Source organism: Eretmochelys imbricata, chromosome 2 (assembly GCF_965152235.1).
Source record: "Eretmochelys imbricata isolate rEreImb1 chromosome 2, rEreImb1.hap1, whole genome shotgun sequence".
NCBI lineage: Eukaryota > Metazoa > Chordata > Testudines > Cheloniidae > Eretmochelys > Eretmochelys imbricata.
Window position 1 is genome coordinate 149,065,251 of NC_135573.1, and position 72,089 is coordinate 149,137,339.

Genomic DNA, 72,089 nt, shown 5'->3' on the forward strand with positions numbered 1-72,089 from the left:
CAAAGAGTTCCACAGACTATGTTGTTTGGAAAAAAAACTCCCTTTTGTTCGTTTTACACTTGTTGCCTATTAATTTCATTTGGTGACGTGTAGTTCTTGTGTTATGAGAAGGAGTAAATAACACTTCCTTGTTTACTTTCTCCACACCAGTCATGATTTTATAAACCTCAAACATATCCCCCCTTAGTTGTCTCTTTTCCAAGCTGAAAAGTCCCAGTCTTATTAATCTCTCCTCAGACAGAAGCCGTTCCATACACCTAATCAATTTTTGTTGCCCTTTTCTGAACCTTTTCCAATTCCAATATATCTTTTTTGAGATGGGGCAAACACACCTTGTGATACAGCATGGCCAGAAGGCAGCAGGAGAGTGATTTTTTTTTTTAAGCAGAAAAGAATTTTATTTGTGTAACACTTACAAGGAATCACCAAAAAGGATAAAGCAAAACTATGCAACAAAAGCAAACACAAGATATAACACAGCAGCCTTCAGGAGGGAGAAGTGTTCAGGCTAGCCTGGGCCCAGAGCGTGGGGGCTTCCTCAACACTAGTGGTCTTCCACCCTCCTGAGTTACCTAGTGGCCTAGAGCGGGGAGGCTTCCTCGACACTCATGGTCTTCCACCCCCTCGAGTTACCTAGTGCCACGCCCAGTGTCACCGATTATTCCTCTCCTGAAAGTGCCCGACAAGATGGGCATGGCTCTGGGGTGGGCAGTTTAGGGGTGGGGGGGATGTACACCACGTGTGATAGGACCCCTCCTAGATGACAGTAATAATGGTATCCTCAGCGGCAACGGCTGGGGCTGGGGTCTCTCGCTCTTCCCCTCAATCAAAGGGTCAGATGGAGGGAACCGGATGGGGTCACCGAGCAGAGAACCTCGGACAGTGCCCACCGCTCCTCGAAGGCGTAAAGGGAGTCGGTGAACGCCGCCCAGAGGAACTCCGCCCGGATACATGAATGTACTGAGGATCGGAAAATGGCCCTACAATCGCAGGACGCTTCATTAGCCAACCTTCTCTCTCTGGCTTTATAAATGGCTATTTTAGCTAAGGCTAGGAGGAGGTTAACCAGGAGATCTCGCTACTTTGTGGGGCCACGAATGGGGAGTGTGTAAATAATAAAGGTGAGGGGAAACGTGTAGCCAAAAGCGTAATAAAATATTCGTGAGGAGCCGGAAAAGGGGCTACAGCCTGGCACACTCTAAATATACGTGCTCCAGGGTTTCCCTCACGTTGCAAAAAGGGCAAGTATCTGGGATGGGGGTGAACCGCGTCAAAAACACGCCCGTGCTCACAGCTCCATGAAGGAGCCTCCAACTAATGTCCCCAATGGGCCTCGGGACCAAGGTGGAATACAGGCTGGCCCACTGAGGTTGCTCACCCTCCAAAGGTGGCAGGAAGTCCCGCCACTTTGTATCGGGGCGGGACACCAGGGTGTGGGCGTGGAGGGTGTGAAGCGTGAGTGTGTATAGATAGAACTCCACGGTCAGCCCGTCCATGCCCGGAGATTTATTGGTGGGCATGCGATGGAGGGCTTCCGAGAACTCGGCCAGGCTGAGAGGCAGCTCTAGCCGGTCTCGGTTGCCCACGCTGACCATGGGGAGTTCCTCCTAGAGCACCCTGCAAGTGCCAGGATCGGTCGGATCCGGGGAGAAAAGACTTGTGTAGCAGTCACGGGCCTGCCCACACATCTCCACCGGCTCCATGAGGGGGGCGCCGTCTTCTGCTAGAAGGCAGGTGACATGTTTCTTGGCCCCCCTCGTTTTCTCCAGGGCGTAGAAGAAACGGGAGCTGCGATCCATCTCCCGAAGGAGGCGGATGCGGGATCGAACAAAGGCACCTCGGGCCCGATGGTCCTCGAGGGCCCGGAGCTCCTCCCACTTCTCCCAGCACGCTCTGCAGAGGAACAGGTCTTCGGGGCTGGCGGCCAGACGCCTCTCCATTTCTAAGACCTCCCGTTCCAACTGCTCTATCGCTGCATTTCTCTGTCAGCTGGTGCCCCGGGTGTAGTCACGGCAGAAGAGCTTGGCGCGCACCTTCCCTGGATCCCACCATTGCCGCTGCTCTCGCCAGGCCAGCCAAAACTCCCGGAAGGACGTCACAAAGCTCTCATGCTCCAACAGGCTGTTGTTAAAGTGCCAATAGGCCGGCCCTGGCCTCTCTGCACAGAGGGAGGCTGTTATGGTGGCTAGATGATGGTGGTCGGAAAATGGGGCTGGCCGAATGTTGGAGGAGTGGGCCTGTGAAAGATGGAAACGGGATAAGTAAATACGGTACAACTGAGAGTGGTGTGACTGATGGGCCTCCACCTGGACAAAGGTGAACGTGGAAGTGTCATCTGGATGGTGGTCACGCCAGACGTCTACTAGGGAGTGATGTTCGACTATTTCTCAGAGAAAGTTTGCAGCGGCCGGGATCAGCTCGGCCCCTGAGCGGTCCCGTTCGTCGAGGGTGGTGTTAAAGTCCCCTCCCAGGACTAGGCACTCGTGAGAATCTAGGATGCCAAGGAAGTTGGACACCCGCTGATAGAATTGTGGCCGTTTCGGGCTCGTTGTCGGGGCATAGATATTAAGAAAATTGACCACGAGCCCCTCCATACAAACTTGGAGATGCAGCAGGTGGCCCGGCATGGCCTCAGTGACCCCTAGCACCTCGGGCCGCAGGTTGGGGGAGAACAGGGTCGCCACTCCAGCTTGCCGAATCGTGAAGTGGCTAAAGTAGACCCCGTCCCCCCACTCCAGCTGCCAGCTGTCCTCGGCGGTTGGATCCGTATGGTCTCCTGCAGGAAAACTACAGAGTACCCCCCTTCCTGAAGGTAAGAGAGCACCTGGGACCTGCGGAGAGCCATCCTACAGCCCCTGGTGTTCAAAGTTGCGATAATGAGAGGTGTCATGCGGAGGGCTGGGGGGTTGGGGGTTCCTTATTGGCAGGGGTGTTTGTGGCCCCCGGAAGGTCATGCAGCAATCCGTGACCCATCCCGTAAGTGAGTAAATCATTACGGAAGCTGCGGGCCCACCCGTAGGCCGCAGCACCGCGCCTTTCTTGCCCTCTACCCTCCTTTATAAGGGCCCTTGTGGCCTGGAGGATTTGATCAAAGTCCCCCCATAGCTGGAGAGCCAGCTGTACCCTCTTGCGGGCGCCACGGATGTTTTCTAAAAACTTCCGCAATGCATTTCGCAGCTCATGGGGGGGGGTGGGGTTGCAATTTCCGGGTTATTCCCTGGTGGGGCTCTTGATGCAGCCTCGTGATCCGCTGAGGAGGGCAGGCAGGGTGCGGACCACCGACGGGGCGTCTGACAGGCTAAAGTTATTAGGTCCATCTCATGCCTTGGGGTAGAAGGGGATGGCGGAGGGAAAATTGCAGCTCCTAATGGGTCGTGGCAGGAAAATGTAAAGGCTGCTCCCTGGGGGGAATCCGCAAAAAACGGAAAAGAAATAACCCCAGGGGTGGCAATAGCATTGCAGAAGGAGGTGGATTGGGCAGGGACGGGGTGGGGGCGGGGGCAGAGGCAAGGCTCTGGGCTTCGGGAGGCAAGCAGCTGAAAGGTGGTGCCTCCTGAGCAGATTCGAGGGTTGAGGGGTGAGGGGGAGGAGGTTCCCCGCGATGCTAGGCGCAGGCTCTGTGGTGGATTTGGTGGCCATGGCATCAGGTGGTGGACCACCTTCTGTAGGGTGCCCGCCCAGGAAGGCGGTTAGGGGGAGGGAACATGGGGAAAGGGGGACTGGGGTGAGGTTGCCCAGATCGAGGCCAGCCGGCAGTAGATCATCCTCTCCCTGGGTGACCGGGGTCAAACCTAGGGCCTCAATCTCCCCATACATGGAGGAGAGGTCGTCTTCTGCTACCCCGGGGGCCTCTCCTCTGGGGCCCGCCTCAACGGTCGCTTTAGGGTTCGCGGGGGGTCCAGGTGGTATCCGGGTAGAAGGGGCTTCCTCAGGGGTCTCGGAGGGGAGGGTCTCCCGTGGAGGGGAGATTCTACCTTCCAATGCCATTCTGTCTTCCCCTCCCAACACCTGTGGATGGATCTCGCTCGTGGGCATAGCGGAAGGCTCAGTATCAGTGCCTCCTTCCTGGTCTTCCGGGGGGCCTCCGCATCAGATGGGTGCAGCAGAGCTCGAGACTTCTGCTTGCCTCGCTTTCCCTGGACTAGGGTCCAGCCTTCCACAGCATCGTCTGGGGGTTGGTTAGCAGGGGTCGTGTTGGCGGGCAGAGGCGATGGTTCAGGGGTTCGGGGGGGGTAATGGTGAGGCAGCATGAGGGGCAGGGGGTTCTCCTTGGGGCAGGCCCTCTCCTATACCCGGTAATATCTTTGCTGCACCCTCCTCCATAGGCTCGGCTGGATTGTTGATAGCAAGGGTGGGACTCCCTTGTTCGTCTGGGCGTTGTAGGGGATGTGTCTCTTGGGCCCGGATGGGAGCAGTGATGGATCAAGCAGGAGGAGAGGTGGTTTCAGGTGCCGGGTAACCAGGGGCTTCGGCAACGACGGAGCCGACGTTCTTCCGGGTCTCGGGGTCTTGGGTGCCCCTCCCCGCTGGGCCAAGGGGCAGTCTTTTCGGACATGCCCCGCTGATCGGCAGAGGTAGCACCGGGCCTCTCCTGTGGAGTAAAAGACCCGATAGCGGGCTCCCTGGTAGGGGACTAGGAAGGACCCCTCGAGCGCCTCTCCATCACGTGCCGGCGGCGGCGGTAGAAGCTGCACTTGCCGGTGGAACGAGAGGACGTGACGGAGGGTGGGGTCCTTGCAGCCCAATGGGAGAGGGCTGATGACAGAAACAAGTTTCCCCAGGGTTCAGAGAGTGGGTAACAGGGCGACATTGGGTAGAAAGGGAGGGACGGAGTGGAGGACTAGGCGAATGCCCAGGTCCTCTAGCGGCTCCAGGGGGACAAACACCCCCCCCCCCCACTGCCAGGCCCTTCTCCACCGCCTCCTGGGCGGCAGCCTCCGATGCTAAGAAAAAGACGACCTTCCCGTACATTTTGGAGGCCGCCACGATAGCCTTGGGTCCTACCACCCTCGCCAACGCCTGCACGTATGTCTCCACGTGGGGCGAGGCGGGCACCAGGAGGCAACAGACGCCGTGCTTCCTGGTCATGGTGGGAAAGGGGCCCCGGCCGCTATTGATGGTAGCGGAGGCGGTGGGTGGGTGAGATGACAAGGCGGCAGGCGGGGGGGGGGCTGCCACCGCCCTGGCATACGTCCTGGGGGCCGGGGGAGGGATGCTCGCAGAGCTGGTGGAGGGAACAGCGGGGAGGGACACCGTGGTCGATGATGAGGCCACAGCGGTGGGGGCAGCCCCTGCCATGGAGGCCTGGTGGTTTTAGCTGGGCCCTTTCCTTTCTTCACACCCTGGCCTTTCCGGCCAACTGGGGGGAGTTTCCTAGAATCTGGGGGGGCGGTGGATGTAGCAGTGGCAGTAGTCGCCCCAGTGCCTCCTACTGCCGATGCCCCAGCAGGGGCGGTGGCAGGTGTTTTGACAGCAATGGTGGAGGGAGGGCTTGGGGGTTGGGCAGGGGGGGAGGTGGGGGAGGGGCAACTGAGGTTGTTAGAGGGGCCTCACCCCTCTCATTCCCCGCCATTGTGAGCAGGGAGAGACAGGGAGACACCAGAAGGAGGAGTGGGGAGGGAGAAGCAGATTAACCACTCCTCCCTGCTGGGCTCCAGGCGGGGGGAGGGGTGCCAAATGGGTCGGACTGGATGGGGGAGGAAAACAGGAATTGGGGTCTGGCAATAGGGGCAAACTGTGGGGTAAACAGTCCGGGGTGGTGGTGGTGGGGGGGGACGTGGACCCACACGCGTTTGTCCAAAGAGTCTCATTTGGTCGGCTGTTGTGTCTGGTCTGAATGGCAAAATTCAAAGCAAACAGCTGAATCCAAAGGCAGATGGCAAGTTGCCAGCAGGGACGGATGGCGGGGGGACTGTGACGGTTGTAATAGTGTTGGGGGGGCACCAATGGATCGGGGGCCAGCTCCGTGCCACACAACCCCTGTGCCCCCACAAACGCAATTAAAACACAGTCAAACTCCCCCCCCATGAAAGTACAGTTCAAAAATTACTCAGTCTTACGGCCCCCTCCACAATGATTTGTAGCTTCCCTGGGCGATGTCTTTGTCGGCTGTCTTCTCTCCCGGTCTTTGTGGAGCATTCCAAAAATGCCAAGCAGATAAGAAGACGATTAATTGCGGGTCCAGAAAAACAGCAAACGGCTGGCTCTGGGGGCTTCCACTCCCCTCCTCCGGGGAGCAGGTTGGCAGTTCCCCCCCCCGGGGGTTTCAGCTGAAGCAAATAGCAGTATCCAAGAGCAGCCGTGGGGGGGCTGGCAGCAAGCTGGCAAGTGACCAGCACTCGAATGGCAGCAAAAAAACAGCAAAAAACCCCCAAACCAAAACGAAGAAAAAGCGTCTGGCCCGATCACCGGGATGGTGAGGGGGGACTAAAGCAGGGGCAAAAAAGCAAGGAAAGCCCAGGCCAGAGGGCAGCAGGAGAGTGATATAGGAGAGATATGTAAGTCCCAGCTAGAAGACCAAGACCCTAGGTAAAGAGACACATGGCTTGTGTAGAGAGAGAGGGCAGGAAGCCCCACAAGCTGAAGAGCAGGAGAGGGAGGTAGCCCAGGACAAGGAAGCACTAGTTCAAGTGGTTTACCACTATCCCTAGGGCCCCTGGGCTGGAACCCGGAGTAGAGGGTGGGCCCAGCTCCCTCCCTCTCCCCTACCCTTCTCTGGGTTACTAGTGGGACAGTAGATACCCTAGTTCAGGGGCAGGAAACTGCACCCTGAACCCCCCCCCAAGAAGAGGAAGCACGGGACCCATCATAATCGTACTGGCAATTTGTCACAATCTGCATGCAGTATTCAAGATGTGGGCATACCATGGATTTATATAGAGGCAATATGATTTTTTCTGTCTTATTATCTGTCCCTTTCTTAATCATTCCCAACATTCTGTTAGCTTTTTTGACTGCTGCTGCACACTGAGTGGATGTTTTCAGAGAACTATCCACAATGACTCCAGGATCGCTTTCTTGAGTGGTAACAGTTAATTTAGACATAAGAACATAAGAATGGCCATACTGGGTCAGACCAAAGGTCCATGCAGCCCAATATCCTGGTTACCAACAGTGGCCAATGCCAGGTGCCCCAGAGGGAGTGAACCTAACAGGTAATGATCAAGTGATCTCTCTGCTGCCATCCATCTCCATCCTCTGACAAACAGAAGCTAGGGACACCATTCCTTACCCATCCTGGCTAATAGCCATTGATGGACTTAACCTCCATGAATTTATACAGTTCTCTTTTAAACCCTGTTATAGTCCTAGCCTTCACAACCTCCTCAAGCAAGGAGTTCCACAGGTCGACTGTGAGCTGAGTGAAGAACTTCCTTTTATGTGTTTTAAACTTGCTACCCATTAATTTCATTTGGTGCCCCGTAGTTCTTATATTATGGGAACAAGTAAATACCTTTTCCTTGTTTACTTTCTCCACACCACTCATGATTTTATATACCTCTATCATATCCCCCTTAATCTCCTCTTTTCCAAGCTGAAAAGTCCTAGCCTCTTTAATCTCTCCTCATATGGCACCCATTCCAAACTCCTAATCATTTTAGTTGCCCTTTTCTGAAACTTTTCTAATGCCAGTATATCTTTTTTGAGATGAGGGGACCACATCTGTACGCAGTATTCAAGATGTGGGAGTACCATGGATTTATATAAGGGCAATAATATATTCTCTGTCTTATTCTCTATCCCTTTTTAAATTGTTCCTAACATCCCGTTTGCTTTTTCGTCTGCCGCTGCACACTGCATGGATGTCTTCAGAGAACCATCCACGATGATGGTTCTTACATGAGAGGAAAGTGATCAGGAACAGTCAGCATGGATTCACCAAGGGAAGGTCATGCCTGACTAATCTAATCGCCTTCTATGATGAGATTACTGGTTCTGTGGATGAAGGGAAAGCAGTGGATGTATTGTTTCTTGACTTTAGCAAAGCTTTTGACACGGTCTCCCACAGTATTCTTGTCAGCAAGTTAAGGAAGTATGGGCTGGATGAATGCACCATAAGTTGGGTAGAAAGTTGGCTAGATTGTTGGGCTCAACGGGTAGTGATCAATGGCTCCATGTCTAGTTGGCAGCTGGTGTCAAGTGGAGTGCCCCAGGGGTCGGTCCTGGGGCCGGTTTTGTTCAATATCTTCATAAATGATCTGGAGGATGGTGTGGATTGCACTCTCAGCAAGTTTGCGGATGATACTAAACTGGGAGGAGTGGTAGATATGCTGGAGGGCAGGGATAGGATACAGAGGGATCTAGACAAATTGGAGGATTGGGCCAAAAGAAATCTGATGAGGTTCAATAAGGATAAGTGCAGGGTCCTGCACTTAGGACGGAAGAACCCAATGCACAGCTACAGACTAGGGACCGAATGGCTAGGCAGCAGTTCTGCGGAAAAGGACCTAGGGGTGACACTGGACGAGAAGCTGGATATGAGCCAGCAGTGTGCCGTTGTTGCCAAGAAGGCCAATGGCATTTTGGGATGTACAAGTAGGGGCATAGCGAGCAAATCGAGGGACGTGATCGTCCCCCTCTATTCGACATTGGTGAGGCCTCATCTGGAGTACTGTGTCCAGTTTTGGGCCCCACACTACAAGAAGGATGTGGATAAATTGGAGAGAGTCCAGCGAAGGGCAACAAAAATGATTAGGGGTCTGGAACACATGACTTATGAGGAGAGGCTGAGGGAACTGGGATTGTTTAGTCTGCAGAAGAGAAGAATGAGGGGGGATTTGATAGCTGCTTTCAACTACCTGAGAGGTAGTTCCAGAGAGGATGGTTCTAGACTATTCTCAGTGGTGGAAGAGGACAAGACAAGGAGTAATGGTCTCAAGTTGCAGTGGGGGAGGTTCAGGTTGGATATTAGGAAAAACTTTTTCACTAGGAGGGTGGTGAAACACTGGAATGCGTTGCCTAGGGAGGTGGTGGAATCTCCTTCCTTAGAAGTTTTTAAGGTCAGGCTTGAGAAAGCCCTGGCTGGGATCATTTAATTGGGTATGGGTCCTGCTTTTGAGCAGAGGGTTGGACTAGATGACCTCCTGAGGTCCCTTCCAACCCTGATATTCTATGATTCTATGATTCTATGATTCCAAGATCTCTCTCCTGATTAGTTGTAGATAAGTTAGCCCCCATCATATTGTATGTATAGTTGGGGTTATTTTTTCCAATGTGCATTATTTTACATTTATCCACATTCAATTTCATTTGCCATTTTGTTTCCTAATCACTTAGTTTTGTGAGATCTTTCTGAAAGTCTTCACAGTCTGCTTTGGTCTTAATTATCTTGAGCAGTTTAGGATCATCTACAAACTTTGTCACCTCACTGTTTACCCCTTTCTCCAGATCATTTATGAATAGTTTGAATAGGATTGGTCTTAGGACTGACCCTTGGGGAACACCACTAGTTACCCCTCTCCATTCTGAAAATTTACCATTTATTCCTACCCTTTGTTCCCTGTCTTTTAACCAGTGCTCAGTCCATGAAAGGATCTTTCCTCTTATCCCATGACAACTTAAATTAAGTAAGAGCCTTTGGTGAGGGACCTTTTCAAAAGCTTTCTGGAAATCTAAGTACACTATGTCCACTGGATCCCCCTTGTCCACGTTTGTTGACCTCCTCAAAGAACTCTAATAGAGTAGTAAGATATGATCTCCCTTTACAGAAACCATGTTGACTTTCGCACAACAATTTATGTTCTTCTATGTTCTGACAATTTTATTCTTTACTATTGTTTCAACTAATTTGCCTAGTACTGACATTAGACTTACTGATCTGTAATTGCCAGGATCACCTCTAGAGTCCTTCTTAAATATTGGCTTTACATTAGCTATCTTCCAGTCATTGGGTACAGTAGCTGATTTAAAGGACAGGTTACACAGCTTAGTCCCACAATTTAACATTTGAGTTCGTTCAGAACTCTTGGGTGAATGCCATCTGGTCTCGGTGACTTGTTACTGTTAAGTTTCTCAATTAATTCCAAAACCTCCTCCAGTGACACTTCAATCTGTGACAATTCCTCAGATTTTTCACCTACAAAAGAAGGCTCAGGTTTGGGAATCTCCCTAACGTCCTCAGCCATGAAGACTGAAGCAAACAATTCATTTAGTTTCTCCGCGATGACTTTATCATCTTTAAGTGCTCCTTTTGTATCTTGATCATCCAGGGGCCCCACTGGTTATTTAGCAGGCTTCCTGCTTCTGATGTACTTAAAACACATTTTGTTATTATCTTTTGAGTTTTTGGCTAGCTGTTCTTCAAACTCCTTTTTGGCTTTTCTTATTACATTTTTACATTTAATTTGGCAGTGTTTATGCTTCTTTCTATTTGCCTCACTAGGATTTGACTTCCACTTTTTAAAAGAAGCCTTTTTATCTCTCACTGCTACTTTTACATGGTTGTTGAGCCATGGTGCCTCTTTTTTAGTTTTTTTACTGTGTTTTTTAATTTGGGGTATACATTATGTTTTAAGTTGAGCCTCTATTATGGTGTCCTTGAAAAGTGTCCATGCAGCTTGCTGGGATTTCACTCTAGTCACTCTACCTTTTAATTTCTGTTTAATTAACATCCTCATTTTTGCATAGTTCCCCTTTCTGAAATTAAATGCCACAAGGTTGGGCTTGAGGTGTTCTTCCCATTACAGGAATGTTAAATGTTATTATATTATGGTCACTATTTCCAAGCGGTCCTGTTATAGTTACCTCTTGGACCAGATCCTGCCCTCCACTCAGGACTAGATGGAGAGTTGCTTTTCCCCTTGTGGGTTCCTGTACCAGGTGCTCCAAGAAGCAGTCATTTAAAGTATTGAGAAATTTTGTCTCTGCATTTCGTCCCGAGGTGACGTACCCAGTCAATATGGGGATAATTGAAATCCCCCACTACTATTGAGTTTTTTATTTTGATAGCCTCTCTAATTTCCCTGAGCATTTCATTGTCACTATCACCGTCCTGGTCAGGTGGTCGATAATAGATCCCTACTATTATATTCTTATTAGAGCATGGAATTACTATCCATAGAGATTCTATGGAACATGTGGATTCATTTAAGATTTTTATTTCATTTTATTCTACATTTTCTTTCACATATCCCATCATTTTATATGTATAGTTTGGATTATGTTTTCAAATGTGCATTATTTTGCATTTATCAACATTGACTTTCATCTGCCATTATGTTGCCCAGGCCACCAGTTTTGTGAGATCCTTTGATACCTCTTCGTAGTCTGCCTGGGTCTTAAGTATCTTGAGTAGTTTCCTATCATCTGCAAATTTTTGGTGATTCTTTGCTCACCTACGAGGTAGGTCACGGTTTGCTGCACAGCCCAACAGGGGCCGTGAGCATCCCTGCCAGTGATGATCCCTCCCAGCCCTCCTCATGGCACCCATCATCTTCACAACATTAAACACCTGGGGCTGTAGGATGGGTCTCCCCAGGTGCCAGGTGCTCTCCTTCCTTCTGGAGGGGTGTACTCTGTGATTTTCTTGCAGGAGACCCATACGGATCCAGCCAGCGAAGCAAGTTGGCTGCTGGAGTGGGGGGACAGGGTATATTTTAGCCACCGCACAGTTCATACAGCTAGAGTGGCTACCTTGTTCTCCCCCAACCTATGGCCCGAGGTGCTGGGGGTTGCCCAGTCTGTGCCGGGCTGCCTGCTGCACCTCCGGGCCCGTATGGAGGGGCTAGTGGTCAACCTCTTCAATGTTTATGCCCCGACATTGGGCCCAGAGTGTATGCGCTTTTATCAGCAGGCATCTGCCTTCCTCGACTCTTTGGATTCTCGCGAGTGCCTGGTCCTGGGTGGGGACTTTAACACCACCCTTGAGGAGCGGGACCACTCGGGGATCCAACAGTGTCCAGCCGCCACAGATGTCCTCCAGGAGATTGTTGACCATCACTCCCTGGTGGATGTCTGGTGAGACCACCACCTGGACAACGTCTCAATGTTCACCTTTGTCTGGGTGGATGCCCATCAGTCGTGCCACTCCCAGTTGGACCGCATTTACTTATCACGCTGTCACCTTTCACAGGCTCACTCCTCCAGCATCCGGCTGGCCCCGTTCTCAGATCACCACCTAGCCACCATGACGGCCTTTCTCTGCCCGGAGAGGCCGGGGCTGGCCTATTGACACTTTAATAACAGCTTGTTGGAGGATGCGGGCTTTGTGGCATCCTTCCAGGAGTTCTGGCTGGCCTGGTGAGGGCAGAGGGGTGCCTTTCCCTCAGCGCGGTGGTGGTGGGATGTGGGGAAGGTGCGTGCCTGGCTCTTCTGTTGGAAATACACCCGGGGCACCAGCTGACAGAGGGATGCGATGATGGAGCAGCTGGAACGGGATGTCTTAGAGCTGGAGAGGCATCTGGCCACCAGCCCCGAGGATCCATCCCTCTGCAGAGCGTGCCGGGGAGAAGCAGGAGGAGCTCCGGGCCCTCAAGGACCATCGGGCTCGGGGTGCCTTTGTTCAATCCCACATCTGCCTCCTTCAGGAGATGGATTGTGGCTCCCGCTTCTTCTATGCCCTGGAGAAAAAGAAGGGGGCCAAGAAGCATGTCACTTGCCTCCTAGCAGAGGACGGCACCCCCCTCACGGATCCGGAGGAGATGCGTGGGAGGATCAGGGCCTTCTACGCAGGCCTTTTCTCCCCAGATCCAACCTATCCCGACGTTCGCAGAGTGCTCTCGGATGGACTCCCGATAGTCAGCATGGGTGACCTGGACCGGCTAGTGCTGCCTCTCACTCTGACCAAGCTCTCGGAAGCCCTCCATCTCATGCCCACCAATAAATCCTCGGTCATGGACTGGTTGACCGTGGAGTTCTACCACATGTTCTGGGACGTCCTCAGACTGGACCTTGTCACTGTCTGGGCGGAGTCCTTGGCAAGCGGGGTTCTCCCCATATCATGCAGGAGAGCTGTGCTCACCTTGCTCCCAAAGAAAGGGGACCCCCGTGACCTTCGGAATTGGCATCCCATCTCGCTCCTCAGCACAGACTATAAAATCGTAGCAAAGGCCATCTCGCTGCGGCTGGGGTCCATGCTGGCGGACGTGGTCCACCCCGACAGACCTATACTGTCCCGGGCTTTACCATCTTTGACAATCTGTATCTGGTCCGGGTTCCCTTGGAGCTTGGGTGTAGGGATGGTCTGTCATCCACCCTTCTGTCCTTGGATCAGGAGAAGGCATTCAACAGGGTGGACCATGGGCACTCTGTGAGCATTCGGCTTTGGACCCCAGTTTGTGGGCTTTCTCCAGGTGGTGTGTGCCTCCACGGAGTGTCTGGTCAGGCTCAACTGGACCCCGATCGAACTGGTCAGCTTCGGGCGGGGAGTATAGCAGGGGTGCCCCTCTTGGGCCAGCTGTATGCTCTGGTTATTGAGCCCTTCCTCTGTCTCCTCCACCACAGTTTGACAGGGTTGGTGCTGCAAGAGCCGGAGCTGTGGTTGATCCTGTCTGCATATGCCAACGATGTGCTCCTCATGGTCCAGGACCCAGGTGACTTGGTGTGGGTGGAGGCTTGCCAGGACATCTACTCGGCAGTCTCCTCTGCCTGGGTCAACTGGGTCAAGAGCTCTGGCCTGGTGGTCGGGGACAGATGCCAGGCTAGCTCCCTCCCACTCACTCTTCAGGCCATCCGATGGAATGCAGGTCCACTGCTCTATCTTGGCATTTACGTTTCTGCCAAGCATCAGTCTCCGCTGGAGAACTGGCATGGTTTAGAGGACAGGGTGGCAGAGTGGCTCCGGAGATGGACAGGACTGCTCTGGTGCCTCTCCCTCTGAGGGAGGACACTGGTGTTCAATCAGCTTGTCCTGTCCATGCTCTGGCACTGGCTCAGCATCCTGGTCCCAGCCCAGGGCTTTCTGGCCAACTTCCGGACATTGGTTCTGGAGTTCTTCTGTCCAGGACTGCACTGGGTCTCTGCAGTAGTCCTCCACCTGCCCCTGGAGGAGGGAGGACAGGGCCTGAAGTGCCTTCACACTCAGGTTTATGTCTTTTACCTCCAGGCCCTGCAGATGCTCCTGTGGAGAAAAAATTCAGTGGACCCAAGTCGTCCTAAACTTTCCAAGTAGGCCTAAAACTTTGGTCAAGCTAACTGTGTATATGAAGCATTAAAAAAAAGAGTAAGGAAAATTCCATTGAGGGACAATTGCAAACAGCACTGCTTAAAAAATGGAACCATAACCGCTAGAAGTTAGAAAAAAACATTAACCGCAAAGAAAACACCTGTCAATAACAGGAAAAGCTTGTTTTTGCTAAACTCCAAGCAAGGCAAAGCTACTGTTAAAGCTTGCACTATATGCCAAATAAGGAAAATGCTGTTGAAGGAAGTGGGTTTGACAAATTGTGGTTTTCAGCAATATAAGCTCTTGCATTTTCTGTTTACGCCAGAGCAGCTCCGGCTGACTCTCCCTGTATGCACATGCTTGAATAAAAGAACCTTGGGTTTGTTCTGATCCAACTACAACGTGGGGTTAATTTTTCCATTACACTCCTTTATGGTGCAGGTAGTCCGGCGTGAAGTGTACTAGCGCACTCCTTCCTGCTCCGCTTCCGAGGGCTCCGATATGAATGGCAGCTCCTTTATCTCCATCCAAGGGGTCTTCTGCAAGATCTCTCCGGGCTGCCGGTCTTCTACCAGGACCTCTTCCAGACCTGGAAACTGGTTTCAGCCATCAGGTCCATGGCGGCTGCCGAGGGGGTGGATCTCCTCGCGGAGCCCCTACTACACAACCCCCAGTTCCGTGCGCAGGTGGCGGAGTCCCCCTCGTGCACCAGAGGTTGGTCCTGGCAGAAGTCACCAGAATCGGAGACATCCTGGATTATAACCCAGGAGACTGGCTGGATCCCCTGACACTCGTTCAGCTCATGGGGATCTCCAGGCCTTGTACTCCCCATCACATACTTCAGGAGGTAAGGGCCACCTTACTGTCCACTGCTCAGGTCTTCCTCACCTGGGTCCTGTAAGAGGGCATGCCCCGCCCACCCTTCACACCAGTCCCTCAGGACCTTTTCATCAGGCCCCCGCCCCATGGACGTGCCAGGCCATCCTACCCCTTGCAGCCGGTTTGGTTCCAGACCATGCCAAGAAAGCATTTGTACAAGCTTGTGCTCCACACTCTTCACATCTTCACCCTCGTGTCCTGCCCCGGCATGAAGTGGCGGGACCTCTTTCCACCTCTGGAGGCTAGCGTGGTGGGCTAGACTATATTCCACGCTGGTCCCGAGGCCCACTGAGGACATCAGCTGGTGGTCCCTTCACAGAGTCGTGAGCACGGGCTTGTACTTGGTTCAGTTCACTCTCCTCCTGGATACCTGCCCCTTCTGCAGCATGAGGGAGACCCTGGCGAACAATTACTTGGAGCGTGCCAGGTTGCAGCCCCTATTCCATCTCCTCCTAGATATTTTATTACACTTTGATTGCACTTTTCGCCCTCATCTTCTCATCTACGCACTCCCTATCCATGCCCCACAAAGTCACGGGACCTCCTTGTCAACCTCCACCTAGCCCTGGCCAAAATGGCCATCTACAAAACCAGGGAGAGGAGGTTGGCTGATGGGGTTTCCTGCGACTGTGAGGCCTATATGCACTCCTCAGTCTGTACATGCATCCGGGCAGAGTTCCTCTGGGCGGCGTCTGCTGGCTCCCTTGATGCCTTCGAGGAGCATAGGGCACTGTCCGGGGTTCTCTGCTTGGTGTCCCTGTCAGGTTCCCTTTGTTTAGCCCTGTGACCTCACTCCTGTTCCTGTTATTTCCTTAGTTGTCCCCTGTAATTATTTGGAATCCTGGACCTGTGGATCCTCCCCTTAGGCTGGGAGGAGGTCCTTTAGCAGTGGGCTTCCTGGATCCCAACAGGATTACTTTACTATAGCCATCTGGCCTTGCCCCGTCACACCATATAAAAACAGTTGGGACCTAACTCCCAAGGAGTGAACTTTATTTACCTCTGATGAAAATATGCTGTCAAACAAGGGCCCATATAACCTCAGCCAAATCCTCCAATTGTTTTCTCCAACCAACCATCGTTACCTTCTGTCTTCTCAAGATAGAGTTCAGCTCACTTACATCTAGTCATGACAACAGGCTGGCAATTGCTCAGTGCTACCCTCTAGACTCCCTCAATCAGAAAGGAAAAAATGCTATAGAAAAGCATCCTCATCCACTGCCATGGACCAAAATCTGTTGACATCAGCTCACGATCTATGGTATCAAAGGCAACTGATAGACTTAATATTTTAAAATGTCAATATTTCAAAAGAGCTTAAGTGACTTAGGAGTAGGGCTGACTGGAAAAGAGCAATTCCATTTCATGAAAATGTTTGAGGTTTCAAAAATTGGTTTTGTTCCTCTTAGATATCAGAACGAAAATGAGACCTTCCAAAAATTTTAATAGAAGACAGTGGCCACCTCACTACAGGACAGCGAATACCCTGGGTATGGGGATGCTCAGGTTCAAATCTTGGCTTGGAGCAGTTAGATGAACCTGTTTTTCTTTTCTTTTTCTTTCTTACATCATAGATGATTGCCCAAACCACCCAGCTACTGGTTGTTCTGGGATTGGGTAGGATCTCTCTGTAACCAGTAATCCTATCTTGGGCATGAGGAAATTTTGTTGAAATTGAAACATTTCTGTTCTGACCTTTTTCAACAGAGAGAGAGAGAGGGGAAAAAAAACCTTAATGAAAAATATTTGACCAGTTCTACTTAGAAGCCCAAGTCTTATCTGCAAAATCAATGGGAGTTAGGTGCTTAGGTACTTTTAAAACTCCCACTAAGCTCTTATCTGCATCTGTAGGCATTCAAATACCTTTAAGTATCTGGTTTTAAATGCCCTGTCACATTTGAAAATTAAATTCAGGCTCCTCAGTCACTTAGGTATTTTTAAAAATTTTACCCTTGTTCTTTGTCCATAACTAGGAGAAGATTTTCGGTCAATGCAATGAGAGTAGTCTCTTTGTCATACCCAGATCAGAATCCTAGTTGCCAAATATCAAGGCTTCCATTAGACCCTGTCCTTCTCAAAGGCAAGGCACTGACAATCTCCACTTGCAGAAGGCCCATTACCTTCCCACTGGCCTTCACCAGTGTGGAAGGACAAGGATCCGAAGCATAGGTTGTGGTTAGAGGTTTTCCCAATATATTAAAAGCATCCACAAACAACATCCTAGTGTGGATCCTTGATAAACAGCATTTTTGACTTTTTACCATATTGAAAATGTACCTTTTATTCCTACTGTTTGTTTTCTGTCTTGGAGCAGTCTTTCTCTGTCCTACTTTGGTGAGCAGAATTGGAATATTGTATTAAATTCTGGATTTTACATTACCAAAAAGATATTGGAGGCAGCTCAGAGAAGAATAGCAACAATTATCCGATGAAGTGAGCTGTAGCTCATGAAAGCTTATGCTCAAATAAATTGGTTAGTCTCTAAGGTGCCACAAGTATTCCTTTTCTTTTAACAATTATCAGGTTGAGGGTGGAGGGAGTGAAATTGATTTATAAGTAAAGAGTAAAAAAAGCTAAATATGTATAATTTAGCTTAGAGATAACTGGGAAAGGCGTGGACCTGGGAGAAGGGGAGAAAGCTGTTAATAGAGTATGATATTTGAAGTGTTTTAACACTAGGAAATTTAGGGTGGTATAATTAGAAGTAATGGATGAAAGTAAGAAAAAAAAAGTTTGAAAAATGAGTTGATAGTGAGATACTTCAGACTGTGGGACAGTTTCCCAAAGGAAGTAGGTAGTATCTCTTGGAATATTTAAAATTAGATAGATGAAGGACTAGCAAAAATGCCACAGGGAACAATCCGTCCTGACCCCCAGGGAGACGGACTGGATAACCTTATCAGTCTCTTTTATCTTTCTTCTGTGATTCTATGACAGCACTAAATTTCTGTGTATAAATTGCAAAGTCTGATTTTCTCCAGTACTATTATAAATGTGTACAGTGAAATAACCGCTTCAGTTTCCCCGGCTGCAAAACAACTGGAAATTGATGCTGCTGTGTAATGAAATCATATGTTTCTCTTCTACGACCATAGTCTACTTTCAGAATAATCAAAATTGTTTCCACCTGTAATCAAATGAAACTTTGAGAGCTTTGAAAATGATTTTATGATGTCTTTTTAACATTAACATCTTTTGTGAAATCTTTGGGGATCATAAAAATCTAAGCAAAAATATTCCAAATCCTTTCCTATTACCATCTCTGTTTACTTTCGTAATGTCACAGGTTCCTAGGTTCTAAATAACTTAATTATTTAGCATTATCAGAATAATATGTAATAAAAAGAGACAAATCATCATGTTTTTTTCAGCAGTAAGTGCATCTTACCTGAGTAAATGACCTGACTTTTCCATTAGAGATGACACTGTGCACAGTGCTCACACTCAAATGAAATGCAGATTTCTTTTTAACAATTTGATGAAAATTTAAATAGAGAAATGGTTCAGCAAATCTTTGCAACAGTTTTTTTTTACCCCTAATTCAAATTGTAAAAAATTACAAGACTATAAGGGGTATGATCTTGGTGGAATAACTTCAATTTTTAAAACATTTTCTGTTGATGTTTACCGTTGAAAACAGGATTTTACTGTCTGTTTCAAAGAAGTGACTACATCATTTGTTAGCATCAGATAATCATTCACCAGTAGTAGTTTTCATGGAATAATACAGTTTTATTAGAATTGTGAGACCTGGAAGAAACAAACCTGTACCTGATTTGGAATTTCTATCGGAGCTAAAATTTGCATTTAAGTAAATGGGAGTTCTGGAAGCGCAAAGAACACTTGGGTCAGGTACCTGATTAGTAGAAAAGAATTCCAACCCTGGACCCTAGGCTGATTAAGTTCTGAATTCATCTGAATTTTTCCCTTTTTCCTACCAAATCTGAGATAAAAGGAAAGGATTACAATAAACCTATAGAAAAGTTTACTTAAGCACCATGCTTTATATTTTGATGAATTTTTGTAAGCTAAAGTGCTTATCTTATACATTGAAATACATTTAAAATTTTTTTGTTTTGATAAATATTATTCAATTGTATATATCATGAAATTACCATAAATTAATTTGTTAACCATTTTCTACAATAAAGTCTATTTTCCCACTTTACAAGAATTAATGAATGTGTAGTCTATAAGACAATGCATTTGATGTAAAATTCTGGATCATAGTTCAGCATTACCTGCTGCTCTACAAGATGCCAAAACCAAGATAAATTATTATCTATAATGTAAAAAAAAAAAAACATCCTCTTTTTTGCCTGAACTTGTGAAAGAATTGCTGTGCTGCTGATATTCTGAATCATGGTCCACTCCTACCAGTCACCTTGAGTAAATGGATGGGAATACTAGGGTCTTCTGATAGGGATCAAGCACTCATTTCCATCAAATGTAGTGTCAACAGTTTTCTTTAGTGTTCTTGGAACAAGGCAAACTGCTTCACAGGCCACTAGAAAATCAGAAGAATGGTTTGCACCCACAATTTAACTCACATAATTAGTGTCAAGGTTACACTGAGGAAAATAAAGGAGAGAAAATAGAAAAATAGGGACTCAAGTATGTACAAAATAGAAAGGTTTGTTTCCTTTCATTATTGTTTGATTGTTCTATTTATTAGGAGAGACCTCTTTCAATGCACTGAATTCTTGTTTCAGAAGCAACATCCAAGTTCTGCATCTGCCTAGAATGATTCTTTCAGGTTGTCTAACTGTTAGCCTAACAGATGAACAGAAATATAAGTAAGTATGTATTTTTCATGCTTGACTCTCTTTTGGACAACCCACTATAGGCAACATTTATTTATGTTGCCCTTAGCATGCAATATTTCTTCTCTTACTCTTTGAAATTATTCTTTTATAATAATGGTGAAACATTCTTAAATTAAATGATAAAATTCACACATTTCACATGCATAAAGCTAAACAATCAAATAGTCCTTTGAAAGGGCAAAAATGTGGTCACATGGGCCAAATAAATTTGCTGAGGATATCTAATCTGATTTTCTGTGGTTAGGTGGCTGCCTATATGTAACAAATGCACAGAGGTTATCAGGTTTATATTGCACAAAGAACAACCTTTACCACCATTTTTAAATGACAGGGAAGTGTATTAGAATTATGCAGAACACTTTTGTTTTTCTTGTCTAACATGGAAGCTAGATGAATTCCTCACATTAATAGGCAGTTGAAAGAAAGACTTTATGAAATATTTTACAATAGTATCAATTTATATTGAACTCTAATAGATACTGCTGGGAATGTTTCTTGCAATCCAGAGTGTATATGTTAATAATCTTTGAATTACTAATTGTGAATGGTTTGACAGTAAAGAGTTAACTATCATATTCTTCCATATTAATATACAGACCTGAGAAAAAACTCTATGTAATTTTTGCATGTTAAGTTTAGAACTAACTTCAAAGCTAAAGGAATGGCATACATTAAACAAAACACAAAGCAGAAGCAATCAGCCAAATAAATAGTATAAATAGTATTTTGTGTCAATATACTGAAGAAATCGCTCACCACTTCAAGCTTTTTTTAAAAGAAAAGAAAAGAAAAGAAAAGAAAAGATGTAAGGGAGTTGTTTTATTGTTATTGTACAGATTGGGGTACACAGTAGATTTGACTGAAAATAAGATAACCAAAACATTTGTGTATTTAAGTTTGGATGAGCAGTGGCTGAACAAGGTCGTAGCCTAAATAGAAGGCTATAAATTAAGTGGGAATTTTATCACAAAAGTATTTAGTAAGTAGAAGCCGGGGAAGCTAGGATGAAGGGGGATATATGTTACTCTAGTGACTTAACATTTCCTTTGAAAGAACAGCACTCTTTTATTAACCCAGAAGTCACAGCTTTATTAGAGAGATTATAGACAGGATTGTGGTGTCTTGTGGGATTAAGAAGACATGCTAGAGTTTTGCTTTTTAGACTATGTGTGTCCTAAATTCAGATTTATCACACAGTATAGCTGGAACCACATCAAACTACAGAAGTGCACATGATCTCCGATACGTGTTGATTCTGATTCAGGTTCTGTTTCCTCCCAAAACATTTGGGGAAAAAGTAATTTTCAGAACTCCTTTTTTAACACTTTGAACAAAGAAATCAATATTCAACAGCATAAAGCTAGATACAACAATAGTAGTGGAAAATAAAGTGGAAAAAGAAGCTTAGCTTCTCTCAATCAATAGTTGTCCCTGCACATATTGTTCATGCTTCAGTAGTTTTTTCCTTCTATACTTCTACGTTAAACCATTTTGTAGTATTAGGACAGGTGAATGATTATAGCTAAAATCTAAGCCTCACTGGGGTCAAGTAGATACTCTCCTGCCACTGTTCATCAGTACCCCTGTCATAAATATAAAAGGAAGGGTAAACCCCTTAAAAATCCCTCCTGGCCAGAGTAAATATCCTCTCACCTGGGTTAAGGGTTAAGAAGCTAAAGGTAACCTCGCTGGCACCTGACCTAAATGACCAATGAGGAGACAAGATACTTTCAAAAGCTGGGAGGAGGGAGAGAAACAAAGGGTCTGTGTCTGTCTGTATGATGCTTTTGCTGGGGACAGAACAGGAATGGAGTCTTAGAACTTAGTAAGTAATCTAGCTAGGTATGTGTTAGATTATGATTTCTTTAAATGGCTGAGAAAATAGCTGTGCTGAATAGAATGAATATTTCTGTCTGTGTGTCTTTTTTGTAACTTAAGGTTTTGCCTAGAGGGATTCTCTATGTTTTGAATCTAATTACCTGTAAAGTATTTACCACCCTGATTTTACAGAGGTGATTCCTTTTTACTTCTATTAAAAGTCTTCTTGTAAGGAAACTGAATGCTTTTTCATTGTTCTAAGATCCAAGGGTTTGGGTCTGTGGTCACCTATGCAAATTGGTGAGGATTTTTACCAAACCTTCCCCAGGAAGTGGGGTGCAAGGGTTGGGAGGATTTTTGGGGGAAAGACGTGTCCAAACTATGTTTTCTCAGGAACCCAGATAAAGTTTGGTGGTGGCAGTGGAAGTCCAAGGGCAAAGGGTAAAATAGTTTGTACCTTGGGGAAGTTTTAACCTAAGCTGGTAAAAGTAAGCTTAGGAGGTTTTCATGCAGGTCCCCACATCTGTACCCTACAGTTCAGAGTGGGGAAGGAACCTTGACAACCCCAATGATAGTATTCCATAGCTTAGTGCCTATTGGTGTTCTCCTTTGAAGTATCCCACATAACTTTTGTAGGATACCCAGACACCATGGGCCATCAGTCTATACATATTGCACATATTCTTCTGTAGAACCCACTTAAGCCTGGTGGGCCAAATTCTTCCCTGATTTAATTGCTTTCCTTTCAGTGGAATTACACCAGGAATTAATTTGTTCCAACAAATTTGAAATTGCTGAACTATGGCAGAGAATTTGCATTCATTGTTTGAGTTAAAAGCTGCAAATACGTATTGGTAGGACAGTTTGGTTTCAGGACACACTACAATTCTTTCACTGCCAGACTGGTGTAAAATGCCTCTTGTGTAAAAGAGAATCAGGCTCTTTGAGTGGTCCTCAAGGACAGGCACAAACAGAACATGTTGCAGTAATTTATTCTGGAAGGCACATAAACATTTGACTACATTCTGCCACCCTTTCTCATACTGAATAGTACCTTACTCCAAGAATAGTTCTTATGATGCTGAAATAATTACGTGAGTAAAAGAGTTCTACTTAGTGGAGATAATGTTCCTTTACTTTTTGTGTAACTCAAATAATGAATAATAACAGACATACTCAACGTGGCTGCCTCCTAAATATAGTTTGGTACCAGACTAATTAAAACTCGGACAAAAAAAGCAAGTGAACCATAGTCTCTTTAAAACCTCACAGAGAAGTTTGTGGAATAATGGAAAATATTTGAAGAATGATTGTGATTTACATAATAGCTATATAATCAGAGGAAAAGCCACAGCATTGTTTATGCATGTGGTGGGAGAAGCAGCATGAAAAGTTTATAACACATTCACCTTGGTGTGTTTGTTGTTTTGTGTTGTGTATGTGTGTCTGGGGAGGCGGGGGATAAGAGGGATGGGTTGCAGAATAAGACTGAAAGAAATAAATCTGAATGTGGTTTTACAGACATTTGGGGAATACTTTACCCGCAAAAGAATTTAACATGAAAAAGGCATCACAGGTGAAATATGAAGGTTACTTACCAGTAACTGAAGTTTTGTGGTCCTTATCTGTATTCCACATGTGGGTATATATGTGCACCACACACCTGAGGTTGGAAAATCTTACAAATAGTGTCCACTGGTCCATGCCAATGTCCTGGCTCTCCTTGTGCTTAGCACCAAGGATATAAGGGGAAGTGCGAACTGGCTGCCTCTTCACTTCCTTCGCTACTGAGAATCCAATCATGATCCAAAGCAGAGGGGAAGGAAGGTGGGTATTGGAATACAGATAGGGATCATGTCTTGAAGAACTTCCAGTTTTACAGGTGAGTAATCTCCATTTCTTCTTGAATGCTGTTCCCTATATGTATTCCAAATGAGGGTGACTGTCAAGCAAGTTTTCAGATAGGAGGAGAGTGCAGAGATGCAGGAGGTATAGATGTCTATGACACTGCAATTCCAAAGGCTGAATCTGCAGATGAAGATTGAACTAAGCATAATGTTTTATGAAAGTGTGGATGGAACTCCAGGTTACCCCTTTAGAAATGTCCAGCATAGGCAGTTCTTGAAGAGATGATACTGAGGTCGCCTGCACTCTAGTAGAATAGGCTTTCACGCCATCCAGAAGAAAGATGTGCCAGCTGAAAACAAAGGTGGATACAAGCAGAAATGCTCCTAGAGAGTCTCCAAGCAGATATTCTTTGTCCCTGTGCTCCCTCTGCTGTAGCAATAAAGAGTCTAGATGATTTTCTAAATGGTTTCATCCTTTGCATGGAGAACACAATGCTCGTCTGACATCAAGAGAAGGAAGTTTCCTTTTCTCTCTGGAGGCATGAGCTGCAGGAAGAATACCAATCAGTGAATAGACTGTTTATATGGAATTTGGAATGAATTTCAAGTGGAGGTGAAAGGGATACTTTCTCTTAATGAAATATAGTTTAAGCTGGGTTGGCCAGGAGAGTATCCAGCTCACCCATCTTCCTGGCAGTTCAAAAGGTGGCCCAATAAGTATTGAAAGTACAAGATTGAGGTCCCAATGCAGCATTGACTTCACTACTGGTGGGAAGAGCCTAGTCATAGAATTATAGAATATTAGGGTTAGAAGAGACCTCAGGAGGTCACCTAGTCCAATCCCCTGCTCAAAGCAGGACCAACACCAACTAAATCATCCCAACAAGGGCTTTGTCAAGCCGCACCTTAAAAACCTCTAAGGAGTCAGACTCTTTTGGAATCCAACTGTTACTAGGTGAGTAAAAAATAGAATAGTCATCTACCAGAGGATGAAATTCACTCATTGCTGGCAGGTAGTCCTGCCGTTATCTAATAGAAATACTTGATGTCCTGAAAGTACGGAGATAATCTAAAATAGCAGAAATACCTGCTGGCCATTGTGATGCTGACAGACCAAGTGCCAGTTCATACCAAATCCCTAGGTCAGTATTAGTATTTAACAAAGTAATTGTTAAATGTATGAGAGTGTATTTGGAGTTTAAACTTCATAAATACTAATGGGATATTAGTTGCATTGTTTTCATGTATCTGTATTCTGTTATAATGTAATATAAAACATTTACATTGTGTATACACCTGTAACTAAATAACACATCAAAGAGGTAGAGGCCTTGTGGAATGCAAATAAAGAACTTTATCTCTCAGATGCTCGGGAAACCACATGGACAGTCACATGGCACTAATTTCAAGGGAATTGGTCACTGTGTGTGATGATCGGAGGTCAAAGACTGTCATCTAAGGAAAAACTCACATGGGTAGGGACTAGGGCTGTCAAGCGATTAAAAAAATTATTTGCGATTAATCACACAATTAATCATGTTAAACAATAATGAAATACCAATTTTAAAATATTTTGGATGTTTTCTACATTTTCAAATATATTGATTTCAATTACAACACAGAATACAAAGTGTATAGTGCTCACTTTATATTTATTTTTAATTATTTTAATTACAAATATTTGCACTGTAAAAAACTAAATAAATAGCATTTTTCAATTCAATTCACCTCATACAAGTATTGTAGTGCAATCTCTTTATCATGAAGGTTGAATTTACAAATGTAGAATTATGTACAAAAAATAACTGCATTGAAAAATAAAACAAGGTAAAACTTTAGAGCCTACAAGTCCACTCAGTCCTACTTCAGCCAATCACTCAGACAACCAAATTTGGTAACAATCTACAGGAGATAATGCTGCCCATTTCTTGTTTACAATGCCACCTGAAAGTGAGAACAAGCATTCACATGGCACTGTTGTAGCTGGTGTCGCAAGATATTTACGTGCCAGATGCACTAAAGATTCATATGTCCCTTCATCTTCAACCATCATTCCATAAGACATGCATCCATGCTGATGATGGGTTCTGCTTGATAACAATCCAAAGCAGAGCGGACCAATCCATGTTCTTTTTCATCATCTGAGTCAGATGCCACAAGCAGAAGGTTGATTTTCTCTTTTGGTGTTTCGGGTTCTATAGTTTCTGCATCTGAGTGTTGCTCTTTTAAGACTCCTCACCTCGTCCCTCTCAAATTTTGGAAGGCACTTCTGATTCTTAAACGTTGGGTAGAGTGCTATAGCTATTTTTAGAAATTTCACATTGATATCTTCTTTGCGTTTTGTCAAATCTGCTGGGAAAGTGTTCTTAAAACGAACATGTTCTGGGTCATCATCCGAGATGGCTATAACATGAAATATATGGCAGAATGTGGGTAAAACAGAGCCAAAGACATACAGTTCTCCCCCAAGGAGTTCAGTCACAAATTTAATTAATGCATTATTTTTTAATGAGCATCATCAGCATGGAAGCATGTCCTCTGGAATGGTGGCCAAAGCATGGAAGGGGCATATGAATGTTTAGCATATCTGGCATGTAAATACCTTTCAAACCAGCTACAAAAGTACCATGCAAATGCCTGTTCTGACTTTCAGGTGACATTGTAAATAAGAAGAAGGCAGTAGCATCTCCTGTAAATGTAAACAAACTTGTTTGTCTTAGCAATTGGATGAACAAGAAGTAGGACTGAGTGGACTTGTAGGCTTTAAAGTTTTACATTGTTTTGGTTTTGAGAACAGTTATGAAACAACAAAATATCTGCAGTTGTAAATTACACTTTCAGGATAAAGAGATGGCACTACAGTATTTGTATGAGGTTAATTGAAAAATACTGTTGTGTTTTCTGGACTGGTGATCTGGTAGGTCACTCCAGTCCTCGACTCTGGGATCCAGGTTTACCCTGCTCTGCTGTGAGAACCCCCACTCCCAGGATGTTCCCGTACAGCCTCTAGCAGGTAAGATGCTCCCAGCTACATGAGTGAGAACTTTTGGCCAGCCACTGCTTGGATTGTGCAACTGAATGACACTCACCAATGTCTCCGGTCCCAGGCACAACCCTAGGAACCTCCATCTGGCAGTGTCCAGTTATGCTCGCTGGACACTGCAAGCTTATATGAGTTCATCAATTTAACAAAGAAATTGATATGTACCAGGCTTGTTATCCTAAGGGGAGTCTCTGACACGCTTCAAACGAAACACACTGCTTCAGGTAGAATAAACAAACAAATATATTAACTACAAAAGATAGATTTTAAGTGATTATAAATCAAAGCACAACAGGTCAGAGCTGGTCAAATGAAATAAAAGAAAAATGTTTTCTAAGCTGATCTTAACACTTCCAGTGCCCTTACAAACTTAGATGCTTCTCGCCACAGGCTGACTGGTTGCCCTTCAGCCAGGCTCTCCCCTTTGATCAGCATTTCAGTTGCTTGGTGGTGGTGTCTATAGTGGAAGAAAGAGAGAATAGCAAACGTCTCTCCCTTTTATCATGTTCTTTCTTCCCTCTTGGCTTTGTGACCCCCCCACCCCCTGAGTTGGGGGAGCATTGCCTCATCATAGTCCCAGACTGACCAAGGGAAAGGGGGTGACTCACTCAAGAGTCCAACAGATCCTTTGTTGCTGCCTAGGCCAGTGCCCTTTGTTCCTGTGAGGCTGGGCTGGGTTTGTCCCATACATGTCCCGATGAGGTGTGAACTGTCCCTCTGCTCCTGGAGAGTTTTGCCTGGGCTTGTTTTAAGCCATGAGGATACATTTTCACCCTCATAACTATATAAGTGAAATAACAACCTATAACATATAACTATAATAACAATGCTCAGTACATCATGAGCCTTCTGAAGACACCTGACATGACAAACTTTGCATTGGATACCACACAATCATATTGTAAGGATGAACATGGAGGTGCAGGGTGTCCCCCCAAAGTACAGAGTGTCACAACTATTTTTTTTGTTTATCATTTTTACAGTGCAAATATTAGTAATAAAAATAACAATATTAAGTGAGCACTGTACACTTTGTATTCTGTGTCATAATAGAAATCAATATATTTGAAAATGTAGAAAAACATCCAAAAATATTTAATAAATTTCAATTGGTATTCTATTGTTTAACAATGCAATTAATCATGATTAATTTTTTAATTCACAATTAATTTTTTTGTTAATCGCGTGATTTGACTGCGATTAATTGAGAGCCCTAGTAATGACACTGTCAGCTTGTTTTCTGTGAGAAGACTCTGTAAGTTCAGAGGAAGATCCTTTATCTCTGGACTGTTTGGAGTCTTACAGGTAAGTGTATCAGATGCAAAGCAGAGATCCCAAGAGACAATCTGGGGCCTCTGAAAAGACTTTTGGGAACCTGGCAGTTTATTACATCACTGCCACCATTTGGAATTATAGACTGAGACTCACCGGAGCATATATTTTACCTGCTCTAACCTCTCAATAATGCTGATTTCCTTTTTCTTAGCTAATAAACTTTTTACTTAGTTTACTGTAGAATTGGCTACCAGCGTTGTCTTTGGGATAAGATCTGAATTACCAACTGATCTGAGATAAATGACTGGTCTCTTGGGACTGGGAGCAACCTGATGTGGTGTGATTTTTGGTTTGCGACCTTTTATCACAAGTCCAAGTTGTCTGGGTAACAAGATAGACTGGAGAGGCTAAGAGGACTATCTGTGACTCTATGGTAAGACTGGTATAGTGATCCAGGAGTTAACATTTGTCACTGGCTTGGTGAAACATAATTATAGAACATACCACCAGCTTGGGCTGTTTGCCCTGTTTCTGAGTCTGCTCTGAGATACTCATTCACAGTTGTGAGCCACTCCGACAGTGTGACAGCCTTGATGATAATTGGTTCTGTTGCACTCAGGTAGAGAAATGACTCCATTTGACTAGATAACATTTCCTGGTAGAATCTTTCGTGCTGTGATTGAAGATAATTTGAATGGCCTCCAAAAATGAGGCCTCGATGTCTGATGCCCATCCAAATGCCAAGCTGTGATATGAAGAGAGTCTGGGTTGGGATGTCGGCTACTACTATTCTCCTGAGTTAGCAGGTCTGGGAAAGACTGAAATCTGATGAGATGATGGGTTGACATTTTCAGGCGGTCCAGAAACCAGAATTGTCTGGACCAATTGGGTGCAATGAGAATGATTAGTGCTTTGTTGTGACAAATCTTCCATAGAACCTGGGAAAGTAATGGGACCTCCTTTTTGTATCTCCAGTGGCCTGTCCAGGACAATAGGAGAACATCCTACCTGGAGTTCTGATATTGTGCTGCTCTGATATAATATACATTGAACTTCTTGTTTATTTGGGAGATGAAGAGGTCTCAAGTGGGGGCATTCCCCACTGAGTGAAGATGTTAATCAGCACTGAATTGTACAATGCTCACTCATGATCAATGACTAAATGCTGCTGAGGCTGCCAGTGAGCTCTGAGCAGCTGGATGGTACATTGCAGACATTGTGATGTGGTTCAGGATGCACCAGTTCCATAAATTGATTGCCTCTATGCACAGTGTGAGGGAATTTGTCCCTCCTTGTTTGTTTATATGGAAAAAAGTAATCATGATGTATGACATTTTCTGGACCTGTTGGGATTGTATAAGCAGTAGGAATGCTTTGCAGGTCTGTTGGACTGCTCTAAATTGCAAGAGAATTATATGCATCCTGGCCTCTTGAGATATGCATCCTGCCCATGTGATCTCCCCAGCCTCTGAGGGATGTGTCCATGATTATCATCATGACAAGTGTGGGAGGTAGAAAAGGGCCTCCAATGCACACATGTTTCAAGTTCATTCACCAGGTGAGTGAAGCCCTGACATTGATGGGGATTGTAACTGTGGTGTTCATGCTGTGCCTGTCTGCCATATATATCTACTGGAGCGAGGCTTCCAGACAACAGACATGGTGCCTGGTGAACAGCATTATGTAAGAAAGACAGGCGTTGACTGTTGCTTGGGGTTTGTGAGTGTCTTGGTTTATCAGACAGCTCATGTCATGGGATCTGTCTGCAAGTAGGAAGGATCACCCCAATAAAGTTTATGAGCTTTGTAAGAGTCAGAGTATACTTTTCCATGTTTACACAGATTCCCAAGAGTGCCAGGAGGTGCAGCAAGGAAAAAGTTGCTCACTGAACTTCCACATGGAATCCATCAGTTAGAAGCAAGTTGTCCACGTATGGGAATATGGTGTAGCCATTTTGTCTCATCTGTCCTGCCACCACTGAGCAGAATCCCATGAAGACCCTGGGTTCCACAGCCAGACCAAATGAGAGTACCTTGAACTAATAGTGTTCCGGTCCTATCAGAAATTTGAGAAGTCTTCTGTGAGCTGAGTAAATGTCCACATGAAAGTAAGGATCTTTACATCTTTTCCCAAGGAGGAAATTAGTGATGCCAAGATAACCATGCAAAATTTTAATTTGAGAATAAAAATATTTAGCTGACAGGTGAAGAATCCTCCCTTTTTCTTAGGATCTTTGAAATAGTTGGAGTAGAACTCTTTCCCTTGATGCTGAAATTGCACATGTACTATAGCTCCTCGCTTAAGGAGAAAGTCTACCTCCTGTCGGAGGATCTCCTCATGAGAGTTGTCCCTGAAGAGGGGTCAGGAAGGGGGTTTTGGAGGAGGTAGGGAAAGAAATGCAACTGCGTAGTCAAAGTGGATGATATCTAGCACCTATTTGTCCACTGTTATAGCCTTCCAGTTGCGGCCAAAGTACAGTAGGCAGCCACCAAAAGGGAGTTCAGAAGCAGGTGGGGGATGGCATCATTGTTAGGTTGCAACTCTCAAGTGTTCCATCAAAAGTAACCTTTAATAGGTGGATGAGGCTGTGTGGCTGTTGTTGAGGTAGGTGAGGCTGCATCTCTGAGCCTCTGTACTCTCGGGTGGTTACGTAGCAGTTTGTATGGTCATTGGTGGTAGAAAGGCTGTGGAAGAGACCTTGGATTATATATCTGTTTTTGATACCTCCTCTTTGGGGCCAGGGTATATATGCCCAGGGAATGGAGGGTTGTCCTAAAGTCTTTTATCAAGTGCAAAGGCTTATCTGTTTTCTCATTAAAGAGATTGGTTTAATCGAAGGGAAAGTCCTCTGTTTTGCTCTTGGGGAACCATGAAGAGTGAAGTCATGAATCTCACCTCATTACTATTGTGGTTGCTATAGACCTGGTTCCACTATTGGCTGCATCCACTGCAGTTTGCTGTGAGGTTTTAGCCATAAGTCTCCTTCCTCAGCCAGGAATTGAAACCGGACCCTTTCGTCCTGAAGGAGCTTGTCTTTGAATTCCTGGAATAGTTCCTAAAATCGTATTTCACTACAAGGGTCTGGTAGTAAGAGATTCTGAACTGGAGGCTGGTGGAGAGAAATACCTCTCCCCTTCCCCCCCAAAAAAACCCACCCCATCCCATCCCGCCCCGAAGATCCAAGCATTTATCTTCCTTGTCCACAGGGGTGGTTTTAGAATGTTGCTGCCTGGATTTTTTGTGGCTGCTTGTACACTAAGAGGCTGGGGGCAGAATGGGGAAACAAGACTTCTGCCCCTCTTGCAGGCACAAAGTAACATTTCTCAGCCCTTTTAGGAGTAGGGTTACAGGTTGCTGGTGTATGCTACACAACTCTAGCTGATTCCATATTGGCCTCATTTACTGTAAAAGCTACATGACTGGGCCCAGTGGATTGCAGGATATTTAAGAGCTTATGCTGCATATCTTGAACTTCCTCTAATGGAACCTGAAGGTCTGCTGCCACCGTCTTCAATAGTTCTTGATATTGCCTATAGTTGCTGGGAGGATATAGTAAAAATTGTGCGATTGCCTCACTGGGTGAGGAAGACTATATGCCTTTTGGTACTGCTGCTACCAGTGGATCCAGATCGTCATTTTCTTCTTCCACCTTTTCCTGAGGGTGGAAGGGAGTGAAAAATAATCCACTTGGTGGAGATATGCACCTCCCTAAGGCAGTAAAGGTAGTGCTGGTGGTCATCACTGACAGAGAAGGAGTGAGAACAGGAGACGCAATTTTTAAATCCTAGGCATAATATTACTCCCCAAAGGGGGGACAGAGAGGGTTCCTGAGGTGGGAAAAACTAAGCTACACTACTATATAAAATATTATAAAACACTAACAAACTATATACAATTATGTTTACTGAGATACTGAGTGATCTGTCTTGGGTCTGGTTCTATTCAATATCTTCATAAATGATTTGAATGGGGCAAAGATAATATATTTGAAAAATTTGCAGATGTTACCAAGCTGGGAGGGGTTGCAAGTGCTTTGGAGGACTACATTAGAATTCAGAATGAGCTGGACAAACTGGGGAAATGGTCTGAAATAAATAATGTGAAATTCAATAAGGGCAAATGCAAAGTACTACCCTCGGAAAGGAATAATCAATTGCACAAATAAAAAATGGGAAATGACTTCCTAAGAAGGAGTACTGCAGAAAAGGATCTGGAGGTTATAGAGAATCACAAACTAAATGTGAGTCAACAATGTACTAATGTTGCAAAAACAAACAACCCCCCACCCCATAATTCTGGGCTATATTAGCAGGAGTGTCGTAAGCAAGACAAAAGAAGTATTCTTCCATGCTACCCAGCACTGATAAGGCCTTAACTGGAGTAGTGTATCCGTTTTTTGGCATCACACTTTGCGAAAGGTGTGGACAAATTGGAGAAAATTCAGAGGAGAGCAACAAAAATGATTAAAGGTCTGGAAAACATGACCTACGAGGAAAGATTTAAAATACATGGGTTTGTTTAGTCTGGGGAAGAGAAGGAAAGACTTGATAACAGTCTGCAAGTAATTAAAAGGTTGTTATAAAGAGGAGGGTGATAAATTGTTCTCCGTGTCCTCTGAGGACAGGACAAGAAGTAATGGGCTTAAATTGCAGCAAGGGAGATTTAGGTTAGACATCAGAAAAAAAAAATTCCCTAACTATAAGGATAGCTAAACACTGGAAAAATATATATACAGAGGTTGTGGAATCTTTGTCATTGGAAGTTTTTAGACCATGTTAGCCAAACACACATGTCAGGGATGATCTAGATAATACTTAGTCCTGCCTCAATGCAGGGAACTGGACGATGACTTATTGAGATCCCTTCCAGTCTTATGTTTCTATGATTCTATGAAGATGATGGAAGGATAGGTCCAGACACACAGGATTCTGACTCGGGCCATGCAGCTGTACAAAGACATTGGAGGGGTGGTCAGTGCACACCTCCTATTATATCCTCTATACTGAGCACAAGATATCCATGGGGTAGGTGCAGAACAACAGACATGACTTTCAAGATTTTCCAGTGATAGGTGCATGCATATCTATGTGTGGAATACACACAGGGACAACCACTTGAAGAAGAACGGGGCCCCAGTGAAGTCAATGGGATTTTTGTCATTGACTTCAGTAGAGCAGGTTTTCATTCTAGGTCTTCACTTATGGTAATAAGAATGTGAGATATTAAATTAATACTGTTTCTATGCCTCTAAATATGTTTGTTGCCCATCTCTAAACTTTCTTTGTTTCTGCTATATCTTTCTGAGTAGGGTGACCAGAATTGAACACAATGGGCCTGTGATGGGGTTTACAGACCCTACACTAAACAAGGGCAATGCACAGAGCAGTACTGTGCTAGGGCTGCCCCATTGCTCAGCAGCTGCAGGGCATGCTCCAGGTGGAGGGATAATTTAAAAGGGCACTTGTAGCCAATGGGAAAGGGAGCAAGGAGCTACCAGGCAGAACTAGGAGATGAAGCTGACTCCTGAAGCTGTCAGAGGAGTGGCAGAATTTCTAAGGCTACTCTAGAAGCAGTGATCCAGATTCCCCACCCTCTTTTTGAGAGTTGGAAGCTCACAAGAGCCTGTGAAGAGACTGTACAGAACAGGACACTGTCCCACAGAGAGACTAAGTGGCTACTTCTGAGCCTGTGACCATGCCCAAACAGAGGAACCACAGCATGATAGGAATTGACCCAATGGGGAGAATAACTTGGGGTGGACCAGCAAGTGGTCCAGACATTGTAACACTCCTCTCAGGCCCTGGGTCAGGACCTCGTGGTGTGAGGTGGCGTAGGTCCCCCTTTCTTACTCCCATGTACCTTCAGTATGACAGAACTCTCAAGGGGAATGAGAGAAACTCAGGAAGGATTGAGGTCTGCTGCATACAACTTGGCTGGGACCCTCTCTAGAATAACCAGGACTGAGAGAACTGTGGAGCCATTGCCTGATCATTAGGCCAGCTGGACATCCCACTACAAAATTGGTGAAGAATGTGGGAAACAGGTTATCAGGCCTAAAGGAAGCCTTCAGACATTTAAAAATAAAAAAAGGAAAGAGGGTTTTCTAGATGGATCTTGACAAGTTGTAAAAGAGGGTCGTGGAGGATCAACAACAGTCACAACAACAAGAAACCCAGTTACTGCAGCAGCTAGCGATGCAACAACAGGCTCTTCAGGAACAGCAGCAGCAGTAACAGCTTGTTAGGGTGTTGACTACTTAATATAGAGAACAGCAGCAACCGCTGGTGCAACAGACGGGGACAGTGCTGCAATTCCAAAACACGCCATCTAATCTGCTGCTGGGCGTGGCTATCCCCAACCCATCTCCAAACCTCTCTCTGAAACTGACAAAAATGGGACCAGATACCAAGCCCAAAACATTCTTGGTGACATTGAGAATATCACCACGGTGGCCCATTGGCTAGTGAAGAGCTGGGCAGTCCTGATAGCTCCTTACCTGACAGAAACAGACCAGGCTGTACACCAAAGTCTCAATGTGATGGCTGCACAGGAGTATTTCCTACTTAAGGCAGCCATCTTGAGTTCTTTTGGCATCTCCAGTGAGACTCACCACCTGAGGTTCTGGTGAGAGAGGTTCTCAGCCAGAGCTCAACCTAGGATGGTGGCCCAGGCATTACAGGAACATTGCTGGTGGCTGCTCCATCCTGGGTTGCCTTGGGACCATTTTTGCTCACAGCACAATTTAGACCACCCTAAGGACTATTTTATGCTGCACCTGGCTGCAACACCCTCCAAAAGGCTGTTCCATCAGCCAAGGAACCTCAGAGTGCACCATCCTAAAAACGCTTTCCCTCAGCCATACCCCTAGTTATGGATCTATGCTGGGAATTGGAGAGGAAGAGATAAGGTTGGGAGATGAGTGGCTTAAGGCCAGCATAACTAGCCCTATACAACACAGAGATTCCCTTTACTTTAAACCATGTACGTGGTTACATTGACTTTCTGGCTATTTTGCACTTCACATGAGTGGAGTCATGGGAGGTAGGGATAGGAAAGGATTCAGTATTCCAGGCACAGAGTACCATTGATTTACATTAAAACACTGCAATATTTGCAATATTATTTTCTGTCCCCTTCATTATATGTTCTAATGTGATTTTGCATTTTGAACTACTGCTGCATGTTGAGTGATGATGAAAAAGGTATTTTTCCTTTTGGGATTGTCAAAGGGTCTTTTGCAAAGTCTTTCATAAGAGGCTATTAAAAAAATAAAAAGCTTGTCTATACAAAGTTAGTGCACAGCAAGTGTGGAGGAAAAATCCACTGGACCCAAGTAGGCCTAAACTTCCCAAGTAGTCCTAAAACTTTGGTCAAGCTAACTGTGTGTATAGAGCATAAGAAGAGAGTCAGGAAAATTCCATTGTAAGGCAACTGCAACAACACAGCTTAAGAAATGTAACCCTAACAGCTAGAAATTAGGAAAGACCCGTTAACCGCAAAGAACAACCTGTCAATAACAGGAAAAGCTTGTTTTGCTATATTCCAAATAAGGAAAGCTGCTGTTAAAGCTTGCACTATATGCCAAATAAGGGAAAATGCTGGTAAAGGAAATGTGCTTAACAAATTGTGGTTTTCAGCTATATAAACCCCTGTATTTTCTGTTTGTGGAGAGTAGCTTTGGCTGACTCTCCCTGTATGTGCATGCTTGAATAAATGGACATCAGGCTTGGTTCTGATCCAAACACAACGCATGGTTAATTTTCCACAACAAATCTTGGTGCCGTGACTCAGATAGATGGCGTCCCCCAAGAGCTGGAGGACCGCAAGCTGCTCCCGACAAGATCCTGGGCCCATCCATAAGGTAAGAGACCTTTTGAAATCTCTATATTGGGTTTCTGGTGAAGGACCATCTGTAGGCTGTGGGCTTGGGTGAGTTGTACGCTCTATCTGGACTTTTTTGCTGCCAGACATGCCTGATGCCCTTGGGGTGGGTAAGAGTCCCATCCAGGTTTAGTTTTCCCAGGAAGGGCCACAGAGGGTGGCTGGGCAGGTCATGGATAGACCTGGTTCTGTGTGCCAATATGAATGAGTAAGGTCGGAAGACCGGTGTGAATGTGAGTCACAGGAAGATGCCCAGAGCTCCCTGCACAGCAGAAGTGCCTCTAAAGCAAGCCCTGTGACTCCACCTAGTGGGCGTCACAATAAATGCCCTGACCTCAGCAGTTTCCCTCTCCATGTCATGACCGGCAAGGGGCCTGTCTGAGTCTAGGAGTGCGTGATACCATCCTTCCTGTCCTCAGACAGTCTGTTTCCATACCCTCTTTCCTCCCCTGTGTCTAGTTACCGCCCAAAGGCAGTTTGACAAACCACTGACTGGTCTGATCACCTTGCCTGAAGCAACAGTGGGAGTTCTGTTGGAGGAGAAGGTATTTGTATTTGGTTTTGTATTTGTATTATTTGTATGTGTAGAGGCTTGTAGGGGCTTTGTGCTGGGAAAGAAGCTGAGTCCTGATTAGGAGGCGGGACTGTCAAGGTTCCTTCCCCACTCTGAACTCTAGGGTACAGATGTGGGGACCTGCATGAAAACATCCTAAGCTTACTTTTACCAGCTTAGGTTAAAACTTCCCCAAGGTACAAATTAGTTTTACCCTTTGTCCTTGGAATTTCCACTGCCACCACCAAACTTTATCTGGGTTCCTGAGAAAACATAGTTTGGACACGTCTTTCCCCCCAAAATCCTCCCAACCCTTGCACCTCACTTCCTGGGGAAGGTTTGGTAAAAATCCTCACCAATCCTCATCCTGTGGGTGACCACAGACCCAAACCCTTGGATCTTAGAACAATGAAAAAGCATTCCGTTTTCTTACAAGAAGACTTTTAATAGAAGTAAAGAAATCACCTCTGTAAAATCAGGATGGTAGATACCTTACAGGGTAATTAGATTCAAAACATAGAGAATCCCTCTAGGCAAAACCTTAAGTTACAAAAAAGACACACAGACAGGAATAGTCATTCTATTCAGCACAGTTCTTTTCTCAGCCATTTAAAGAAATCATAATCTAACACATACCTAGCTAGATTACTTACTAAAAGTTCTAAGACTCCATTCCTGGTCTATCCCCAGCAAAAGCAGCATACAGACAGACACAGACCCTTTGTTTCTCTCCCTCCTCCCAGCTTTTGAAAGTATCTTGTCTCCTCATTGGTCATTTAGGTCAGGTGCCAGCGAGGCTACCTTTAGCTTCTTAACCCTTTACAGGTGAGAGGATTTTTCCTCTGGCCAGGAGGGATTTTAAAGTGGTTTACCCTTCCCTTTATATTCATGACAGGGGTTTCTCTGACTAGGGGTCCTATAAAGGTAGCCAGCCAGCCAGTCAGGCAGTGGCACAGACAGCTGCATTGGCACAGGAGCCAGCAAACAGGGGGGTTTGAAAGGGGAGTTTGTGCGGTGCTTGTTTGGGGTTTGTTTTTGCTGTGGGTGCTGGTGTTTTGGTTTGGTTTGTGTTTCCCAGACTAACAGGATTTAGGTGGGAAGGCTATGACAGATACAGAGGCAGCAGTGGGAGTGACCCATGTAGTGGAAGACACAATGAAGATGACTGGATGTGGAAGCTGCGGTATGTACATGATCCTGGAGGGGGTACCTGGAAAGAGTTTTGTCTGCATGAAGTGCCGTCTGATAGAGCTGATGGAAGAAAAGATCCGAGGTTTGGAGATGCAGATGGAAAGTCTGGTTGAGTTTAGAAGGGGGTTCGAGCGGATTATGGAGCAAAGACATGAGGAGGCTGAAGGGAAAAGACTTGCAGATGGAAGCAGGACCAAAAAACTCTGAGGGGAGACTGCTGCGTGAAGAAAATGGACAGTGGAAGCATGTGACGAAGAGAACAAGGCAGAGGAAAAGACGGCCTAGTGAAGGAGAAATAGAGCTCAAGAACAGTTTTGCAGAGTTGGAAAATGAAGAAGGGGCTCAGCAGGTGGTCACTGAAGGTGGAAGGGCAAGGAAGAAGAGAAGAGTGGCTAGTCCTATAGGAAAGGGGGAAGAGTAAATGGAGGCTACACCAAATATGAGCCCCAGGAGGATACAGGATGGGTTGAAGAGGATTACAAGGGAGAATAGGAATGGAAAGAACTTGCAGCCAGAGGGAACAGGGGATAGACTGGAGAATTGCACCATCACGAGGAAAAGGCAGGTCTAGGTGATCGGGACTCCTTACTGAGAAGAATGGACAGGCCTGTAACCAAAGCTGATCCAGAGAATAGAAGGGTGCGCTGTCTTCCAGGTGCTAAGATCCTGGATGTGGACCTGAGGTTGAAGAGGATCCTAAAGGGAGTGGGAAAGAATCCACTGATCATCCTTCATGTGGGAACAAATGATATCGATAGATTCTTGCTGGAACGTATCAAGGGAGACTATGCCAGGCTGGGGAATACGCTTAAGGAAATCGAGGCTCAGGTGATCTTCAGTGGGATTCTGCCTGTTCCTAGAGAAGGGCAACAAAGGTGTGACAAGATTATGACTATCAACAGATGGCTCAGGCAGTGGTGCTATAAGGAGGGCTTTGGGATGTATGGCCACTGGGAGGCATTCATGGACAGAGGACTGTTCTCTTGGGATGGACTTCATCTGAGTAGGGAAGGAAATAGACTTCTAGGATGGAGGCTGGCACAACTGATTAAGAGAGCTTTAAACTAGGAATTTGGGGGAGATGGTTGGGAGATGTTCAGGTAATCTCCACGCCGGACTTTAGCATTGAGAAGGAAGAAAACAAAGTAAGAAAGGATACAGCTGTGGGTAGGAGAATGGACATAAGGAGGAAGGGCAGTGTGGATACCAGTCTAATAGGTCATACTGGCTGTAGAATGTCTGTGCCTAACTGGGTAAAGAATGTGAGTGAGGCCAAACAGCAAAAATTAAGATGTTTGTACGTTAATGCGAAGAGCCTAGGTAACAAAGTGGAGGAACTAGAGCTACTGGTGGAGGAAGTGAAACCGGATATTATAAGGATAATAGAAACATGGTGGAATAGTAGTCATGACTGGACTACAGGTATTGAAGGGTATGTGCTGTTTAGGAAAGATGGAAATAAAGGTAAAGGTGGTGGAGTAGCATTGTATATCAATGATGAGGTAGAATGTAAAGAAATAAGAAGTGATGGAATGGATAAGACAGAGTCTGTTTGGGCAAAAATCATATTGGGGAAGAAAATTACTAGAACCTCCCCTGTGATAGTGCTTGGGGTGTGCTATAGACCGCCGGGATCTAATTGGGATATGGATAGAGCCCTCTTTAATGTTTTTAATGAAGTAAGTACTACTGGAAACTGTGTGATCATGGGAGACTTTAACTTCCCAGATGTAGACTGGAGGACAAGTGCTAGTAATAATAATAGGGCTCAGATTTTCCTAGATGCGAGAACTGATGGATTCCTTCATCAAGTAGTTGCTGAACAGACAAGAGAGGATGCCATTTTAGATTTGGTTTGGTGAGTAGTGAGGACCTCATAGAAGAAATGGTTGTAGGGGACAACCTTGGTTCCAGTGATCATGGGCTAATTCAGTTCAAACTGAACGGAAGGATAAACAAAAATAAATCTGAGACAAGGGTTTTTGATTTCAAAAGGACTGACTTTCAAAAATTAGGGAAATTAATTAGGGAAGTGGATTGGACTGAAGAACTTATGGATCTGAAGGTGGAGGAGGCCTGGGATTACTTTAGGTCAAAGCTGCAGAAGCTATCGTAAGCCTGCATCCCAAGAAATGGGAAAAAATTCATAGGCAGGAGTTGTAGACCAAGCTGGATGAGCAAGCATCTCAGAGAGGTGATTAAGAAAAAGCAGAAAGCATACAGGCAGTGGAAGATGGGAGGGATTAGCAAGGAAAGCTGCCTTATTGAGGTCAGAACCTGTAGGGATAAAGTGAGAAAGGCCAAAAGCCATGTAGAGTTGGACCTTGCAAAGGGAATTAAAGCCAGTAGTAAAAGGTTCTATAGCCATATAAATAAGAAGAAAACAAAGAAAGAAGAAGTGGGACCACTAAACACTGAGGATGGAGTGGAAGTTAAGGATAATCTAGGCATGGCCCGATATCTAAACAAATACTTTGCCTCAGTCTTTAGTGAGGTTAATGAGGATCTTAGGGATAATGGTAGCATGACAAATGGGAATGAGGATATGGAGGTAGATATTACCATATCTGAGGTAGAAACGAAACTCGAACAGCTTAATGGGACTAAATTGGGGGGCCCAGATAATCTTCATCCAAGAATATTAAAGGAATTGGCACCCGAAATTGCAAGCCCATTAGCAAAAAATTTTAATGAATCTGTAAACTCAGGGGTTGTACCGTATGACTGGAGAATTGCTAACATAGTTCCTATTTTTAAGAAAGAGAAAAAAGGTGATCCGGGTAACCATAAGCCTGTTAGTTTGACATCTGTAGTATGCAAGCTCTTGGAAAAAATTTTGAAGGAGAAAGGAGTTAAGGACATTGAGGTCAATGGGACAAAATACAACATGGTTTTACAAAAGGTAGATCGTGCCAAACCAACCTGATCTCCTTCTTTGAGAAAATAACAGATTTTTTAGACAAAGGAAATGCAGTGGATCTAATTTACCTAGATTTCAGTAAGGCATTTGATACGGTGCCACATAGGGAATTATTAGTTAAATTGGAAAAGATGGGGATCAATATGAAAATTGAAAGGTGGATAAGGAATTGGTTAAAGGGGAGACTGAAAGGTGAACTGTCAGGCTGGAGGGAGGTTACCAGTGGAGTTCCTCAGGGATTGGTTTTGGGACCAATCTTATTTAATCTTTTTATTACTGACCTTGGCACAAAAAGTGGGAGTGTGCTAATAAGGTCTGTGGATGATACAAAGCTAAGAGGTATTGACAATTTAGAGAAGGACAGGGATATCATACAGGAAGATCTGGATGACCTTGTAAACTGGAGTAATAATAATAGGATGAAATTTAATAGTGAGAAGTATAAGGTCATGCATTTAGGGATTAGTAACAAGAATTTTAGTTATAAGCTGGGGATGCATCAATTAGAAGTAACGGAGGAGGAGAAGGACCTTAGAGTATTGGTTAACCACAGGATGACTATGAGCCGCCAATATGATATGGCTGTAAAAAAAGCTAATGCGGTCTTGGGATGCATCAGGAGAGGTATTTCCAGTAGAGATAAAGAGGTTTTAGTACTGTTATACAAGGCACTGGTGCAATCTCATCTGGAATACTGAGTGCAGTTCTGGTCTCCCATGTTCAAGAAGGATGAATTCAAACTGGAACAGGTACAGAGAAGGGCTACTAGGATGATCTGAGGAATGGAAAACCTGTCTTATGAAAGGAGACTCAAGGAGCTTGGCTTGTTTAGCCTAACCAAAAGAAGGCTGAGGGGAGATATGATGGCTCTCTATAAATATATCAGAGGGACTGATATATTTACCAGAGAGGGAGAGGAATTATTTAAATTCAGTACCAATGTGGACACAAGAACAAATGGATATAAATTGGCCATCAGGAAGTTTAGACTTGAAATTAGACAAAGGTTTCTCACCATCAGAGGAGTGAAGTTCTGGAATAGCCTTCCCAGGGAAGCAGTGGGGGCAAAACCCTATCTGGCTTCAAGATTAAACTTGATAAGTTTATCGGAGGAGATGGTATGATGGGATAACATGATTTTGGCAATTGATTGATCTTTAACTATTCATGGTAAATAGGTCCAATGTGATGGGATGTTAGATGGGGTGGGATCTGAGTTACTACAGAGAATTCTTTCCTGGGTGTCTGGCTGGTGAGTCTTGCCCACATGCTCAGGGTTCAGCTGATCACCATATTTGGGGTTGGGAAGGAATTTTCCTCCAGGGCAGATTGGAAGGGGCCCTGGGGTTTTTCGCCTTCCTCTGCAGCGTGGGGCACAGGCCACTTGGTGAAGGATTCTCTGCACCTTGAAGTCTTTAAACCATGATTTGAGGACTTCAATAGCTCAGACATAGGTGAGAGGTTTATTGCAGGAGTGAGTGGGTGAGATTCAGTGGCCTGCATTGTGCAGGAGGTCAGACTAGATGATCATAATGGTCCCTTCTGATCTTAATATCTATGAATCTATGAACAGAGTACGTGGCTCTAGCTGATGATCTTTGCTGAAAGGGGGCTGTAAGGAGACCCTAAACCGAACCTTCCCTGTGTGAGTGTGATGAGTGAATTGTGCTACGTACTGGGGGCCGGGGGTCCAAGAGGATTCCCCTCTCGTCAGGTACAGATGTGGGCTGGTGAGTCAAAAAGGATCACCATCCCACCAAAAGGCACACCGGCATACTACATGTACGCAAATTATAGTCCTTTCACTTGCAAGTTTCTAAAGAAATGGAATTGGTATACCAGGGATGATCCAAAATTACAGTGTCCCTTAGAGGGAAGTTTTGACCTTGACAAGATTGCGCACCCCAGAGGTGCTCTTCTTGCCAATAATGTCGGACAAGGTCAGTTTGATGCATATTTCTATTGGTATGGGGAAACAGAAAAATGGCGCCGTGAATCTCAAATGAGGAGTCTCAAGGACTCCCAGGAGAAACTTAAAATACAATTAAAAGAGGCAAAGGAGAAATTAACTCTTCCCCAAACCCCGGCTGGCCAGCAAATACCCCTTTATCCTTCAAGGCTTCTCCACAAAACCCCTCGGCCCCATCCGAAGATCTTATAGATTTATACTTAGAATGTAGGCAACCAGCTGCCCCTACACCACCTAGACAGCCGGGTGCAGGACCATCCACCCAGGGTGAATGGGATGGGGAGATCATTCTTGCAGGTCCATCTACCCCGGGTGGAACAAATAGTGAGACCAGTAAATCCTGCACACCCCCACCAGACTACCAACCGGAGGCTGACTCCACTATCCAGGACCTCTAATACAAGTCGTAACGCCAATAACAGCATCCACTTCATCCCCTTCCCCTGAGTCGCCCCTGGACTGCACAGAAAGCCCATCCAGACCGCTGGCATGGAATACTAGGCAACAAAGAATTTTACAATCCCGGGGACCCCCGTGCCCAGCCCTCAGTCCCTGTTTTCCAATCATGAGGCATCATTCCCCTTGTGCCAACTTCCAGGCTCCAGTTTAGATGGGAAAGGCCAGGTGACCCTGGTTACTGTTCATGCACCATGGTCTCCCATGGATTTGTATAATTTGGTTGAAAAATTCCCTAAAATAAGGGAAGACCCTGTAAAATTCCAAGAAGAATTAAGAACAGTCATAAGATGTTACAACCCTAACTGGGCAGATCTAAATCAGCTCCTGGGGGGAGTCCTGCCCAGAGAAATATTAAATTGCCTCTTACATGTGGCAAAGTGGCCCAATGACAACCAAGGCCATGATCGGGACTTAAACACAGACAGGAACACTCTGTTGGATGCGGTCCTTAAAATCTGCCCAAGAAAGGCAGACTGGACTAAAATCAGTGCTTGTAGACAAAATACAGGAGAAAACCCTGCTGATTACATGCAGCGCCTTAAGCAAATTTTTGAGAGATACTCTGGCATAAATAATGCAGAGGTAGATGCCAAACAAGCCATAGTGGCTGCTTTTGTCCAGATACTCAATCCACAATTAGGAAACCATTTAAAAATTGGTATCATGGATTGGGAAGGAAAAAACCCCAATGAAATTTTGGCAGCCACCCAGCATTACTACTATCAGTTAGAAAAGAAAAAGGATGACGTCAGAACTAAATTAATGGCCCTCCAGATCCAGAACATACAAAAACCCCACAGCCACCACCCATTAAGGGGGAAAGGAGGGAGCCCCAAAAGAGGTCCCCACTGTCCCCCTAGCCAGGGGCAAAACAATGATGGGCCATTGGAAAAGTGATTGTCCCAATCGCTTCAACTGACCAACTAACCCTGCCGTTTCACTGCAATATTCTTCCCCTGTTCCCGTATGCACTCAAAGCCATTAGGATAGCCAGGAGATGGGTGACATCATCCCTCCACTTGTCCCTTTAAACCAGACGGGACCATATGTAAACTGTATAATTAATGGCACCCCTACCTCTTGCCTGCTAGATACCGGCGCCTCGTGGTCTACCCTCTGTGCGGGCAACTTCCCTTCCCTTCCAGTAACCTCAGAAATAGTAAATGCAGTAGGAGTGAGCGACACTTCTATTTCCCATCCCGTCTCTTCACCTCTGACTGTCTCTATCGGTCCTCTGTCTGAGCACCATGCTTTGCTCCTCAGCCCCTGCTCACCTGTTAACCTTTTGGGAAGAGACTTGCTGTGCAAATTAAATTGTGCAATTTATTGCACCCCAGACGGTGTGTATTTGGATGTCCCTGACCCCAGTCAAAATGAGGTCCTGGGAGTCCTGCAGTTAGGTGTCCCAGAAGGGGAAACTGACCTCAGCCCTTCCTTGTTGCAACAGGAATTGCTGGCCAAGGTTCCCCCCTGTTTGTGGGCCGAGCACGCCAACCAGGTTGAGTGCATCAGGACTGCCCGACCAGTTCAAATTTGCCTGGATCCAACAAAGCCCCTCCCTAGAGTTCAGCAGTACCCCCTCTCAAGGGAGGCAGAGGAGGGAATCTGCCCAGTAATTACCTCCCTAATTCAACAAGGAGTTATTATTCCTACAGTCAGTGAATGTAACACCCCCATTTTACCTGTAAGGAAACCTGGCAAGCAGACTTGGCACTTTGTCCAGGATCTCTGCGCTGTCAATGTTGCTGTTCTCCCTAGCTACCCAATTGTCCCAAACCCTGCTCTTATCCTCTCCTATATCCCCCCTTTTGCCGCTTATTTCACAGTTGTTGACCTCTGCTCAGCTTTCTTCTCTATCCCCGTTCACAAAGACAGTCAATATCTGTTTGCTTTCACCTACCAAGGGTGTCAATACACTTGGACCAGGTTACCCCAAGGTTACACTGAATTGCCCAACTTGTTCTCTCAGATCCTCAAGAGGGATCTGGATGATACTGAATTCAAAATGGGGTCCACTCTGGTCCCATACGTAGATGACCTGCTATTGGCATCGCTGTCTTTGGAGGCCTCTAAAACTGATTCCCTTATGCTATTGGAAGCTCTAGCTGAGAAAGGTGATAAAGCCTCCAAGTCTAAACTGCAGCTCTGTCTGCCCAAGGTCCATTATCTGGGACATAATATTTCAGCTGGAGAGGGACGCTTGTCCTCTGCGTGAATACAAGCCATCCTCCAGGTCCCTAAACCAACCACTAAGAACCAAATGTGCGGCTTCCTAGGTATGGCCGGGTATTGCCGACAGTGGATCCTTGGGTATACAGCTATTGTTAGGCCCCTGCAAGAATTAACCCTTGATAAGGTCCCTGAACCCCTTCCATTGACCCCAAAAGCTGAGGAAGCATTTACTAAGATTAAGGAAGCCCTTACCAGGTCCCCCGCCTTGGGCCTACCTGACTACCAGAAGCCCTTCACTCTCTACTGCCATGAGAAGGAGGGAATAGCCTTGGGGGTCCTTACCCAAACTCATGGTGACAGATGATATTGCATAGCATATTATAGCTCACCTTTGGACCTTCTAGCAGCTGGACTCCCTCCTTGCCGCTTCCCTTGTGGAGGCTTCTGCTACTCTCATTCTGGGTTCCCCCTTATGTGTTGCAGTCCCGCATGCCATGACCACGCTGCTTCTGAAAAGCAGAACCCAGCACCTCGCTAACTCTAGACTGACTAAGTATGAAATGCTGATTTTAAATACTTCAAATGTAACTCTTACTCACTGTTCTGTCCTTAACCTGCTTCCCTACTTCCCACGGCAGCTGAGGGAGAACCTCACAACTGTTTAGCTGAGACAGCAGAACTCTCCAATCCTAGAATTGATCTAAAGGATATCCCGCTTCATAATCCTGATCTACTATTCTATGTAGATGGGTCACGCCTCAGAAATCCTGCAGGCCTGCTCGTGGCCGGCTATGCCATTTGTTCCCAACACGAGCCTCTGGAGGCGCACTCCCTCCTGGAAGCACACTCTGCCCAAGTCACAGAACTTGTTGCCCTTACCCGTCCTTGCACTTTAGCTAAGGACAAGTCTGTTACCATCTACACAGACTCTCGATATGCCTTTGGGGTGGTTCATGATTATGGGCAACTATGGAAGCACTGAGGATTTCTTACTTCGGGGGGGCAAAGATTAGTAATGGGCCTTTTGTTGATGCTCTTCTCTCTACCCTCCAACTCCCTTCCGCCATTGCCATTGTAAAATGTACTGCTTACCTGAAACCTTATGATGATGTCACCAGAGGAAATGCACTGGCAGATGCTACTGCCAGGCAGGTGGTCCTTTCTGGGTCTCCTGCTCCATTTAATTTAATTTTCTTCAGTTCACAGTTCCCCTCCATGCCTGCCTCTCTCCACGGTTTAGCTCTTATGCAAGATTCGACCCCCAGAGCCAGAGAAGAACAGATGGAGGCAGGAAGGATGTTCCGTGCATCCAGATGCGTTGTGGTGCTCCCCAGATGGCCGCTTGGTGGCGCCCAAGGCTGTACTCCCCTCTCTTGCTCATGTGTCCCATGGATTGGCACATGTGGGCAAGGGGGGATGATCGCCTCAGTACTGCATCATTGGTATGCCCTAAATTTCTCCATTATGGCACAGAAGTACTGCAATTCTTGTCCGATCTGCCTAGTCCACAATAGTGGCAGACCAGTTCGGACAAAACCCGCTGTGCACCCCACCCCATGGGGACCTTTTGTAAATATCCAAATCGATTTTATCAATATGGCAAAGTGTTGTTCTTATGAATATGTTCTTGTTTGTGTCTGTATGTATTCTGGATGGGTAGAGGCCTACCCTGTGCCAAGGCCGATTCCCTCACCATAGCAAAAAAAATTGTTAAAGGATTTTATTCCCCAGTTTGGTCTACCTCTTTCTTTTAACAGTGACTGAGGTACCCATTTCACAGGCCAAATCATGCAACAGATTTGCAAGGCTCTTAACATCACCCAACACTTGCTTTGTGCTCATCACCCTCAGAGTGCAGGGGCGATTGAGAGCAAAAATGGGGAGCTAAAGAACAAAATCTCTAAGATCTGTGCTGAAACTGGCCTTAAATGGCCTGATGCCTTACCCCTTGCTCTCATGTACATAAGGAGCACACCTGCACGCAATCATGGCCTGTCCCCATATGAAATCCTTATGGCCAGACCTATCCGTATGCCAGCATCCCCTCCCCCACTCCCTTGCCAATTGGACCTGCAACTAAACGATGATACTGTTATAACATGCTATCAGATGTTCATTTGTTGCATTAGGCCTATCCACTCACAGGTCCAAAGTGCCCTGGTGGAACCAGCTGACACACTGTGGCATCCTCTTCAGCCTGGAGACTGGGTATATGTTAAGGTATATCAGAGAAATACTTCTTTAGAACCTCGCTGGAAGGGTCCCTACCAGATCCTACTGACCACCCATACCGCAGTCAGGTGCAGGGGACTCATCAGCTGGGTTCACACCTCCCACTGTAAGAAAACAATGCCATCTCTGGACCCAGATGCTGGGGATTTCCAGCTGGCACATCCGGTTCCTGAAAACAACCAGAGTAACTGTGACAACAACTCCACTTCAAACCGCAAAAGGGAACCTAGATACAACCTCAGAAAAAGAAACTGATACCTCCAGTGATTCACCTTTATAGCCAGCTGAGGCGTCAGCCTGCTGGTAAGCGGGACACTGGAAACTAAAGGCCAAAATAAGTCCTTTAGAAGTCCATAAAATCATAGAATATCAGGGTTGGAAGGGACTTCAGGAGGTCATCTAGTCCAACCCCCTGCTCAAAGCAGGACCAACCCCCAATTAAATCATCCCAGCCAGGGCTATGTCAAGCCTGACCTTAAGAACTTCTAAGGAAGGAGAAAGAAAAGGAGTACTTGTGGCACCTTAGAGACTAACCAATTTATTGGAGCATAAGCTTTCGTGAGCTACAGCTCACTTCATTGGATGCATACTGTGGAAAATACAGAAGATGTTTGTTTTTATACACACAAATCATGAAAAAATGGGTGTTTATCACTATAAAAGTTTTTCTCTCCCCCCACCCCACTCTACTGCTGGTAATAGCTTATGTAAAGTGATCACTCTCCTTACAATGTGTATGATAATCAAGGTGGGCCATTTCCAGCACAAATCCAGGTTTTCTCCCCCCCACCCCCCCCCAGCCCCACACACACAAACCCACTCTCCTGTTGGTAATAGCTTATCCAAAGGAAGGCGATTCCACCACCTCCCTAGGTAACGCATACCAGTGTTTCACCACCCTCCTAGTGAAAAAGTTTTTCCTGATATCCAACCTAAATCTCCCCCACTGCAACTTGAGACCATTACTCTTTGTTCTGTCGTCTGCTACCACTGAGAACAGTCTAGAGCCATCCTCTTTGGAACCCCCGTTCAGATAGTTGAAAGCAGCTATCAAATCGCCCCTCATTCTTCTCTTCCATAGATTAAACATCCCCAATTCCCTCAGCCTCTCCTCATAAGTCATGTGTTCCAGTCCCCTAATAATTTTTGTTGCCCTCCGCTGGACTCTTTCCAATTTTTCCACATCCTTCTTATAGTGTGGGGCCCAAAACTGGACACAGTACTCCAGATGAGGCCTCACCAATGTCGAATAGAGGGGAACGATCACGTCCCTCAATCTGCTGGCAATGCCCCTACTTATACAGCCAAAATGCCATTGGCCTTCTTGGCAACAAAGGCACACTGTTGACTCATATCCAGCTTCTCGTCCACTGTAACCCCTAGGTCCTTTTCTGCAGAACTGGTGCCAAGCCATTTGGTCCCTAGTCTGTAGCGGTGCATTGGATTCTTCCGTCCTAAGTGCAGGACTCTGCACTTGTCCTTGTTGAACCTCATCAGATTTCTTTTGGCCCAATCCTCCAATTTGTCTAGGTCCCTCTGTATCCTATCCCTACCCTCCAGCGTATTTACCTCTCCTCCCAGTTTACTGTCATCTGCAAACTTGCTGAGAGTGCAATCCACACCATCCTCCAGATCATTTATGAAGATATTGAACAAAACCGGCCTCAGGACCGACCCTTGGGGCACTCCACTCGATACCGGCTGCCAACTAGACATGGAGCCATTGATCACTACCCGTTGAGCCCGACAATCTAGCCAACTTTCTATCCACCTTATAGTCCATTCATGCAGCCCATTCTTCTTTAATTTGCTTGCAAGAAATACTGTGGGAGACCGTGTCAAAAGCTTTGCTAAAGTCAGGGAACAACACGTCCACTGTTTTCCCTTCATCCACAGAGCCAGTTATCTCATCACAGAAGGTAATTAGATTAGTCAGGCATGACTTGCCCTTGGTGAATCCATGCTGACTGTTCCTGATCACTTTCCTCTCCTCTAAGTGCCAAGTCCACTTGGCTGCCATGACCAACCCCATGGTCAGAGTAAAGGAATCAGCCATGGTGTGAAAATGGCTGATGCCTTCTATCTGGTTCGTATGTGTAACTATGTTTTTGCTACTATTGCTGAATTTTCATGATACTATTATGTTCTTTTGGATGGACAATCCACCAGCAATCCACCAATGAAAAAAACCCTTTAAAAGACCGGGTGCAGTACCAGTAACCTCCCTCTTGTATGCTATTAAACCATGGACGTTCCAAGAAAGGAAGAGGAACATCCACTCTGCTGGAGCCAAGCTACAAGAATTCCTGACCACAAAAGTCATTGAGAACTGGCCCTGGTGGAAGAGACGAAATATTGTATGCTGGCAAGGAGGGAGTTGTGGACGCTTTGCTTGGGATTGTGGTACCACTTGGTATTTCGGGTTTCTCCTGGGGGCGGCAAATTGCGCTGTTGGGCAAGTACCCTGGGGATGTACTGCTCTCCCTAATTGGCTCCCAGACAATGAATACGAAAAACACCTTGCTACCACAACCATCACCCCCACCATCCCTTCCTCCATTAACCTCACCATCCCCCCCCCAACCTACCCAAATGTAGATGATACCCTCTAATTAAATGAAACCCAATGGCCAAAACCTTCACAATTAAGTAATTTATGGAAATTTTGCTTGGAGAAATTGTTTTTTAAGGTTCAGGACTGTTCATATGAGCGAATGACTGAGTGGAGAACTGGTGGGTTGGTAGAAATGGAAATATATGATATCACTGCTACCGAGCCCCAAAAGTCAGAAATTGAAATTGATGGGGCCCATAGTGTAACAGATATGATGGCCATTCCCAGAGTTTGTAGCATGATAGATAAAAAGGGCCCTTACTGATATTTGGTCACCCAACTGGTAAAAAATCAAACAAATACCCCAAAAGTCTGTTCTGCTGCCGAAAAAATTACCTGTACTGAAATTGTCCCAATAACTAATAATTTAAACTGCACCATATTGCAGTACACCCCATCCTATACTATTGATGCTGTGGCCTCTAAAAAACATATAAGAGTGTTCAGCCATCAAATGTGGTAGAATGCTTCATCAAAAAGAGATGGGTTGGTATTTCGATGGACTGTAATTAATGCTACACTCGGGACTGTAAAATTTATGCTACCTTTATCTAGCTTTCAGGTTACCTCCATATATCCTAATTGTTCAAAGGGAGCTGCCATCAAGCTAGCACAGCAGGAGGCCTGGTTTTCTCCTAGAAAGAAGAGAGACTTGGCTGGACACCTATGGGATGGTGCAAATAGCGTAGCTGCAATCTGGAATATCCATAAAGGACAGCAAAATGAGGAAAAATTGGGACAGTTGAAAAAAGCCACGGGCTTTATTACTGGAGCACAGCTAGCACAGGTTCAGGCTAGTGTTGGTGAATTATACTTCATCTTCGCCCTCAGTTCAATGACCCAAAAGCTGTTAACAGAGATGGTACTGGGTATCACTAATACTGGAAAGGCATTGCAGTGGGATCAGGCTTGTTTGGGGGTTCAGGATTTTCTAAATGACCAGCTCGCGGTCATTCAGAGGGATCTTGAACATCAGGCATGGCCCTCTGTCCTTATAGTCACCTCGGGAGTTCCATCTGATCTGTGGCAGTGGAGGCATACTTGGAGATTTTCTGAGTGGAAATGCAGACGTTCCCAGTGTTCCAAGCATACAGGCCTGTCAGAGGGGTATGGGCTCCCACCTACGAAATCCTACCAGGTTCGTGGGGAGGATGCATGTGGGATTGGATAAATTCACCGAGACATTTGGGAACTTTAAACCACCTGGTAGGCATAACCAATTTATAGTGAGTGCTCCTAAAATAACGCCCAATATCTGGATAGGAATAGGAAATCAATGGACACCCTGGCCGTTAGAACCCCCCCAACTTCAGTGTGTACGTGAACTAAACCCAGGAGAGGTTGTCACTGTTCATGACAACATCTGTTGGGAGGGTATGGGACATGGGACTACCCTGACAGGACACCTACTTTTCAAGCTTATAACAGCTGTGTGCATGTTGAGATCACCACCTTGAATGATGTACATTTTAATCTCACCACAGCCGCAGGCAATCATATCATTTATTGGCCTGTGGATAAAATTCTACAATTAGCCCTTAGTTTCCAAATAGCCTTTAACTGGACTACTTTATTACCTGACCGATTCCAAAATTTGCTCTCAATCCTACCAGAGGTTCAGAAAATTTCCGAATTACAGGGACAAATTCACATGCTCCAAAATGTATATCAAGCCGAAAAGAATGCCTTTTATACTGCCTATAGAATGTCTACTTTGTGTACCCAGACTGATGTATTGTGTTTTGTGACTAAAGCTATACCACAATCCTAACCATATCATATTATCACCATGGGAATATTGTTGCTTTTACTGCTGCTTAGCATAGGGTTATGTTATTGTTGCTGTAATAGATGTATTTATCATTGCCTATCCAGCCCTAGACCTGCCAACCTCAATTCAAGAAAGCAGGTGGCACTAATGATTGTAAATGAAACATATTACACCATTTGGGCAGAAGAACAGGAGAATGAAAAGGAGGAAATTAACAGGCTCATGGCTATGGAAGCTTAGGCCCAATTAGTGGTACCACAAAAGACACCAAAAGGGGGGAATGTGGAGGAAAAATCCACTTGACCCAAGTAGGCCTAAACTTCCCAAGTAGGCCTAAAACTTTGGTCAAGCTGACTGTGTATATGAAGCATAAGAAGAGAGTCAGGAAAATTCCATTGTAAGGTAATTGCAACAGCACAGCTTAAGAAATGTAATCCTAACAGCTAGAAATTAGGAAAGACCCATTAACCGCAAAGAACAACCTGTCAATAACAGGAAAAGCTTGTTTTGCTATATTCCAAATAAGAAAAGCTGCTGTTAAAGCTTGCACTATATGCCAAATAAGGGAAAATGCTGGTAAAGGAAATGTGCTTAACAAATTGTGGTTTTCAGCTATACAAACCCCTGTATTTTCTGTTTGTGGAGAGTAGCTTCGGCTGACTCTCCCTGTATGTGCATGCTTGAATAAACGGACATCAGGCTTCGTTCTGATCCAAACGCAATGTGTGGTTAATTTTCCACTGCACAAGCTAGGGTGTAAATCTACCTTGCACTAGCCTGCCATGCACTAACTGTCTTTATGAACCCTCCTGCTGTGTGCAAAAAGTTACCTACTCCCATTTCAAAGCAGGGTAGATCAAAACACACTGCATACAAGGCCTAAATAGTCCTAGTGTGAGAACCAAAGAATTGGTATGGGTCAGAAACAGGCTAAGACAAAGAAATGGAGAATGAGGTGAGCAGCTAATGTTGTGCCAATATTTAAAAAGATAATGTGGAGTGGTCCAGGTAATTATAGTCTGACATCTATCCCGGGCAAGATAATGGAGTGGTTGATATGCGACTCAATAAAGAATTAAAAGAGGGTAATATAATTCATGCCAATCAGCATGGGTTTACAGAAAAGAGAACCTGCCAAACTAAGTTGATTTTTTTGATGAAATTACAAGTTTAGTTGATGAAGGGAATAGTGTTCAGATTTGCCTTTTGTAAGACATTTGACTTGGTGACATTTTGATTAAAAAACTCAAAAGCTATAAAATTAACATGGCACACATGAAATGGATTAAAAGCTGGCTGCGTCTCAAAATGTAACTGTAAATGGGGAATCATTATTGAACAGGTGTGTATCTAGTGAGATCCTGCTGGGATCGGTTCTTGGGATCAGAGAATACTATATAATGTTTTTATCAATGATCTGAAGAAAACACAAAATCATCACTGATAAGGTTTGCATATGATATAAAACTTGGAGGAGTGGTAAATAATGAAGAGGACAGGTTACTGATACCTAGTGAACTGGTTCGCTTGGTAAGCTGGGCACAAGCAAAAAATTGTTCTTGTAATATGCCTAAATGTAAGGGAACAAAGAATGCAGGCCTTACACAACTGGGGAGTCTATCCTGGGAAGCAGTGACCCTGAAAATGTTTTGGGTGTTGCGGTGCAAAATCTACTTGAGCTCCCAATGTGACTCTGTGGCCAAAAGGGATAATGTCATCCTTAGCTGCATAAACAGGGGAATATTGAGTAGTAAGAGAGAGGTTATTTCACTTCTGTATTTGGCACTAGTGCAGTTGCTGCTGGAATTCTGTGTCCAGTTCTGATGTCCACAATTCAAGAAGGATGTTGTTAAATTACAGTTCAGAGAAGAGCCATAAAAATGATTACAGGATTTAACAACATGCCTTATAGTGATAGATTCAAGGAACTCAGTCTATTTAGTTTTAAAAAGAGAAGGTTAAGGGGCAACTTGATTACAGTCTATAAGTACCTATGTGGAGAACAGATATTTAATAATGGGCTCTTCAATCTACCAGAGAAAGGTATAAAAAGGGCCAGTGGCTCAAGGTTGTATCTAGACAAATTCAGACTGGAAATAAGGCACACATTTTTAACAGTGAGACTAATCAATTTTTGGAACAACTTACCAAGGATCATGTTGGATTCTCCATCACTGACAATTTTTAAATCAAGATTGGATGTTTTTCTAAAAGCTGTGCTCTAGGAATTATTTTGGGGAAGTTATATGGCCTGTGTTATACAGGAAGTCAGACAAGATGATTACATTGGTCCTTTCCGGTCTTGGGATCTATGAATCTATATGAAATGTGTAACAAGAATTATTAGAGGCCTGGAAAAGAGATACTGAAAAGATTGGGATTGTTTACTTTACTGAGGAGGTAAATAACAGGGGACACAATAAAAGTATATAAAATAATAAATTTTATGAGGATGGTAGATCAGGTACTTTTATTAATCCTTTCTAATATTACAAGAACAAGTGGGCATTTAATGAAATGTAAAGCAGGAGAACTAAAAGTGAAAAAGGAAATACTTTTTCACACAATGCACAACTAGCCTATGGAACTCATTGTCACAAGATATTGGAGCCAAGAATTTAGCAAGATTTGAAGAAACAGTTGGAAATTTATATGGATAACAAAACCATACCATCTAGAGTTACAATAGTAAGAAGTAAAAAACAAAACGAGTTTGAAAAAGGATATAAAACTTCACTGCTCATCTCTAACTGTTGTGGGGTAGAAAGAAACTCTCTCTATGGGCACATTATTCCATAACTGCCTACTTCATAATTTTTTGTATCTTCCTCTGAAATATTTGGTACAGGCTACTGAAGACAGGACACTGGAGTAAAGGGACCACAGGTGCCATTTTATATTGTAGTTCTCATGTTTTTATGCTCCTAATGGTTACAGTTAATTTAGAAACCAGCAATGTGTATGAGTAGTTTAGATTATTCTTTCCAACGTACATTTCCTTTCCTTTGTCAACAGTGAATCTGATCTACTTGTTTGAATTATTTGTTTGTTAAGTTCCATTGGTGCTCCACATCGTCTTCTTTAGACCTGACTATTTTTGTTGCCACCTTATTGTTCATCCTCTTTTCCAAATCATTAATAATTATAATGAATAGTTATATTAAACAACACTATTACAGCTACAGATACTTGGGGCACCCCACTATTAATCTCCTTTCTTGTAGAAGATTAAACATTTATTGATATTCTTTATTTGATTGATTTTGTTTTATGTGTCGCCCTTTTATTTCCACTATCCTTACTCATTATCTCTTGAATCTCAAATCTTTGATATAAACTTATTATTTTCACTAGAAATGTATCTCAGAGTTGCGGTATTATAAAAGGAACAGGTCCTCAATCGAATCACACAAGCTGGTGATTGTTTTCTTGGGGATAACAGACCTGGTATTTCTGTGGATATCAGTGGATTTCTGGTACATCAGTGGATAAAGGACTAGACAATACAGGGAAACGTTTCAAAGGGGCTCAGGAACTGGGGTGCACTTATTGCTAACCTGCAAGACAAAGAAAGTGCTGGCATAGCTCAGAGAAGATCATTTGCGTGGCAACAGGTTGGTGGTATTAGAGAGCTGACAGACAGTTAAGCATAAACAATTCTCCCTCTCACAGGAGGCAGGGGGGTAACAAGGTGACTCACAGTCCTGGGTACCCCGAGAAGCATCACAAGATAAAAGTATAACAGAAGGTTTTGAGTATAAAAGATGATAGAAGGGTATGAAACTTTCCCTAAAATAATAGCACAACCAAACCCATCCACGTAATTAGAGAGATTATAAACAACATTCATTCATCTTGAAGAAAGGCAAGGACCTGGAAGACAGATATTAGGTGAAAGTAAATATGAGAAAAGTTGCAATAAGTTCTTCAAAGGAGGGAGTATCAGACTCGACAGCTGAGTTCACAGCTCCATTCCAGCACCACATACATGTACAACTCTGGCCCTGCATTAAAAAACAGTATATTATAATTACTATATCTTGATATTACAGTAGAGCTCCAGGATTTGAATTGAAATTGGGGTTTAAGATTTTATTATTTTTTGTTAACGTAATTTGAGGAAATTATGAGAGATCTGTAACAGGCTGCAGCTTAGCTGCAGAGCCCTCACAAATCTCTTGTTGATTTGTGTGTGTATATATATAATCTTGAAATGTATGCACATAGCTAATCTATGCAACATTGTGTTCCTATTCATATTAACCTTGTTTTCCCCCACTCCCCTTTGTGTTTTATACCCCTCTGTGACATCATGTCCTTATAAAGACCTGATTCTGGTCGGTAGTTAAACATGAGTCTAACTTTTTATACATGAGGAGTCCAATTGCTTAAAGTTAGGCTCATGCTTAAATACCTTGCTGAATCAGGACCCCACACTCTTTGAAATAATCTTTAGTATATATTTGTGCAGCATCCTGATACTGATTGGGCTCTCTTAACAAAACTGTTCCTCACGTCTATCCAGGGTTACATCAGCTTACTTTAGTAACAAAATTGATAACTTTTATTCATCTTAATCCTACATAGCCAACACAGAAGAAGTGCTTTATTTCTACTTGTTCATCATAAACAGAATTATATACTAAGCTGTAATCATTTACAGGTAAAGGGGTTGTAGAGGTGTTACCAAGGACCAGATCTGAAAACAGTTTGGAGGTCTTGCACATGGGTACTTGAGGACCTAATATGGCCTGCAGGAGCTTCATTATTGGTGAGGATAAGGAAGCAGCAAAGAACATGGACTAATTCTCATATCCCAGGTTGAGTTTGCAGGGCTGGCAGTAAGAAAAATGTTATTTTTATTTGAAAATGGAGCACATTTGATACAGAAATCAGTGGGAGATTTGAAACTTGGGAGGCCACAATGCTTCTTTTATAGTCACTTCGAAGAATAGAGCCTCACTTCAGCCCTTGATTTTAAAAGTTGGCCTTTGAAGAAACAATTCTTTCTTTCTTTCTTTCTTTCTTTCTTTCTTTCTTTCTTTCTTTCTTAGATTGTGCAATAAGGAATCAGAATACATTAAAAATATGGGTGTATTTTTAATTCAGAGCAGAGCAGTTAGTGTCACAGTGTGTTATTCATGGACATCACATACAAAATGTGGGCAGTTTTTCCTTTATTGTGGAAAAGTGATGTCATGTTCAGAACTGCCAAAGGTACTTGAATTTGACTTACCTGTTTTTCAGATGAACCTAGAAATAAATGGAAAGGTGAAAAAAGCAGCTACATGTTAAATACACAATGTACCTCTAGTTTTTATACTTTTAGGTCAAAAAATATTCAAATGCATTCACAGTATTTTTGATTGAAAGAATTTGTAATTGGATTTCCAAGCATGCTTCTTTCATCTTGGGCAGTACAATATGCACTTTGATAATAACATGGCTATGTCATTAGAAAGAAGCCCATTTACTAGTTTAGGCATAAAATTAGATACAGAAGACAATAAAATGCTTTCTAACATAATGCACCTTATTTTTCATTGTATTCAATAGATGCATGATGAATAAGTAATTTTATAAGTGCATCAGCAATATGATTTGCTTGATCAGTGGTAGCTCTCTGTGAAGTGTCACAACTTCTTTGCTACCAAAAATCATTCACAATATCATATTCATTTTTAATGGACTTTGTACAACTTTATTATGGATCAGAATTTGTGCTCACCACTTGTGTAGACCATTTTCAGGAAAAATAAACCCCCACATTGTAAAAATAATCTCCAATAGGTAAAATGGAAGTAATTTTGTAAAGATGAGAAATCATATTTTCAAAATGTCATAACATTTTCCCAAATCTCTTAAATGACAGTTTTCCTTATCTTTGTTCACATTACCTTTCTGTTAGTTGAACCATATATCTATAGCTATGCTGAGCATTAGTTACATTTTCCATATATTTAACATTATCTTATGCAAATTACAATTGCAGCAAACTAATCTGGTCCAGGTAGTAAACCTCAGTGCTTGAATTATTTTATTCATCCATTCCTTTTTTTCGATAACGTTTATGCAATTACCAGTGCTAGTGGGATTTTCCCCCCATGAAATCAGAAAATATGAAATTCATGGAACTTAAATAAGGTTTTCATTTCTTTTTAAAAGAAGCAGGACAAAGAGAAACAAGCTTTATCTGGGTTCTAAGTCACCCACAATTTCAAATAAAATATCAGCTCTTTAGTCATTTTTTGTTAATAGCAAATATTTTAATGACAAGATTTTGAAACCAGATTATTTTACAACCTCAGAGACAACAGCAAAAGCTGAAGGAAAGTTCTTTTCAGAAGGTATCTTTTCAGAAGTCATATCTTTGTACTTTCACAATTTCATACATGGCAGCATTGCAAAGTTAATGATAAAAGAATTCCCTTGACTACAAGAATATCTAGATTGATTTCTTATACTACATTTTTCATTTGTGTTGCTCAGAGGGAGAAAAGGACGTTTTTGAATAGACTACTTGCATTGTCAGTATGATCTTTTAAAAACACATTTGAATCAGATAACTCATTGAAACAAAAGCAGCCTTGGTAGAGACAAAACTATTCTGGCAGCTGTTTAAAGTTCCCGTGCTTGAAAATAGGCTTCTATTTTAAATATTAAATATTATCACTTGTTAGAGATGATGAAGAATGGAAATTATTTCAAGGCTTATTTTTCATAATCAGCCTCCATATCTGTGGACACAAATTGAAGGTGAAATTTACCCCAAGTGCTAAATTGTACCCACAAAAACAGAGGCCTCATTTAAAAAACAGACTTGTCCTGAACACATTTCTTTTGAAATGCTAAGAGTCAGGCAAGCACTTACTCTATCACTTACTGCCAAAAAAGATGACACTGGTTTCTAGCACTTTTTTGAGAAAGTAAAGCTGTTGGTGAGAAGAGGTTCCATTTTGGAATACAAATTGAAACAACACAGTATGCATGACAAGGGTTTTAAGTGAAAACAGTAGTTATTGTAACTGTTTTGTTATTATTATTTATTATTGTTAAACATGTATATCATGAGAGCACTCAAAGCCCCTGGCTTGTTTGTGGCCCTGTTGTGTTGGGCACTGTACAGACATGAGCCCTGATCCTGCACACACTTACGCATGTGTTTAACTTAACAGGTTAAGGACTATTTAGAAAAGCTGGACATGTACAAGTTCATGAAGCCGGATGCAATGCATCCGACAGTGCTGAGGGAGTTGGCTGATGTGATTGCAGAGCCATTGGCTATTATCTTTGAAAACTCGTGGCGATTGGTGGAGGTCCCGGATGATTGAAAAAAGGCAAATATAGTGCCCATCTTTAAAAAAGGGAAGAAAGAGAATCTGGGGAACTACATACTGGTCAGCCTCACATCAGTCTCTGGAAAAATCATGGAGCAAGTTCTCCAGGAATCCATTTTGAATCACTTGGAGGAGAGGAAGGTGATCAGGAACAGTCAACATGGATTCACCAAGGGCAAGTCATGCCTGACCAAATTGATTGCCTTCTATGATGAGATAACTGGCTCTGTGAATATGGGGAAATGGTGGACATGATATACCTTGACTTTAGCAAAGCTTTTGATACAGTATCCCACAATATTCTTGCCAGAAAGTTAAAGAAGTATGGATTGGATGGACTATAAGGTAGATAGAAAGCTGGCTAGATTGTTGGGCTTAACAGGTAGTAATCAACAGCTTGATGTCTAGTTGGCAGCTGGTATCAAGCAGAGTGTTTTTGTTTAACATCTTCATTAAGGATCTGGATGATGGGATGGATTGCACCCTCAGCAAGTTCATGGATGACACTAAGCTGGGGGGTGAGGTACATATGCTGGAGGGTAGGGATAATGTCCAGAGTGACCTAGACAAATTGGAGGATTGGGTCAAAAGAAATCTGATGAGATTCAATGAGGATAAGTGCAGAGTCCTGCACTTGGGACAGAAGAATACCATGCACTACTACAGGCTGGGGACTGACTGGCTAAGCGACGGTTCTGCAGAAAAGGACCTGGGGATTAAAGCAGTCAAGAAGCTGGATATGAGTCAACAGTGTGCCTTTGTTGCCAAGAAGTCTAATGGCATATTGGGCTGCATTAGTAGGAGTATTGCCAGCAGATGGAGGGAAGTGATTATTCCCCCCTATTCGGCAAGGGCTGAGGGGGAGCACACCTGGAGTATTATATCCAGTTTTGGGGACCCCACTACAGAAAAGATGTGGACAAATTGGAGAGAGTCCAGCAGAGAGCAACAAAAATGATTAGGGGGCTGGGGCACACGACTTTTAGGAGAGGCTGAGGGAACTGGTCTTATTTAGTCTACAGAAGAAAAGAGTGAGGGGGGATTTCATAGAAGCCTTCAACTACCTGAAGGGAAGTTCCAAAGCGGATGGAGCTAGGCTGTTTTCAATTATGTCAGATTACAGAACAAGGAGCAATGGGCTCCAGTTGCAGTTGGGGAGGGAGGTCTAGGTTGGATATTAGGAAAAACTATTTCACTAGGAGGGTGGTGAAGTACTGGAATGGGTTACCTAGGGAGGTGGTGGAATCTCCTTCTTTAGAGGTTTTTAAGGCCCAGCTTCACAAAACCCTGCCTGGGATGATTTAGTTGGGGTTGGTCCTGCTTTGAGATGGGGGTTGGACTAGATGACCTCCTGAGGTCTCTTCCAACCCTAATCTTCTATGATTCTGTGATTCTATGAACTTTACTGTTATGAATATTTCCATTGATTTCAGTAGGACTATACATGATAGTAAAGTTGAACACATGCATAACTTTTTCAGGATGGGGGCTGTAGATAAGAGACAATCCCTGCTACAGAGGGTGTACAATTTAAAATGCAGAAACAGATGAAGGGTAGGAGCAAGATTATAACATACAAGGAAATGCATATGGTGAGGAATTGGTGTGGCTTAGTTAGTTACATGGGTTGCTGTTTCTTCTTTAAAAAAAAACAACAACAACCTTAGCTGGGGGGTAAAGGCAGTGTGAGGAATGGAAGGAATGGAGGAGTTAGTAAGAGCTGGGAGGGGAGGCAAGTACTCACGCAGCCTGCCTTGTCCAGTACATTTTAGAACTCCTGAAGCACCCACACCACAGTGTCCAACACAGTTGCTGGGAACAGGGACTTTTTGCCAGTTTCCAGAATGGATGTGCTTACCCAGTAAAACATTCTAGGAATCTGATATGACTATCCCTCCTAACTCCCTAGACTCAGTCAGTTTTGCTGCCATTACTAGCATAAACACTCACATGGACCACATCACAGATGAACAGTGACAACTCTTTACTTTGCAAACAATAAGACAATAGGTTGTGTGAGAGAGTCATTTGTCAAATGATCAATTAAAGACATCCACTGCTACTAACAGCCCAAATGTAGGCTTCAGAAAGGCCTCCTAGTTTCTGGGATACTCTAGTGAAACAGATTGGAAATTGAAGCAGCTACATTTAATTTTTTTAATCAGTTTTTTATTGAATTAAAATCTGAAAACTAATAATATAATCAGTGTTCTGTGCTCTGATATTATATTCAATGGTCCTAAAGCACCACAGAATTACTCCAGTTTTATACTGGTGCAGCTCCATTGAAACATATACAGTGGTATAAAACTGGATTGATGCAGTGGTGAACCAGGTTCTGTTTTCCACTTAGTGAAGATAATCTCATTCAACCATCATTTTGCCAATGACACACAAATCCACGTTCTAGTGGGAAATTAAGGCTGAATAGTGAATTGGGTAGCTCCACAGAGTTTGGGAGTCTGTGTGGGGCTGAGGTGTTTTGCAACAACGGACTAAGTGTGGGATTCCTGAGGGGAGGAAGCATGCTTCCTTGGAGGTTTGAGGTGGTTGAACTTGAACCACCAAGCAAACATGCAGGGGAATCAAACCCTGAAGGGTTTGAAAAATCCTAATAGAAATCAAACTGCATTTGGGTCCAGAATATTCTCAATATCTGACCTTCTGGGCATGCTGCAAAGTCTACAGTGTTGAAGCACCAGGGGGTAATTTAAGGACTGGGAAGATTTTGACTTGGTCTGTAATTATGTTCATGTTTACTGGTGACTGAGTGTAAGGGCAATGTGCTGTGTTGTTTTTTTTTTTTTTCTGTAATGGTTTTGAATTTTACTTTTTGATTGATTGCCAGGGAGTTTAAGAGAGCCAGGGACAAGTATTCTTTTATGCTAGTTTATTTAGATTATAGATAAATAAATACAATTCTGAAATATCTAAATACTGTTGTTTTGTTTCTGTGACAGCGGACATCTAATACATCACATTTCCCCTCCAACTAAATGTCTAAGAGTGGACAGAGGCATTCTGCATGTACAAAATGTTTTTTTTTTATTAAAATCTTATGTGACCAAATAAGTGTAGAAAACACAACACAGGCAATAACCGTGCATATCCTACAAAAATTTCAATAATCATTGAACCATGATTCCCCATTTTGTAGAAACCACAGTGTTTACTCGGTGAGCATTGTCATGCCTTGCTACGCCGCTGCACACTAAGCTGCACCACATTACATTAAAGGTCACAATATCTCCTTTTTTGTGTAGGCAACGTAGCAAAACTAGTAAATGGCAAGTTCAGAAAAAAACATTAAAAACTAGAAGTTCATATTCAGAAAGAGTTGTTATTTTAAATTCTCTAGCTATGGTTCAATTTCACAGATAGTTCTGTTCTCAGCCATCTGTCAGAAAACTTAGCTTTTTAGCTATGTTACAATCAAATCCTGTAAAGCATCTTGTTCCTGCAAGTCCAGGTTTTCTGGCCAACAGTGCAAAGGACTTTTCCCCTGGTGTTTAGTGTTAGGAAATCTAGACTCTTGGGAACAAATTCTTATACTTTCTGTAGACCCATTGAAATCTGAGGGTTGCAATTGGTGTATGGGTATCTGACTGTTCTGATAGCTGGATTCAAAGTGTAGAGAAATGGTTACATTAAGCAAATACTAACTAAATGATAATATAAGAATTTGCAATAACAGCTATAGTTCAGATTACATCAGTTAATGGCTTATTTCTTGTTTTAAAAAAATGATTTAATTTAGATATGTGATTGGCAGGGCAAACAACTATGCATCAATACGTCCACCATTATCAGTCAAACAAAGCTTGGTGGATTTGCGTGTCCAAATTTTAAGTTTTCTATTGAGTCTCAATACTCAGAACCACATAATATTCTTCACTTTCAGACAAATGTTGGTTACAAATAGAAGGTAGCCTATTTAATTGTGATGATTTCCTGTAGACATAACTAGACCTGATACAGATACTTTGGAAAGTCATCATTTTATAGGAATCTCCTTACCTATCTGGAACAGGGCGTGCAAACATGTAAACATTGTTAAGGGACTTTGGGTGGAATGCCCAAATAGAGTTAGGCTCCTAACTCCTTTTGAGTATTTCAATCTTTCTTCCCACATCCCGATAGATAATCACACACTTCTTTCCAGTGAATGTATTCTTACACTTATTAATGCCTTGAAAGCTAAAGACTCTAGACATTAAAGTAAAAATCTTGCAGTTCTTCAGTAAAAAGCTTTTTACTTCAGCAGACACTGGATTTAGTTGGTGACTGGTAGATATGTTTTAATATTTCCAAAGTATTATGCCACACAATTTATAAGGACACTGCAATTCCAGAGAAACCCAAATAAAAAATAGTAGTCATATTTTTTAATACCCATTTACAGAGTTTATTAGCAAGGGTTTACAGTTCATTAGGGGAGCTATTTTTAAACAATCATTGAAATGTATACCAAAATAGAAATGTGATATCATAGACAAAAATCTAGAATTTGGAAGTGCTCGTAGTGCACTAGACAATGGACTGAAAACACTCAGATTAGACTTGTTTTGAGGATGCACATGACACCTAAAAATTACATTTAATTATGACATTTGTAACTAATGCTTATAAAAATTTAATAGGTCTGATTTCTTTATCCATTTGTCATGGTTTTATCTGCTTACATTACATTTCTAGACTAAAGTAAAAAAATGATAGAAAAGATTACAGGATTCCAAATATCCCTCTGATAATTTTTTTAAAAAAAGATCTCTGCAACCATCTAAGTTGTTGGCCTGGAAGAGAACACTACCACTTAGTGAATGAGGGTCAAATTCACTGGATTTGGTACATTCTTATCTGAGCAAATTAAGGGCTGGGTCCTGAAAATATATGAACATGGTTAACTTTAAGCATGAGATAATCCCATTCACTACTCAGATGCTTAAAGTTAAGTATGGGTGTAAATATTTGCATGTTCTGAACCTAGCTCTTTGTTTGTAGACAAATATGAGGGCTACGTAAGTGTGTGGCCATCCTATAAATATATATATAAGTAAGCCTCATGGATTGGGGAATTTAAAAGTATTGGTCAGAGTGTTCCTCTCTTACTCTCACTGAGTAGTGTCTTCCTGTGAAGGTAGCCCCATAGAATTATGACCTTGGCACTGTAGTTCATGCTTTTGTTACGGCTAGACTGGATTATTGAAGACCATTTATCTATTTGGTAAATAGATGGCAATATTATCTACAGAAAACATGTTATACCAGCTGTCAAGCCCCCCTACTTACTTCCAATTAAAATTCAGGGTATTGGCTGATATGTATAAAGCATTACACAATTTAGGTCCTAGCTGCTTCAGACCACCTCTCTCTGTTTCAGATAACATGGCATTTAAGGTCACCGGGGTTGTGATCAAGCTAAAAATCCCTACATTTAATCATCTGCAGGCCAAACATTCTCAGTCAAGAGTCTTAACTGTAGTGTGGCTTCCCCAGTGATCTGACAGAAACTTTATGGAAATACCTTAGGTGGCTTTGTAAATCTCATCCATAAGGCACAGCAGAAGATTCAGCTCTTTTGCAAAGGGTTGTTTGAGGTGTGGTGTTTTGAGATGCTTGCGAGACTGCTGACTTAAAGAGTTATTTTGTTAAATATAGTCTATGTGCCTTGAGCTGTGACAGGGCATATTTTATAAATTTTAAAAGAAATGCAAAAGAAAATAGAAACTATATCAGATCCTTAGAGCATTTCCATTTGAAATGCGTGACTTGTCTCTCCCGTGAAGAATAGTATGGCAAGGTATAATGTCAGCTCCTAGAGACTAGAGTATAAAACTGCTCCTTCCTTTAACTGAACATCTTTATTGCTGTTATTGATCCTGCTGTGAGAAACTAAATTATAAACTACTATTCCTTTTTGTTGTTTTCTTGTTATGTGAGAAAGTTACCATGTGGTGAGGCAGAATGATCTGAAGAGCTGCTGCCGGAGGAAATTCCCATGGGAGACCAGTGGGGCACAATTTCCTTCCATGTCCTATTTTTAATACCCCCTCTCCCCATCTACATCGGGCAGAGGGGGGAGCTTGTTAAATGTCTCACTTTTTAAAGTCTTTCTTTTTAGTACCTGATGAAGAAGAATTCATCATAGAAGAATTCAATCATAGAATATCAGGGTTGGAAGGGACCTCAGGAGGTCATCTAGTCCAACCCCCTGCTCAAAGCAGGACCAATCCCCAACTAAATCATCCCAGCCAGGGTTTTGTCAAGCCTGACCTTAAAAACTTCTAAGGAAGGAGATTCTACCACCTCCCTAGGTAACACATTCCAGTGTTTCACCACCCTCTTAGTGAAAAAGCTTTTCCTAATATCCAACCTAAACCTCCCCCACTGCAACTTGAGACCATTACTCCTTGTCTTGTCATCTTCTACCACTGAGAATAGTCTAGAACCATCCTCTTTGGAACCACCTCTCAGGTAGTTCAAAGCAGCTGTCAAATCCCCCCTCGTTCTTCTCTTCTGCAGACTAAACAATCCCAGTTCCCTCAGCCTCTCCTCATAAGTCATGTGTTCCAGACCCCTAATCATTTTTGTTGCCCTTCGCTGGACTCTCTCCAATTTATCCACATCCTTCTTGTAGTGTGGGGCCCAAAACTGGACACAGTACTCCAGATGAGGCCTCACCAATGTCGAATAGAGGGGAACGATCACGTCCCTCGATCTGCTGGCTATGCTCCTACTTATACAGCCCAAAATGCCATTGGCCTTCTTGGCAACAAGGGCACACTGTTGACTCACATCCAGCTTCTCATCCACTGTCACTCCTAGGTCCTTTTCCGCAGAACTTCTGCCTAGCCATTTGGTCCCTAGTCTGTAGCGGCGCATTGGATTCTTCCATCCTAAGTGCAGGACCCTGCACTTATCCTTGTTGAACCTCATCAGATTTCTTTTGGCCCAATCCTCCAATTTGTCTAGGTCCCTCTGTATCTTATCCCTACCTGCCACCATATCTACCACGCCTTCTAGTTTAGTATCATCCGCAAATTTGCTGAGAGTGCAATCCACACCATCCTCCAGATCATTTATGAAGATATTGGACAAAACCGGCCCCAGGACTGACCCTTGGGGCACTCCACTTGATATCGGCTGCCAACTAGACATGGAGCCATTGATCACTACCCGTTGAGCCCAACAATCTAGCCAACTTTCTACCCACCTTATAGTGCATTCATCCAGCCCATACTTCTTTAACTTGCTGGCAAGAATACTGTGGGAGACTGTGTCAAAAGCTTTGCTAAAGTCAAGAAACAATACATCCACTGCTTTCCCTTCATCCACAGAACCAGAAATTTCATCATAGAAGGCGATTAGATTAGTCAGGCATGACCTTCCCTTGGTGAATCCATGCTGACTGTTCCTGATCACTTGCCTCTCGTGTAAGTGCTTCAGGATAGATTCCTTGAGGACCTGCTTCCTTATGTTGGTTTTGAAAGTCGCAGTCCTGTTGAGATACCAAGGTGATTAGCTACCATATCTCAAAATGATAGATGAGCAAACAGACAGATAGAATTGTGTATAAGTCATGACATGTACATTAGGAACAAAAGATAGAGTAGCCATCCATATTCAATGGTTAGTATAACATGGGACCAATTTGGCATTTTAAACTTCTCTGAAGTACATAGAAGGGTAAAAATCACAGAAGTTGAAAAACTGAAAAACACTAATAAGATTGGCCAGTGCAGCTCCCTGCCAGTACAAAACTATTCTCTAATAACTTTTTCCATACATTTTTGGATGTCTCTGCTTTGTGCTGCGACAATTTTAAACAGACTGAGGAAGAGATTAGGGCGCTAGTTTAAAAGTTCCACAATTTTTGTCTTGTTTTGTTTTTGCCTTTTTTTGGAGGACAGAAACTCACTCTAAAATCTACTGAGATTGAAAGCAGACCTCTGTGTTGCTGAATTTTTGCTGACAAATCTGACATAGTTTGGAATTTTTAGTCATGCTTTCATTGAACAATTTAAAATATAAATAATTTTTAAGTGAATGCTTCATGTTTGAGAAAGGTGCCAAACTGACAACCTTAGAAACAGAATTCTTATGTTTATTTACTGAAAAGATAAACATCCCTGTACCATGTTTCAACCTTGACCTGGGTGGATCACATCTATGTCTGAGCATAAAGGAACCTTTATGGTTAAGGTAAAGGACAGAACAGTTTCTATGCCCATTTAGTCCTTGGCTCTTATGCTGAAACTGCCAATAAAGGGCACTATTATGAGATCATAGCAGCTTTTGTCATTTGGGCACCTAGAGAATGGACTGAAAACACTAAATCATTTCACAGAAGCCACTGAACATGTCAGATGACAATTTTGACCATTCTGTGCTGGATCTGAACCAGGGACCCATAGGTAAAAGTCTGTATATGTGTTCTTCAGAGATCAGGAGGCAATTTTTCATGGAATGCGTTTGTCCAGCTATACCAAAAGAAGGAGACACTTGATATGGATTTTATCAGGCTGCAACTTTATTATTAGGTGTCTGGGACTACCAGGCATATAAAAGTGTACAGTGTGGGTAATCTCTGTTTATTCTGTAATTACCCAGGGAGCTTCCACCAGCTCCCCCTCTTTTTCCATCCAGGTCCCTCCAGCAAATCCATTACCGGGACCTGTCCATCCACCACCACCCCTCATAGGAGGGGTAAAGTGAGCAATAAAAAAGGTGTTTGGCTCCCTGCCATTCCAACCACAGGAACCTCAAACCCCATGCTGTTCCGTTCCTTTAACCAGCACCTCCTTTTAAAGTCTTTTACTAGGCCATTTATCTGGTCACTGGATTCCTTCCCTATAGAATACCTGCACTGGACATCCGCCACAATGAGGCACCAGCAATCAGCTTAGCTGCCTCCCCCCACACCTAGTTGGGGTCTTCCAATGACATTTTGTATCGCAGCACAAAAACATGTTACTCCCCCAAGTTTGATCGGTGAACTCTTCTTCCCCCCAGTGAACTTGTTTGCCCTTTGCACTATGCAAGGATTTTCAAGAACTCCCACAGCTAGGTGCCAATGCCATATACTGCAACACTCGTCCCTTCCCAATGGGCCATATAGGTGACCAGCTTCCCGGATTCTCAGATGCACAGCTCCATAGCACCAGCAGCATCTACTTGAGTTAGTTGCTAGCTCCTGGTGCAGGCCCCCACACTCTGTTGAACTGCAAACGAGACAGGGCATCTGCTATGCCATCATCCAACTGCAGGCACATACTTGGAAAGAAGAGGCTCAAACACTGAGACACAAATTTGCTCACTAGCTTCATAACCCTGCATAAGGTGGAAGTTTGGCCTGCCATGTTGTCACACAAGAAACACATACTTTTATTGGAAGAGAGCTGTAATATGCCCACCTTTTTGTTCACTTGATACCCAGGTATGCAAATGTAATGGAAGGCCCCTCTGTCTCATCTTCTGCATGGGGTACCCCCAAATGTTTTGCCAGGCCACCTGCTTCATTGTAGTGTGAACGGAGCCACCTCGTGGGTATGAAAGGTGATGTATTACTCGATATTCCCTTGGAGTGCTGCTGGGGACCAAACCCTGAGGGGCGGGGCAGGACGGGGGGGACCCTTAGGTTCCCTATAGGCAATTGAATTTTTTTTTTTGGAGCTTATATGGGAGCTACTCCCCAAAAAGGGGAACCGAAATCCCACCATTAAACCCCCCCCAATATGCCACATGTGCTTTATTAGGATAATACCACAGGACACCCTGAACACCATAAGCCTAACTGGCAATGGTGGCCATGCCCATTGGATCACCCCCAGCTGGCCCCCTGCCTGTGTTCTGCATCTCATGACCTGCTTCAACTGAGCCAAACGTGCAAGTGGCACTCCACCCACCCCAATCCTGTTTCCCCTTGTGATCGTCCCCTACCACTCTAGCAAGCAGAGGCTGAATGGGTCCCAAAACATATCTCGCACACATGTGTGAATCTACAGGGGCTGAGAAAACTACCATTCTTATTAAATGCCCAGCAAATATTATTGTGTAACTTGTGCCCCTCCTAAGCTTGCAGTGGAAGGAACAGGCCACTATCTGTCTGAACTCCTGGTCCCCTGGAGTCATCCACTCTAACCACAGTGTGTGATGTGGAATGTCCCCCTGGATCCCAGTTTGTGTTGCTGCTCTGAATCGAAACGGCTCATCATAATTAAACCAGGACATGCCCCCAAATGTATTGTGGGCCCGCCTGACATATATCCATACACTTAAGCAGCCTTCCAATTTTCTCATGTTCTAGGCATCCATGGCTGCTTGGGCAACTCACTATTCTGTGTGTTCTGCCCATGGTTACTTTCTGTCAATACTTCTCTGTGCAAGAGGGATAACATGTCCACGTATTCCCCTCTCAGGATTTTATCCTTAGTTGTACTGAGCAGGTGAACTCCTATCAGGTCACCCACCCCAGCATAACCGTACTTGGGACTGACTGATGGGGCCTCCTCGGTGCCATGTTCCCCCAACTCTATTCCATAAGGTTATCTGTCTAATGACCATTGAGTTGACATGTGCCCAGGGGTTTCAACCACACCACTGCCTCCTCCCCCCACCTGTGAGGGGGGTCTGCCCCACCTGCCTGTCTCCCAACTCTCAAACTCATGCCCATGCTGGGGCTCCCCTGGAACCCAGGCCAGACCCATCACCCACAGAAGCCTGCAGATTAGCTTGCAGCAGCTGCACAACATCGTTAGTGTCCCCAGCAGGGGTGCACCCTCCAGATGGATCTGATATGGATTCTGGGTCTCCCATTCCTGGCTATTTGTTACCCTGCAAGACTCACTCCCATCCCCATCAAGTACCCTCTGAGATGGACAATTTGAGCCTGAATGCTGCACCTCCCTGAGGCCCGTGCAACCACCACACATTGTCACACACACACCTGTGCCACCCGTCCCCTCAACCTCTATCTGGTGTAAAGCACATTCACCTCTGGAATCAGCCTCACTGCCATCTCCTGGGTTCAGAGCAGAAGAACATTGTGGTTCTGGGGGCCCAATACACTTTAGAAGCCCTGCAGTGCTGTGGAAACAACCTCAGAAACTTCCTGTCAACTTGGTTGCAATTTGATACCATTAATATCATAGCCATATTTTTATATTTTTATTTCTGATCAGAAAAAAATGATTAGTTCACCTCAGTGCTCCATCAGTATAAAATAAATAAATAAAAGCACTGGGATACTCACTTTTTTCATAGAAGGTTAGGGTTGGAAAGGACCTCAGGAGGTCATCTAGTCCAACCCCCTGCTCAAAGCAGGACCAATCCCCAATTTTTGCCCCAGATCCCTAAATGGCCCCCTCAAGGATTGAACTCACAACCCTCGGTTTAGCAGGCCAATGCTCAACCCACTGAACTATCCCTCCCCCATGACTCACTGCAACTCTGTTGGAAGGGTACTGACTGAAGAACTAGGGATGGGTGGGCAGAAGCCCACATCTAACAGTCCCACACATCTAACAGTCCCTCCCCCCAGGCTAAGGAGAGGAGCCACTGCACCCAGGCATCAAACGATTACGGGGGACAACAAATGAAAGAAAAGGGACAGGAGTGAGGGTCACAGGTTCAAAATCAGGGATCCAGAGAGGGAGACTGAGCAGAAAGCCCTGGAGAGCACCCACTGCTCCACAAAGGAATCCAGTGAGCCAGTGGACACTGCCCAGAGGAACTTTGCCCAGAGCCGTGACTTGAGGGAGGATCTGAAGTAGGCCCCACAGTTGCAGAGCACCCTCTAACCAACTTCTGCCTTCTGGTATGGTGGACAGCCATCTTGACCAGCACCAGGAAGAGGTTGACAAGAAGGTCTTGCAACTTTGTGGGGCCACGGACAGGGTGTGCATAAATAAAGAGGTGTGGGGAAATGTGGAGAAGGAGGATCTAGAGCAGTGGTGGGCAACCTGCAACCTTTCAGGTAGACATTCAGCCCCAAAGTTTTCCCCTTGTTAAGGCCTCAATCAATTTCCCTCCTTCCTTTAACTCCCTGATTTTTGCCAGGAAAATACAATAAAATACAGAAACATTCATAATTAATTATTCATGTGTCTTGTATTGCTTTTGATTTCCTCTTTATAGGTTCAGTTAGAACTTAGCCATGCACTGTGAACAATACAGTGCATTGTTACACTGAGAGTCACCATCTGCCTCTCCGTTTCCTCTTTTGCAGGGAAAGAATCCTGCCCTAGGGGAAACACACTTCTCCCGACATGCTGGCATAATTGTGCCAGCTCGCACAAAGGGAGGGATGAGGGCATGTGGAGCCAAGACTCCACTCATTACCCATCCCATCTCCTTCCCACTAGCAGGATGTAAGGGAATGCAGCAGCTCTGTGGAGCCCACTCTCTTCTTCATGCTGTTACTAATAACCTGGATAGCAGGTGCAATAGACAAGAGAGTGCCTTATACCCCCTTTTCCCTTACACAGCTGCTCAGGCTGGGATATAATCGAGCCCCAGATTTCTTTGTCTTTTCTCTAAAAGTATGTCTATACTGCACACCACTAGTGGTGGTGTGTAGGGTACATATAGCTACATATCACAGTGAAAAGCAAGTTGCCCTGCGGTATGTAGCTACATGTGTCAGTGAATGGCAGGGAGGAGGTAGAAGGGAACAACTTGGCAGTGGGGAGCTCCCAGAACTTTCCCCCGCTGCCTCCCCCTGACAGAGCTTTTCCCTGCTGTCAGAGCCTTTCCCAGTAGTGGACAAAGACTCTAGCAGTGGGGAGGCCCTGCTTGGGCGAGTAGGGTACATACCCAGACAGTTCAGAAGTGTCCTTCCTCAACTCACCTAAGAAATGCCTCACCATCTACCCTGTTATTTATACCTGTGCTTGGGGAGGGAGTAGTGTAGCGTATGTACTCTATATACCACCCAAAGGAGTATGCACAATAGATCTACCTTAGCACTTCTTAAATCTCTGTCTGATTTTCATTTATCCATTACTTGCTCTTCCATTTTTCTCCTTTTTCTTTTTGGTATTATCCCCTTGCTTTTCTCCACATACAATACATGCAAGGATATTTCAAGCACGGCTTTATATTGTGACTAAATGATGGTCTAATTTGGGTTTAAGTATACATAACAAAGACCACCCATATACTTTCAGTCTGAATGACTTTTATTTTAGATAAACAGATAGCA